This window comes from Triturus cristatus, chromosome 12 (assembly GCF_964204655.1).
Source record: "Triturus cristatus chromosome 12, aTriCri1.1, whole genome shotgun sequence".
Classification (NCBI taxonomy): Eukaryota; Metazoa; Chordata; class Amphibia; order Caudata; family Salamandridae; genus Triturus; species Triturus cristatus.
In genome coordinates this window covers 481,042,372-481,114,460 of record NC_140595.1, presented here as the reverse complement: position 1 = coordinate 481,114,460, position 72,089 = coordinate 481,042,372, and positions in this window count along the sequence as shown.

Sequence of the window (72,089 nt, the reverse complement as noted above, 5' to 3'; positions counted from 1 at the left end):
TGTCGCGAGACAGCGCAAATGGCTAAAAACAATACAACATCTCATGGAGAACGCGACCGGATCAAGAAAACTTGTCGGCGAACGCAGGGATTCAGGTAAGGCGATCGCGCGCGCGCGAGAATGTATCATTTTACAGCGCGAGCAAGAAACAAATTATCGCCAAGCTGCGGAAACCGGAATTTTTGACATTTTCGCGCTCTCCGCGGAACGCAAAAATGTCAAAATATCGCAATTTCCGCGAACGGAACGAAATTTTTGCCCAGGCCTAGAGGGTGCATGGCATTACACGGAAAACAAACAAACATTGTACCTGCTCTGTGACCTAGATGAGGAAACAACTGAACAAGTGCCTTGCATATGTCCTCAGTTACTTGAAACTCATTTTTTTTTTTTTTTTTTTTTTACATTTGTTTATTATTATTATTATTACTTGTGCTCCGTTTTGCAATTAGTAAACAGCATACATTAATCAGCACGTATAACTTACATTTCCAGTCTCAGTACAACATTTGACATGACATTGTATTTAGAATATTTACAAAGTCAGTATGCCGTGGAGTGACCGTCTGTCTGAATAATAAAACTAATGAAAGAGTATAAGAGAGAAGGAAAAGGAAAGAAAAACCGGGGGGGGGGGGGGAGGGGGGAATTGAGAACAGAAAGGCAATCAGAACCAGAGCTTGCACTTACAATCTCATTGAATACCAAGCGCTCCATCTGCTGCAGTCATACATGTTTGAGTACACAGCTCCTTCGCTGAATGTATTGTTGGCTTGATGTCATGGCTCTAAGATATTACATTTGCATGTTTCCACAAAGATCTGATAGGTAATACTGCGTGTCAGGGAATGTTGTCAGCCAAACGCGCTGTGCCTGCGCTCTAGTGGGTTTGAGTGGACGCCAGTCGCGGCGGTGTTTGTTCTGTATCATTCGCAGTCCCATCTGTATCCTGGTCTGTATCTCGCCCTGCTGCGCAAAAATCTGTCAGGATGGCATCCCAAGCCCGCGCCAATGGTTGCCTGCGCAGTCCTATCGCATCTTCCCGGTGGAGTGTGATGCTTTCCGCCTGCACCCAACATAGGAGTGAATGATACCCGGCCTGTGCCACTGGGTGATCGGGCGATTTCCAGCGACTCATAAGTAATCTCTTAGCTACTATAAGGCCAAGATCTATGTATCTAGATGTTACCTTTTGTTTCTTCGATCTGTGGTATAGCCCCAAGATGCACACCTCCCATGCACAGGTTAACTGCCGTTCCGTGCATTGAGCCAGTTTCCTGGTGACCTCCCCTCAATACGTTTGAATGGTTGTGCATGTCCACAACATGTGCAGGAGGTCCGCTCCCGGTTCGTTACATCTGGCACATTTAGCATCTGTACGAGTAAAGTACTTATTGTTTTTATCCAGCCCTGTGTATTATGTAGAATCGAAAGAGCCGGAACCGCATGTTGCGGGGAATCCGTGTGTGGCCTTCGAGTATGTCGCCCCATTCACGGTCTGAGGTAGGTCTCCGGAGATCCGCGTCCCAGTGGGCGTGCAACGAGAGCAGTGCCAGCACCGTATGGATTCTAAGCGACTCCGTAAACCATTTGGTGAGATGTCGACCAGCGCCCAACTCATGCATGTATTGTATAGTTAGGTGCGTGGCGGGCTCCTGTGCCACGTCACCCCACCGGGCGCCAAGCGTACAAGTCACAGTGGCGTGAAGAAGGAACTGGCCTTGCGGCAGGCCAGAGCCATCCACGTGATCTGCTAAGGGGATGAGCCACCCATCCGTGTATAGATCCCCTAATGTTAGGATGCCTGCATCCTCCCACTGCGCGAGCTCTGCGCTAGCCACTGCCCGATGTCTTCGGTGGGTGCCCAATATTGGTAAAGAAGGTGCATATAGTGTGAGCCAGTGGGCGAGGCAAAGGCAGCGGTGACAACATTGATAGGCCACTCTAAGCAGTAACTGCGTGGGTGGGCTTCCTGACCTGTTTGGGTGAAAAAGTGTCACTATCTGAGGCTGTGTGTACCCAGGTTCCCACGTCGCTGTATCTCCGAGGTTCCGCGCAATGAGCCAACGTGCCGCCCACTGGAGCTGCGCCACCAGATAATAACGTTCCATATTAGGTAGCGACAGGCCACCTTGGGTGGTTGAGGGGTATAATTTACCTATTGCCACTCTGCTACGCGATCCGTGCCAGATGAACTGCCGTATGCTCAACTCTAAGGGGTCTATTAGTATGGTGGGCAGACCTAAAGCTGCCCACCATTCTAGATGTGATGGGACAGGCCGCCAGTGGTTTGGCAGTGCCGCGTCGGCAATTAAGATGCCACCGCCACCATGGCGGTGGCATCCCCGATTCCCAGCATTGTGGTGGGAATGCACGTTGTGCATTGACATGCACAAGGTGACGGGCACCGTGCAGTGCCTGCCGCCTTGTCCATGACAATGTAGGGGGGTACCATAGGACCCCTCATGTGCACCCCCACAATCCCAATACCATGGGGGCCCACAACGGGCCCCCGAAAGCAACATCCGCATGGCTTTCCATAGCAGGGTCTCCGCCATGGAAAGCCCTGCACTGCTGCCCATGCTAATATGGATGGTGGTGTCTAGCAGACACCGCCACCTATCCAGCACCTTTTCCGCCCGGTTGACTGGTTGGTCGACCGGCGGAAATCTGGTGGACGGTCTTTCCGTCTGCCGGGGTCCCCAGCCATACTAATATGGCGGGGGAAATGGGTGGCGGGCGGGGTATGATGTAGGGCCGATCGCCACTGCCATGCGGGTGGTGGCGATCTGCCCTACATCATAGTAGACCCCTTAGTCTCTAAACAGTGGTGGTCTAATTGGTAAATTTGTGAAGTGGTAAAGTAAGCGTGGCAGGACCACTATTTTTATTAACGCAATCCTGCCCATGACTGTCGGCAGAGTTTTCCAAAAGAACATTTGAGTTCGCACTGCTGTGATGGCACGTGTCAGGTTGCCCTAGAGGAGATACTGCTGTTCTCGATATATATGGACCCCAAGATATCAGAACGCTGTTGTTTGCCAATGCACCGGTGTGCCGCTGATAGTTAAGTGCGGGTCCGGAGTGGTGTCCACAAAGGGATAGAGGCATGACTTGTCCCAGTTCACTTTCAACCCTGACACTAGAGCAAAGTGAGCTAGAGTGTTCTCAATTGCCTGACAGGACTGACCTACATCTCGAAGGTAGATGAGCAGGTCATCAGCATATAGTGAGACCGCATGTGTATCATCCCCCAACGGAATCGCCTAGTCCGCCTGGGTGGTGCGCAGCGCCTCAGCTAAGGGTTCGACCGCCAGTGCAAACAGCAGCGGGGAGAGCGGGGAGAACGGGCAGCCCTGTCATGTGCCACATCCAATGGGGACTTGATCCGAGACATAGGGACCCGTCTTAACTTTGGCCATTGGGCTTGTATAGAGCAGCTTAACAAGGCCCAGGAACACATCCCCGAGGTCCCATCTATGCAGCACAGCAAATAAAAAACCCTATTCCAGGGTGTCAAAGGCCTTCTCCAGATCTAAGACCAGGCATCCTGCACTTGGCCAGCTGTGTCTTGAATAGTATGCCACTCTGAAGAACCTGTGCAAATTCAAAGACTTGCTGTGGGCCGGCATGAACCCATTTTGATCTGTATGAACTAGTTTAGGCACCAGTGGGGCCAGACTGGTCGCTAGGAGTTTCGCTAGTATTTTATAATCTGTATTAAGAAGTGCTAGCGGCCGGTAGGAACCAATTAGTCCCGCGTCTCTGTGAGGTTTAAGGTCTCGCGGAACATATCTGGCAGCCTGCCTATTTCTTGCGCATTTTGATATATCGCTAGGAGTCGTGGCGCTAGTGTTTGCTTATACGCTTTATAGTATTCAGTCGGACACCCATATGGCCCAGGTGTTTTGCCTGTAGCGAGTGCATAGATGGAGGCCTGCACTTCCAGCAACGTGAGTGGTTCATTTAACTCAGTTTACTGTTTGTCTGTGACGTGGAATATGTTCAGAGGTGCAAGAAACAACGCCATATCTGCAGGCGTCACACAGCGTGCTCACTTGTAGATCTTTGTGTAGTGCATGACAAATTCATCATGAATGCTTCGTTGTGTGGTAGGTAATGGGCCAGATGCCGAACGTAGCCACAGGATTGGCGTATGCGCATGCTCCTGTCGGATCATACACGCCAGTAGTCGGCCCGTTCTGTCCTCTGCTGCATGAGTACGCGCAGCGTGAGATGCATAGTTTAGGCACCGCAGGCGCTCCAGTAGAGCGGCGTGATGTAACCGCTTCTCATCTAGCTCTGGTTGTAGGGCATTGCCCTGCGCTAGCTCAGCCTCAAGTCGAGTCAGGCTATCCTCAATGTGCTTAACTTTGCCGTCTAGGCTCCAACCCAGCCCCATGCACTGTCCCCTGACCACTGCCTTCCCGGCGTCCCATAGGACTCCCACATCTGCAACTGACCCTTCATTGTGCCCATAGTAATCTACTAGTGCTGTGGCTACTGCTGCTCTAAATGGGGGATCCTCCAGTGCTAGTGGCTGAAGCCTCCATACATGTCCCAGAGGGTCTTCATCCTTCCCTGGCAATGTCATGAGGTGTGGGTTATGATCTGAGTGTGTTTTCCCTAAATAATCCGCTACATTGCATTTCGCGATGAGAGCCGTGCTAGCAACAAAGCGGTCAATACGGATGTGTAATCTGTGTGGGAGCAAGTAGTGCGAGTAGAGCCGCACTTGTGGGTTGAGGGTTCTCCACACATCCACTAGGTCCCAGTCGTTTAGCCATTCCCTTAGATGTCTGGCATTGGATGTTGCCACTGTCTGTGCAAGTGGCGGGAAGGATCTGTTGTATGTTGTGTCAAGGACAGAGTTAAAGTCGCCGCCAAACAGCCACTGGAGATTTCACCAGCGTGACAACAGGTTTGTGAGTGTGTGCCAGAAAGGGGCTTGCTCAGTGTTGGGGGCATAAATAGAGCCAAGCACCACACCTTGACCATTAAGACGGCCCTTGGCGAACACATACCTGCCGCATGTGTCTATGATCGTCTCTTTGGCTTCAAAGTGAGTTCCAGGCTGCACCCATATCAAGGCCCCCCGCGTAAGCTGAGTACCCGTTGCGAGTATTTGGCACCTCCACCTCTGCTGTAATTTGCGAATTTCCGACTGGGAGATATGTGTTTCCTGTAGAAATGCTATGTGTGCAACGTGACGCTTCAAATAGGCATATATCGCAGACCTACGCAATACCGTGTGGATACCCCTGACAGTTCCAGGTTATTATGTTAGTGTACTGCATGAGGTGTACTGTAAGGGTGACTTGTCCAGCGATCTGTGTACCGCTTTAGGCATAAGAAAGTAACTGAACGCATAATTTGCAGTTGAAAAGCGAAAGAAAGTGTTTTGTGAATACGGGAGCGTGCTGATTTGAGCAGGAAGTGTGAGCGTTGAGCTTCTGGTGATTGCCTGATGCATCCATACTGCCAGGGAAGATGTGGTTAACATATCTTGGACAGGGTGTGTATGAACGAGCATCCAAAGGCTCAACTGGGAGCGAACGAAGCAGCAACTTACATCCGCCCAAACGAACAACAGTGCCATACGGCAACTTACGGCTACGTATGCTGCGCTGAACTTTTGAGGAGAGGGGGTGGGTTAAAACGTGTACTGAGTAGAGTAGGTGTGCTTGGCCCACTTTGCGCGCGTGTAGGTGTGCGCTACATGCCAATGCGGTGGAACTGGCGGGTGCATCCCTGCCTACACTTGTCTGGTTGCAGAGCATGGTCCAAACTGAGTACTGGTATCACATAGGCACAGGCTACGTGTAGTGCTACTTATATCACAGTGAGAGACGCTGCATTAAACTTATACTTGCGTGCCCACAGTTTATGCTTCACTGCTACATAGGATCATCTGCAGTTTGAGGCGTTACATCCGGGGGTGGCTGCGAGCCATCAGGAGCCGGCCACACAGTTTGGGAGTTATCGTCACTCAGCGATTGTTCAGAAGTGGTGTCTGCATCTCTGATGGCTCACCACTCCCCCTTAGTTTTTATTCTTAATGAGACAACAACTATTAAAGATGCAATGGCATTATGTTTCAAAGCTCTGATAGATAAAGTAATTGGTTGTACAATGTAGGTATGTGATGAATGTTAAAAATTGAGTTTTATTTATTTCTGTTTTATGCTTGTTTTAAATGTACTATTCACGTTAATCAGAGATCAATTTTATACTGTTTTCGGCTGCCTAGGAGGAAACTAGTTGTACTGCATTAATGTTCTTTGTGTAAAAAATATTTAAGTGAGTGTTCTGCTCGATTTTCTCGGCCTTCTTGTGTGGAAAGGTGATTGAATGTGACTTCAGTCTCTTACCATTCAAGTCTAAGGGTTAGAGTAGTGAATGGAGCCTATTTACTAGGCACTTCGACATGATCCTGTGCTCTTCCCCATAGATCAGGGCTTGCACACATAGTCTAGGGGATAGATTCGTTAGTATTAGGGATAACCTGTCCTGTAGTGAGGGTATTTCATGGAGACGTGCTGAATTCAGGCCTGGTAGGCCTCAAACGGGAGAGACTCCATCTTTCTTTCTGCTCCGGCAGCTTGGGATGCTTCTAGGTCAAATGTAATGTTTTCGTTATGAGGTGTTATTCGCTTGGAGAGAACCGGTTCAGGCCGGCCCTTATCGAAGGATTGTATTTTTCTTCATGCCGAAGACACTACATCAGGCCGGCCGGCTGGGAACGTGTCCTTGGTACGGGGAGGTACAAGAATTTGGTGGGCGGCAGGTTACGGGCCGGAATTTTCCATGAGGAAATGCACCTCTATATTAGTGAAAGTCTGAGGCAGTTACATGTTCAGTTCGTAGGCGGCATCTAGCCGTTAGCAGTAAAGCTACTACTTATTCCAGGGAAGACAGACGCCATCTTGGAGGCGGAGAAAAACCGAGAGACAGATACTCTCCTAGCAGAATAGCCAGAGAGGAGAGAGTAGCCGATAAGGAAGAGGTCCTAGTGACTCAGAGAAGGGTGAAGGGAACAGCGAATGGTGGTGCAGCCGTGACTGCGGAGGTGTGACTTCCAGGCGAGCCGAGGCACAGACGAGAAGGGAACCTAGATGACCACGGAGTGCAGGCTACACACTACTAAGGTGATGTCGACCCTTTCTTATTAGAGTGCATAACTTAATCTTTCACTTTTGTTTGCAGGTTATGTGTTATATCGTAATGTTATGTGATTGCGTATGTAATGAGTAATAAAGTACCCAGTTTGTAGTGAACCAACATGTGCTGCGAGTTCTTGTATGAGAGGGTAGCCTATTCTTCTAGTCAGCTGCGGCTACATGAACAGATGTTAACCCTGATCAGGTAAGTGGTAACTGAATAAGGGAAAGAGGAGCCCCTCGAACCGGAGAACAGGCTATGCTCGAACTGGCAGTCCTTGTGTGATCTGACGGATAGTGAGACTGATTCCCTTCTTGTATGTTATGGTGATCATAGGATGAACTGTTATATGAGACTGCCATCTGGGTAGAGAGGTCTGGATTCGTATGGGATCGCGAGGCCGCCACTTGTGCTGAGACTGCCGTCTGGGTAGAGAGGTCTGGATTCGTATGGGATCGCGAGGCCGCCACTTGTGCTGAGACTGCCGTCTGGGTAGAGAGGTCTGGATTCGTATGGGATCGCGAGGCCGCCACTTGTGCTGAGACTGCCGTCTGGGTAGAGAGGTCTGGATTCGTATGGGTTCGCGAGGCCGCCACTTGTGCTGAGACTGCCGTCTGGGTAGAGAGGTCTGGATTCGTATGGGATCGCGAGGCCGCCACTTGTGCTGAGACTGCCGTCTGGGTAGAGAGGTCTGGATTCGTATGGGATCGCGAGGCCGCCACTTGTGCTGAGACTGCCGTCTGGGTAGAGAGGTCTGGATTCGTATGGGATCGCGAGGCCGCCACTTGTGCTGAGACTGCCGTCTGGGTAGAGAGGTCTGGATTCGTATGGGATCGCGAGGCCGCCACTTGTGCTGAGACTGCCGTCTGGGTAGAGAGGTCTGGATTCGTATGGGATCGCGAGGCCGCCACTTGTGCTGAGACTGCCGTCTGGGTAGAGAGGTCTGGATTCGTATGGGATCGCGAGGCCGCCACTTGTGCTGAGACTGCCGTCTGGGTAGAGAGGTCTGGATTCGTATGGGATCGCGAGGCCGCCACTTGTGCTGAGACTGCCGTCTGGGTAGAGAGGTCTGGATTCGTATGGGATCGCGAGGCCGCCACTTGTGCTGAGACTGCCGTCTGGGTAGAGAGGTCTGGATTCGTATGGGATCGCGAGGCCGCCACTTGTGCTGAGACTGCCGTCTGGGTAGAGAGGTCTGGATTCGTATGGGATCGCGAGGCCGCCGATTATAAGAGGTCTTGGTATGTATAGTAGGAATTCCCTGTCCTTAGGTGGTAGATATATGTGGTTACCTATTATAAATAGGCCCTAGGGAGGGGGAGGGGGTAACGTTCTGACTGGGTTAGTGAGGCTCTGATGAGCGGGTTCTATCTGAAAGGAAAACCCAAGCAGAACAGTGAGATAATGCAATAGCGAATAATTCATCTTCAAAGTTACAACCCACTTTTTCAAATATACTGACAAAGAGTATGGAGGCATTTATCAATGCTAGCTAGCACATTATAGTCTCAACAAAATGGCAGGCACATTATCTAATCAAGGTAACATTTTACAGTACTGTAGTAATAGGAGTGATAGATTGAAGGTAAATCCTTCTAAAATGTAAGGGAGCAAGCCCACTGAAACCACCAAATGCAGCAAATTCTCAATATCAATATGTAGTGTCCTGAATATCTCAATGAGCTCCCAGGGTAATTAACATTACCTTCTCCTCCCAATGCTTCTGGGCTATAGATGATGTTGATCCACCTCCTGCTACCAAGCTGTCATCTCAGTGTCTGATGAAAACTTGCCCTATAGGCCGGTTTAAGTATTTTCATTTTGTGACAAATTGTTTTGATTGTTTTCTTAAAGTTAGGATTTCATCTCAGTTAAACTTAAGTTTGTCTTAAGTTTAACTTAAGACCAAAACTTAAGATTAACTGAGACCAAATCCTAACTTTAGTACTCCTAAATGCCTTCTGTGAATACCGAAAGTCGTAAAAGAAAGTCGTAAAGTTAGGATTTTGTCTCAGATTGCTTTTGTGAATCGGGCCCAGAGTCTCTCTTTTTGCTCTATTACTTATGTGCAGTGTGTAATTCAGCCAAAATCGTGGTTAGAATTGCAAGCTCTAAATGCAGTTGTACAACAAGGTGATGGAATTTCATAGAGTGACTGGTGTTGTGGAATAATCCATTCAATATGAAACACTGCAGTTGGTGGGATTCCCTTTATCCTGCTGTGAGTTGTATTCTACATAAGGAATCAGCTCTGAAAAAGGATTATATCGTGAACTATGGTAGTTCAAATCCCCCTTAAACAACAGACTCATTATGAGGGATCCTAGGTGTGGTTTCCCCTGACTTTTTGCCTCTACCTGCAGTATTTTTGACACTGTGCTTGAATTCGTTTTCACTGGTTTAGATGCTTTGGGCACTTTGCCACTGCTAATCAATGCCAAAGTGCAAGTGCTCCCTGGTTAAATTGTAATTATGATTGGTTATCTATTATTGCCATGTTTGTTTTACCAGTAGGTCCCTAGTAAAGTGCACTGAGTGTGCCAGGGCTGGTAATTCAAATGCTACTAGTGGGCCTGCAGCACTGATAGTGCCACCCACAGGAGTAGCCCTAAGGTGGTGTTTCTGGCCTGCCACCGCAGTTACTGTGCGCAGTTTGTTAACTGCCATGTTGACCTGGCCAGTGTCTACACTTGCCAGGCCTGACCCTTCCCTTTTCTTACACATTGGACACCCCTATGGTAGGCCCGAGGTACCCCCCTGGGCAGGGTGCAGTATAATGTGAAAGGTAGGACATGTACTAATGTGGGTAACATGTCCTGATAGTGAAATACTGACAATTTGGTTTTTCACTATTGAAAGGCTATCTTGCCCACAGGACAGAATGGGGAATGCTGTGTAACATGTTTACCTGCATATCTTCCCATGGGAGCAAGATAGAAAATTGGAGATTGATATCCCTGAACTCAGAATTTAATAACTGAACTCAGAATTTAATAACACATCTTTTAGGGAGGATGGTTTTTAAATTCAGTGTTTGGAAATAGCACTTTTAGAAAGTGTCCATTTTCTTGTTCAACCTTTCTGTGTGCCTCGGCCTGTTTGTGAATTGACTGTCTGGTTTGTGAGTGACAGGGGCTGGGGGTGGCTCCAGGAGGTTGGGTGAGTCAGTGCTAGGTTGAATAGACATATCTGCATGTGGAGGAGTAGCACCTGGGCCTGAATAGGGCTGTGCCTGCCTTCCACAATGCTGGCTCCACCCCCTGCGGTGTGTCTGATGGCCCTGGCCCACACTCACAAAGGAAGAAAATGTGCACTGGCAGAGTGCACCCAGAACTGGTTTGGACTGGGTCCAGGACCCCTCATGCATGGAGAACAAAGACTTTTGGTGTATAAATACCAGATCTGAAACCCTTGAATTTTAGACTACTTCTGCAATCAAGAGGAACCTCTGCCCAAGAAGATCAACTGAAGAAACTAAGGAGAAGTACTACCTTGCTGTGTGCTCTGGGGCTGGCCTGCAGTTTGCTGATTCTACTGAGGGTGAGGACAAGGGAATTTGCTGTGTGCTGTATCCCCCCTTCTTGCAACAAGGACTTTGCTTTGTGCTGTGTCCAGAAGTAAAGGGTCTCCAAGGGCCTGAGGAGAGCTGGCCTCCTGTTCCTAAAACACAGGACTATAAACGTTTCCAAGATTCCCGGAAGCGCTGTGTGCCTGTGCTTCTACCCCACTGGTGTACTGCGTGGAGCCCGTGTTTCCTCGTGTTCTACAAGGAGAACTGTGTGCCTGCCATGACTTAGTGGTGAAATCATTTTGTTTTATAATTTAAACTGAATTGTAACTTTGTAGAAATGTACTGTAGACTGCTAACTAAATCAGTTCTGCAACTCATCACCTCCCCAGAGATGTAATACCTATCCTTGGCTAGGAGAGTTAACAAATTTGGCTCAGGGGACAGTGGCTTTCCCCTGGGCCTAGTAAAGGCCAATGGGTGTTAACTGCTGACAACTTGCAAAGGATTAGTTATACGGGAGTGGACAGAAACAGTTTGCAGAACAAATGGCAGCTTTAGTACTACCTCTTTTGATTTGGAGATGATAGGGATGAGTTCTCCTACACATTTGATGGACCCTTGTAAACAGTTAGGCCCTAGCCACAGTAGGAAATAGAACCAGTTTTGATCCTGTCAAGTAGGGATGTGGCCAATCATCTGAAAACGGACCAGTCAAGTAGCACATGTGCCCTGTCATCTTGAAACAAGGACTATTGGGTACTTCTGTGGTAAGGCAAAGATGAAGTGCTGCAAAAGGAGGTAGGGACTGCAAGAAAAATTTTAGGATTTGGTGTTATAATTTCGCTAATCATTATCTAGTGCACAGGATAAATCGTGTACTTCAACCACCACCACTTCGGAACATCCCTGGACCTGGGAAGACTCCATCTGAAGAAGAAAACCCTGCTGGAAGATAAATCCTGACTTCTGGCTCCTGACTCATGGTTCCTACTTGAAGGAGAGGACTTACATGAGAATTCAAGGATTGCTGAATCCTGTCGGCACTCAAGGACTAGAACTGCTCTCAAATATTCAAGTGGTTGGCCTCCAGGTTGCCTGCTTCAGAAAAAAAAGCAGAAGGGCTCCTGACTCGAGGGGGGCACAAGTGACTAAAGGGGACTAGACCCTGCAGAGGACCTTGCCGGACAGAGACCTGTTGCTCTGAAGCGTTACCTGGGGAGCTAGGGGCTGCAGTACTGACCAGAAGAAGCATTTCCGGCATTTAAGACTAGCTCTAAAAGAAAAGACTTTGGCCAGGGCAATCTGCTTGGTGTATCTGACCTCTGTTCAATTGCAAAAAGGGCTTAGAAAAAGCCAAGCACTATAGAACAACATTTTGGGAAGGACTGGACCTAGGTATAATTTCAGAACCAGGCAGCAAAGAGTGAGATGCTAATTAGAATAATTCTTAGGCTAATAAAAATTTCAAACTGGCAGTGTTGTTGCTAGAGGTGGTCCAGGTGAAGCCTGCACCCCATCTTTATTTATCCTAGGGCCCCCTTCCCCTTTGTGTCTCACCACTGAAGCAGTTAAATGCGTCAAGAAGTAACACAAAAGAAACACACTGCACATTGGCACTCACAGTTAAATGCCCATCAACCTTTTCATTTCAAAGCAGTGTTTGTTTGAGACAGTACACAAGTCTACATATTTCCTTAAAATGTTTAAATGTGACTGTTTATGTCTATGTGTATCTATCTATATATACATACATGAAGGTATACACAGATCCATAAAAAATCAGGTTTAAGCATTTTAAGGATAGATAGATAGATAGACAGACATATAGATAGATAGATAGATAGATAGATAGATAGATAGATAGATAGATAGATAGATAGATAGATAGATAGATAGATAGATAGATAGATAGATAGATAGATAGATAGATAGATAGATAGATAGATAGATAGATAGATAGATAGATAGATAGATAGATAGATAGATAGATAGATAGATAGATAGATGGTGTTAGAAGCTGAGTCTTTAGTGGGCAGAGGTATGCACCCTGTCCAAGTAGGGACCACTTTCCTAGTCACGGTAAGCTAGATACACAATAAGAGTTAACCTGTGCTCACCCTCTGGTAGCTTGGCACAGAGTAGTCAGGTGTATCTAAAGACGGAATATGTATTTTTGCAACACACACACACTCAGACACAGTAACACACTGAAAACACCACAAAAATACTCCAAACAGGTTAAGCAAAATAGGGAATGTTTTTATGACAAAATCAAGATCAACACAACCCAAATATAATAAGTTAAAACTGAGTTATAAATTCTTAAAGAATAAACCAAAAATAGTGCATAGAACTCAATAACACCAAAAGGTTTCTTGAGGTCACGCTAGACCGGGGTAAATCCCAAGTTCAGGCCGACCACGATGGAGGGCAGGCTGGCTGCAGGACTCAAACAGGCCCTGCTGACAAAGTACCCTGGATGGAGCAAGTGTCGACATCGAAGGCTCTATGCGAGGAGTCGATGAGGTGGCGAGTCGTCATCAATCCTGTGGCTGGAAGTGAAGCTTTGGTGCCGATCTGCGCAGTGGATGAAAGTTTCAGCGTTGAACCCCAATAAGATGCATGCGCTGCGTCAATGTGGACTGCGCGGTCCGTCAGCATTGAGCCACGCAGTCTATTGAGGCGATGTCGTCGATCAGCTCCTGCGTCAAAGGGCAATGCATTGGTTGCGATCGGTACAAAGTCACCTCCGCATTGAATTTGATGTCAAAATAGCTGCAGAACCCACTTCTGAGGGCCAAGACTAAATTGGCACTCAGGCAAGGAAGGACTCAGAGACGGCAGAGTCCAGCAGCAGCAAAAGAGTATGTAGGAAGCAAGCCATTGGCGGCACTCTGGGTTCAAGTGAGACGTGGCCAGTCCGTGTGCTCAGCATGGCAGAGATCAGCAGGGCAGCCCAGCCAAGCAGAGAAGCTGTTCCTTCAGAACAGTCAGTCAAGAAGAGTGGCAATCTTTGTAGCACAGCAGTCTTTACTCCTGGAAGAGTTCTTCACAGGTTCAATGGCATGCTGTCTTGGTAGGGTCAGAGCCCAAGTACTTATACCCAATTGTGCCCTTGAAGTGGGGGTAGCTTCAAAGCAGGCCATTGAAGTGCACAGGTCCCCTTTCATCCCAGACCTGCCTGCCCGGATATCTGTTGGGGGTAATCAGCCCTTGGTGTGGGACACAGGACACTGCCTATTCAGATGTAAGTGTCAGCTCTCTCTCCCTCTTCCTGCCCAGGAAGATCTATCAAAATTTAGGTAAATGCCAATGAGTTCTCTGTCATACCCACCCTTCCTGTGTTTGTGGCTGTCTAGAGGGATTTCACAAAGTGTAGCTGTCGCCCAGCCCAGACCTGCATTGGAGACAGGCTGCAGGCATGCAAAGCTAAGTTAAGAGCAGAGAAATGTCCGCTTTCTAAAAGTGAAATTTCTAAAATAGTAATGTTAAATCCCAGCATTACAACTAAAGAGGACTTATCTTTACCATCCAAAAGATAAGAAACATGATGCAGTTACTCCTTTCTAATCAGGAATTTTAAGGAATTATTAATGCTAGCCTACCAGAGGAGTAGGCCTCACAGTAGTGAAAAACCCATTTAGCAGTGTGTCACTAAAAAGACATGTAAAACTTAAAAGTACATGTCTTACCTTTTAGTTACAAAACACTCTCCCCTTACAGCTAGCTAGGGCCTACCTCAAGGGTGACTTATGTGTAATAAAAGAGGAGTTTAAGGATAGTCAAGTCAGTAGACTGCACACACAGGACGTGCAATGGCAGGCCTAAGACAGATTTGAAAGGCTATTTGTGTGGGTGGCACAACCAGGGCTGCAGGCCCACTAGTAGCATTTAGATTGTAGACCCTGGGTATATGACATACCACTTTACAAGGGGCTTGTAAACTGGTATGTTAGTCGGGTATACACCAATGTCACCATATTTAGGGGAGAAGCACATGCACTTTAGCACTGGTTAACAGTGGTAAAGTGCTCAGAGTCCTAAGGCCAACAAAAAGATACAGCAGATAGCAGAGGTAGGCAGGTAAAACGTTGGGGGAAACCAACCCTAAGGGTGACAGGTTAGATAGATAGATAGATAGATAGATAGATAGATAGATAGATAGATAGATAGATAGATAGATAGATAGATAGATAGATAGATAGATAGATAGATAGATAGATAGATAGATAGATAGATAGATAGATAGATAGATAGATAGATAGATAGATAGATAGATAGATAGATAGATAGATATCTGTCTCCTTTCTGCTGTACATATACACAGTTCTGTGGGCATATTAACAAAGAAAGTGACAACTACCATTCTTCCAACTAATGCAAAGCTAATGAGCTATATCTTTTACTTGATAATCTGAATTTTGTAAACGGTTCAAACTGAATGGAGACATGCTTGCATAAACCATGAATATTTTTAGGAACTGTGGGTGATATCTGGTTTACTGTACTTCACTACACTTATGAGTGGGGATGCTGACCACATAATAGCATATTTATAAAGCTCAGCCTCATATTTGAAGGAACACTTATAGGGTAATTACAAATGCTTATTCCTACCTAACACAGGGGTCTGCTTCTTTTGAAGTACGTACTCCTCTGATTTATCTTCCTCTTGAAAAGCAATTTGTCATAGCAGGAGTGTCTCCAAAGCTGATAGTCCCACAACACAGGTCATTAGAGGGACTAGAGTTTATACCTGGATGCCAGCCACAGTGATATGTGAATCAAACATTTAGCCAAGGGCCCCCAGCCCTACTCTATATGATTCTCCTATAAGCCCCATCTCCTACCTTAAGATGTGCCCTGGCCCCTTCCTTGTGACCCATCGCTGAATGAAAGAGCACTCTTTAAAGTGTACAGGGGAGTCCTGTTCCTACCGTCCCTAGTACGTGTACCACCTAGCTTAAACCCTTCAGTGCCACGCCCTTTCCTCCTCCTGTGCCGGGCGTTGCACTAGTGGGTGGGGTTCATGACGAGATAGTCTCGTCATGGGCACAGCGCAACCGTGCTATACTGAAAAGAATCCCTCTAGACCTATCTTGTTTTACTTAAAGTGGGTACAGATGGAAATAGGTATCACAACAATATTATCATTTTTACACATTTTTTTTATTGTTTGTATTTATTTTTTCATATTTTATGCCACTTCACAATAAATTCTCATACTGTGCAATTCATCTCTGTTTAAATAAATATTTTTTATATACAGTACAAAGTGTCAACAAACATTTTTTTTGGTTGTTTAACCATGTGAGTATCATCAATGATTCACAACAAGTGAAAATGTCCCCACATCAATCACACCTCCGAAAAAATCTACATACATATCACATTCACACAACACCTTACATACAGCACCCCAAGTGGAGAAGAACAGCAATGGTATAGCTTGTCCAAGACAGGGCAAGCCGTTGTGTCTTCTGACCAATTGCTAAACATTGGGGTGTCTCATACTGTCTGGTCGACGCACGTTTCGGTGGCCTAATATTCTTCAATTGCCACCTTCCTCAGGACCTGTTGCTACATGAATTAATCACGGGCAAAGGTGGGGACTTGAATAATCTGAAATTCAATAAAAATAATGTCACTGGACATGATTTGGAGTAACATTAGATACCATCTATCAATCCCACAGGAGAGTATGCAATTTATCTCCAATACTTCATTGTAAAAAATCCCTCTGACACTGACGGGTTAGCAATAGCGCTTCTAAATTCATTGCTCTCTAAGTAGTATTATTTATATACAGGGATAAGAAAAAAGGAAGGTAAGAAAAAGTAAAGTGGAGAGTGAGAATGAGTCAAAGTGTGTGGGAGGTTAGTTGGAGTATATAGTCTTTAGCAGCTCTGTCTCCATCCACCCCAATTTTACGTTCTGATACATTTGGTAGGTTTAAAAGGTAAAAGAATAGCTCTACCTTGTGCCTGTCGAGTCGCGTTGGCTCACTAGTAATGATATAGTGGTATGTGGTTTTCTGGGTATCACAAGAAACTCGCCTTACTGGTTGTTACTGTGGAGAATAATGCTAATTTAGCTAATCTCTTACTCATGGGTCTCTCATTGTTAGGCCACATAGTGATCTATTGTATCTCTCCTCGACATACCTTTCATTAGTCTGAGTCGCTCTTCAGATATAGAGTGAGGCCATAACGACGCCACGAACTCGGTATCTGATGTCTTGTAGTTTGGGAAGGCTTGTTGCTCCCAGGGTGCTAAAATCTTCGGGGAACCTGTTTGGAATAATAAAGGCTAGGGATTATTATCTCTGAGATGTCTCAAACAGAAAGGAAGTATAGAGTTGATTATGGTTCTTTTCATACAGACTTTTTTTACTCTTCAAGAGAAACCTACTTATTCAGCGTTGTTCACAGTTTCATCTTTTTCAGTATCCACGATGATTGTTTACTGTTTCCTTGATTTATCTTGATGGGTATAGCTGTCTTTGTAGAGGGTCAGCATTTATATCTTAGTATTTTTGCCAGCGCTGGTAAGGGAATCCAAGTGAGAGAAAGGGTAAGGTGCAGCTGTATCTATTGCCATTCTACACAAAGTAAAAGTGCGCGCATACGTATCTCAATTCCCGACATTGTAAATTCAATATCTTTGATATGGGTATTTTACCCATGCAGGGACACGGTGCTCGTAATAATTAGAGTCGGTTCATTTCCAGCCTCCCCGAGATAGTCACCGAGACATATTTACGTAATTTTTTCATTACGACTTGTTTTACAACAAGAAACTAGTTTGTCGTTTGCTGCGCAGTTACAACTCAATTAGATTATCCATCACTTAGAATGCCCTTTAAAACCCAGTACGGAAATGTTCGTATAGGGATTACTCACCTTTCAATCACCGATATGCAAAGTTCTCCCGGGAATCCTGACGTAGTCCTGCTCCTTATGAATCCTGAGCAACACTGTTGCTTTTTATATACTTTCTCCTCGGGGTTGATTATCCAGTAATTAGTTAATTACAGACACTTGTGATTCGCTGACAGGAGGCTGGACATAGCTTACCGATACTTTCACTCTACATATCATTTTCCTGTTAACGTGTCCTCCATCTTGGAGCAGCGCAACCGTGCTCCATGACGAGACTATCTCGTCATGGGCACTGAAGAGGTTAAAGGAAAACAGCAATCCACGAATATGTTTGGGGAGCTCTATCTACCTCCTCTCCATGGTTCAGCATGCAGGCCTGGGTTTCCCAAAAAAGAACCAAGTGCCCTTTATGTATTATACAATTCACAGGCACACATATACCCAGTGCATGTATACAGCATACACACACTGCACAGTACTGAGTACTCCATATATTGTACCATTCAGATGCACACATACATCTTGCACTTACATATAACATGGGCATAGTCTTGCCCATTATCTTTTATTTATTGTACCACTCACAGGCACACATACATCCAGCATATCATTAAATGTGCACACACTGTACCCTCTGCTCACAGGTACACATACAATCATGCATTTATCATGCATGCATTGTTCAGCACTACATACTTCAGTTACTGTACCACTCATAGACACCTGTACATTCAGCACATCAATACACCATGCACGCCCTTCTTAGTACTGCACTATCCTTGTATTATAACGTTTCTCAGGCACACATACACTTCACGCAGATACCCCATTTCTGTGCTGCAGGGCACTCAACACCAACCTGATGCAGGCCAAGGGTGAGTTAAGCACAACTCAGCAAAACTTTTAAAAGTAAATGAGGCTGTAGGCTTGGCTCCTGTGACACAAATTAAAAATCACCTGTTCACTCTTACTGATCACCTACACTGTATGGTGCCAACACTGTGCTCATGCTGCTTAACTCTGAGTGTAGGCGGTAGCCTTTCACCACTATGAGGGTAGCACTGTGGGCACCCCACCCTCCTGATCACACTGGGCCCCTCAGGGTCCTTCCCCAGCCAGAGGTGCCCTGGTTCTCCGACAATGGATCTAAGCGGCCCAACACTGGGTCCACAGCGGCAGCCCGGACAGCACCGGTCAACCCACAATGCAGATATCCTCCGTACACCGGCTAGGTGACCGGTCCTATGCCGTAGCCGCAATCAAGCAGTTTCAGTGGGCCGCTCACTCGCCCCTCAGCTTCGCCACAGGCCACCACCGCTTCCCTCGACTGTCAGGGAGCTCCGCCTTTGCAGTCAGCCAGGTTTCCAGCCACAGACAGTCCGCGCCGCAGGCCTCAACACCAGCTTCCACCGCCACGAGCCTCGACAGATGTCTGCCTAGGGGCGGCCCACTCCAGGTCGATCCCCAGATGTATAGAAGTCTGGGTAAGGGCCCCCTGGATTTCGATGGCAGGATAACCAAAGGATTGTAGGCAGGCCTGCCATGGAGCTCTTTAGAAAGCATCCACTGCAGCTGCCATTTGGCCACGCCCCGGTCCAACGTAATGTTATCAAAAGTTAATTGGTATTCATCTGACCACTAAAATTTACAACCATTCTTCAACAACTTACGACCATGATACATCTTCACTGAAAAGCTATTCACAAAAAAAAACTTTGCTCATCCAAGAAAAGCATGTATATCTTCTTTACTCTGAGGCACTCGTGCTCACTTAATTGCTTCAGCCAGATCCTTCTTAGGTGAAATACATTAGTACCTTATTTTTTACCCCAAATAAGTAACATTTCTTTCGGAAAAATTGCATTTTGTATATTCTGATGTTAATCCATTCTTCTCAAGGATTCCTCAGCTAACTTCTGATTATGGTCACCTTTGTCATTCCCCTCAACTAAAATGTCATCCTGGAACAAAATTACTTATTTGATACCCTTAAACAGAATATACATAAGTCTTTGAAACAGAGCAGCTATGGATGCTAAACCAAAAGGTACTCTAATGAATAGGAAGCGCCCAACCAGTGTTATAAAAGTTGTCAACTTCTTTCTATTAGGTGTAACTATACCTGTTGGTATTTCGCCTTGAGCTCTACAGATGAAAACCATTTAATTCCCTTAGTCAAAGCCAACAGTTCATTTATGTGAGGTAAGGGATACCTAGCCACATGAATATTTTTATTCACGTCTCTTAAGTCAACACAAAGTCTTACTTTGCCATTGGCCTTGCGAGCAACTTCCAGGGGAGCGAAGCACTTAGATGACTTTGCATGTTCAATAATGCCCGCTTATTCTAATTTCTCTAATTCTGCTACAACCTAATTTTTAATTCAAAAGGGAATGTTCCTCACCTTATGTACACAGGGCTGTGTTGAGTCCTTCAGAATTATTTTGGGCATACATCCATTCAACCTCCCAATGTTCTCAGAAAAAAAAAACAAATTGGAATTATTTTAACTAAGACCTCTGCTTCTCGCTGTTCCTGTGATTCTGAATTAACAAATAAAACTCATTCTGGGCTGTTGGGATCTAACAATATTCCTAGTTCTCCTTAGTCCCACCACTCAAGTACAGATCGTTCCTTCTCGACAACACTGGGCACTCCTGTCTTTACCTTCTAATTTAAGTGTTCTATAACCCAGTAGTTCAATAGGTTGTCCAGTAAAACGTTGTGGTCCAATGTCAGGCTTCTGTAAATTACGCTTAGAACTCCTACAAATAATTCTTCACACACATTCTTGTTAATTATAGTATACGTAGAGCTTGAATCAGCAATTAAATGTAATCTCACTCCTCCAGCCGGCCACTATATTGCAAATGTGTTCTTTTTCTTATAGTACCATTCAATACCAAAACTTCTCCTTCTACACTCAGCACCTATGTTTTATCAAACTTTCTTCCTGAGTTGTCATCATCCACATCATCCAAGCCTTCTACAATGCATTTAACCCTGGAACCTTTCTTGTTGTGACATACCCTGGCAAAGTGTCCCTTTTGCCCACAATTCAAACACTTTTGATCGATTGCATGATAATTTTTATCATGTGCAAAGTGACATGTGCTTCCATGCCTGTAACATCTCCTTTTCAATACCTCCATCCTTCGTTTATAAACATTAGGAAATAGCAAATCTTTCTACTTTCTATCATCCTCTTTGCCAGGGTTGTCTTTCAAATCCATAATTTTTCCAACTACATCTTTGTCTGAATCACCCTCTAAAACAACTTCAGCTCATCAGGAAGTTAATTCCACTTTGATAACAATTGCTCCCACCTCCTTTAGCTCTGCCTCCCTGTTGACCCTCAATCAATCCCATATATAAGCATTACTAAGGTGCATTATGATTGGGTCCTTGATAGGCTCATCATGTAAATTCCAAATCTGAATTTTAGTGCCCATTTCCTCAATGAGGAAATATAGTCTTCCATTTTTGCAATAAACATTGTTTCCTCTGAAAACAATTGTAGTGATCTATAGCGACACAAACTGTAAGTGAAATGTATTTATCCAAGTCTTCCAAAGCATGGATGAAAGCATCACCTTCATCACCAGAATGGTGTTTCATTTTCTACGCGGATGAAGATTTTGAGACTCCCAGTACCCAAACAATGCAGAAGAAGTTTGTTCTTCCTCTCAGGTGAAAAGCTATCATTCACAAAAGTTGTCAAATAATTCACAAAGTACTCCTTCCATTCCTCCTATTTCTTTGTAGATTCAAAGGTTGGAGCGCTGGAAGGTGTACTTTGCTCATGGTGGCAATAAAACAATTAAATGCCAAAATTAACTCTCCGGTTATGTCAAGGAATATTTTAGCTCATGGATTTAGCACATAATCTGTATATTAAACCCCAACTATTTATATTGATGAGTTCAATGAAGGCTATATACACACCTTAATCCTGATTAGTATGCACCACTTAATATCGACAGCAACTGTCTAATCCAAAATGGCTTTTTCAACAGGCCTATAGCTTGTGCACATGTCAATAGGGACTGTCACATGGCAACACTGTCCAATAATGTGTGCCAGCGATTGCCCAATTCAAAAAAGCTCCCTGCATTGGCCAATATCTCACGCCCTTGCACTGTCTTCCTGGATGGTCTCCTTGAATGATCTTCCTTATTGCCGAAAACTGCTTCTCTAGTTAGAATGTGCTGCCTTACTGTGGCCAATAGCATGCGCTGACTTGAGCTGACTCCCTGACGGAGTCCCTTATGGCCAATAACATGTGCTGACACTCGCTGCCCAATAGCATTTCTCAAAGAGATGTCACTTGATGCTGCGTGCTCCAGAAGCAAAATCAAAGGATAATAATACACCGCAAGGGGAAAAGCATTAGCCACAGCCAAGTTCCCTTGAAAAGATAGAAGTACGAGAACTATGTAAAAAAGAATTAAGGACCAAGACAAGTGAAGTATGTCACTATGCATAGTTCCAGTAGTTGTGTCACTGGTACCTGAAGTGGTTAAAAGAACTATTCAAGGGTGCCAGGAATGCGTGGATATCGCGTTTGAGGGAAAGCTCATCGCCAATTGTATTTATTTATTTATATATAAAGTTTTATATGGCGCGAACAAGATCCAGAAGGATCTTAGAGCGCTTTACAAAACGAAGGCAGTAAGGTAATAAAAGCAATATCGACATCAAATAAGATAATAACACATGAATAATTACAGGACAAAGGGTTCAAAGGTGAATAATACAGTAACTGGTACATAGCAGGCAAGGGGGGGAGGCAAATGATCAGGTAAAGGAGAGAAGCACCCAATGAAGGTCTAACGGTTGTAGGATGATCCTAACCCATTTAAGGTAAGAACGTGTTCATTAGGAATCTTTTGGCTTCCAATTTGAAAGCAACCGTGCAATCATGAGGCGAGACAGGATACTTTTTCCAAAAGTTTATTCCTTCTGCTCAATTTCGCGCGGGGCTCACATCCATCCCTGTTGAGACTGCCAGTGCAACCGCCTCCAGAATTTTAAGGTCCCCATGAGAAACATTGGAATGTCAGCAGGTGCTGCCAGGCAACAAACTCCAAGCCTGCATGTTTCACAAATAATTTATCTTCATGCACACAGCTGTATAATTTATTGCTCTCATACGCTTCCGGGTCGTGGTGATACTTTCCCCCCAAAGACTGGGCCTTGAGCCTCAGGTCTAGGATTTAGCATTTGCTGCAGCAGTGCTGCAGCGTTCCCCCGCGTCTACTTCATGGACAAGTGGTTCAGGCAAGGAATGTAGCCTGAAAAATTAATATATGACATCAAAGGCATATGAAAAACATCTTGACATTTAAATCCAATTACCCTTTTATTTCCTGATGAGAATATGTGAACCCATGGAGATTTCACTTGAAAAATGCACACTATTTCTAAAAGTATGGAGGGGCAAATGATTTCACGGATTTGTAAGTCTCTCTTTCTATGTTTATCAGCCGTGTTTACAAGAAGAAAGGTAGATAGCTTTGTAAAACCAGGTATGCTGAGCAAGGTTACTTATATATGCAAAATGTTTTTTAAAACTGCTTAATGCTCAAACGTGTTTTCGTCTCCTTTAATGAATAATTGGATGCTTGGAATAATAATGTTATACTGGTCGTTGTACTTTCCAATAAATCAGCCTGCCAATGGCTGCGTGCACCCTTTAATGTCACCCCACAAGCTCTTAAATTGCAGGCTGAATGTCATTCCCCGGTGTCCTTTATGAGGATCAGAATTAATTAAATCCTTTGAACTATTGTTATATGAACGCTCGATTTTTTAACACCGAGGATAAAATTACTTCGAATGAATCGATGAGTAGGTAAATAATTGTACAATCTTAATTATTATTCTGATGTAAGTGTTGGTACAGTTCAATTTTAGTGCAGCTCTGGCAACTTGAAAGGTTGACTGGATGCCCTTCAGTTGTGTTGTCTGCCATTGCTCTGAGCTGAAGCGGGGTCATTGCAGAGCCCAATGAAGTGCCTCATAACAGATATTTTGAGGTGCCTGCAGTTTCTGGGGTGATTGGCTTCTCTACTCTTGCCTCTGCACAGACATTATTTTAGTGTTCCTTGTGGCGTATTACATCCCCATATAGTCATAACTGCTGCTCCCATTTTAGGTCAACTGGAAATATGTTCTCACAACATTTTGTTCCTACGCATGTTTTAGAATCATTATCAGAGAAGACACAACAAGTGGTTTCTCTGAAACAAATTATTTTGCCGATATGACAATAAGGTAAAACAATATATATATATTTGGCTGGCCTGTAAATTAACTGATAGTTCAACAGACTATCAATTGTTGTTGAAAATCTGCCTTTTCTGCCTGATTACCACTGACTTGTCAACTGCTCCTGGACTCTGAGAACCCTTTTACGAGTTTGGCGGTCTTCTAATGGGACCACCACTGTGGCAGTCTCAGGAAGACCGCCAATCCCGGGGTGAGCCTGCCTGCTGGATTACAAATTGATTCCAGAGAGTGCAAGCGGTGCAGCAGCAGTAGTGTCATGGCGGCAGACTTTTAGGCTCATAGGAGAGCCTAACAAGCAGACCGTCGCCAAGAGAGTACCTACTGCATGTTCCTGGTGGGGTGTGGCACACTGTGCAGGAACGAGGGTGCACTTCTAGAGGGAGCTCAACATGTACCCAAGCATAAACTCCCCAGGCCCAGATTTGGTCAGGAGCCCTGTTAGGTCCCCCATACCTGTATGTCCACCACCCTTTTCACTGCGGGGTCCCCGTCATGAAAAGGGTGGTGGATATGAGCGTCATAATATGCTTGTCACTGCCAGCATATTAAGGCCATTTGCAGACTGTCACCGCAGCAGGATCCTTGATGCCTGTGGAGTCTGCGTTCTTGTGGTGGTTCCACTGCCACACTCATAATATAATGGGCGGGCCCGCCTTGGTGGTAGTGGTCGGACCACCACCGCAAGTACGTTGGTGCCAGGACCGCTTTACTCATATTAACCCCTATATGATTTCTGACTTTAAAACTGCACTTTACCCCTGCTAATCAGGATTTTTTGTGCTCACCCTTGCTTGAATTGGCGTATTCCTAAATGGTATAATTTAACTTGTCTTTCAGTCCCTAATATATAATGTAGAAAACGCAACAGATCTGGAAGTTACATGCCACTTGGTGACTGCAGAACTTTTTTGGCCATCCACTATAGTGGCAGTTCAAACATGTCTTCCGGCCTACCCTATGTAACCTAATGACTGCAGTGGTAATTCTACAGTGCGACCAGCTAACATAACTGTTTTTGACAGGTAGAAACCTTCCTTTTGAATATTAGTAACTCACTCTTTGTAAACCCTGTACCACAGTATAGGGTGAATGGTATTTAGAAAATAATATAACAATGTCACTGAAATGAAAAGGTTCACAAAGCTGTTTTCACTGTGGCAGCCCTAGCTGTCCTATGGTGAAGACAGATTTTTATTAACTATTCAGGGAAAATAACTTTTAGAAAGCTAAACTTTACCTGCCTGAGCTGCTAGAAGGCTAACTAGCATAAGTCTCCGGCAGCTCTCAGGCTGTGCTCAGCCTCAAATTGGTGTAAATAGGTGTGAATAGTTGTGAAATGATTCCTAGGACCAAACAATATGAATGAGCAGTGATGACTTCTCTGAAGTCCACAGAATATGCAGGGCCTCTTTATGACAGAACAGTGTCAAATCCTGCTTGACAGGTCTGTTGAGCCACATGTAACCCGTGTGCCACACTTGAAAGGGAGACAGTAAGATGCCAAGATAATTCTTGTGGATCCCCAGTCTGATTGCAGAAGGAATCTGCGTTTGTCCTATCAGACTTCCATGTCTGGGTTTCTTGTGGCTAGAGTACCTGTTTCAAACTGGATTTTAGTGTTAGATGTGGAGGACACTAGGATTCCCATAGTACACGCCCCACATAAACACCCATCCCTCAGAGGCCAAGTTTCATCTCGCTAAAATATTTTGTAATCTTGAAAATGCCCCAACACGTAATTCTTAGCCTGTATGCAGTAAGGCAAACACGAACTGCTGAAAAAGTGTGTAGGGATGGCCCTGAAAACTTTTACCCCATTGTTAATGGCATGGTCAGGAGTCACCCCCACCCACTAGTTCATGCCAGGAATAAATGCAGCAGCTCGAGACACCCACTGCTGATTACTTTCTGGACCCATGGAAAATCAGAAGAGAATTGAACTTGCAGTTTGTGATCTGAGAGAGACCTGAAGCATGTGACCTGCTTCCTCTTGTAACTAGATCAAAGTAGTGGAATACAAGGGACGGTTGGCTGATCGGGGGGCTTTAAAAGAGTACTCCATTCATTGAGTGGGACTTAAAACTGATCCGAAGGTAAACTTTTTGAGCAGTCCAAACCTGCTTGATGTATCAGACCCTTGCTCAATCGAAGTTGTTCTCAAATTGCACCTAGGTCCGAGTCTACATAGATCTTAGACTATCATTTGTTCCAAGCACTTCCTCGATCAATTTCTACTTAAAACTTAAAAAATGTATATCTCTGGTGCGCCTTAATGTTTTTTTGTAATATTGTTGTCATTTTCTTATTAATCTTTACACTATTTTTCAAATTTGGTTTAATTAGTTTGCATTTTGTCTTTACTACTTTTTGGGACTGCATAAATACTTTACACTTTACCCCAATTTAAGCCTGTCTGCTATGTCATAGCAACCAGAGGGATGAGGTCAGTTTAATTTAGTGACTTTCCAGGTTCACCATGACAAGGGTTTTGATTATTGCAAATTTCTTACTATAGCTATAGACACAGGATATATCAAAATGTATTTATCATCTAACAATTTACCTTAAAAAAGTTTGTGGCCAGTTAACAAACATTTTGCACCAGGTTTGCTTCACGAAAGTGAGGCAAACTGGCAAAAAATGTTTATTTTGAGTTCACTTTCCAGCAGGATTTTTTTTTTGGCACTGGAAAGTTGCTTAAAAGTAACACAAAGCAGCACTTTGCCCTGCTTTGCCTTACTTTGCATCAAGGGGGCATTCCATGGGTGGTATGTACATGGGTATTACCATGCAACCACCCATAGTTTTTGATGCAAAACCCTATCTACTAACAGTATAAGACAAGGTTTACCATCAAAAATAATGTTTCTTTGAGGAATGTATAAAAAGGAGTAATGCTTTTATTTCTCCAAACCTTTCTGACTTTGCATGGGTACTGCACTGTACAATACACATTCAAAGTGGGAAAAGTAGTTTTAGGGTGTGCCTATGCATAGTATTTTTTACTAGAAGGGTACCCTTGCAGTACAAAATGAATGCTATACATCACCAAGACACGTTTGCGCTATGGTGCAAAGTTGTGTGCGTAGTGCTAGGCAGCCTGGTTGTGCGCATGGCCAGGGAGAGATCAGGACTGTGCCATATCTTATTGATATGGCACTTCCCTGCTCTCTCCCTCTCTACATCAAATGTTGGTGCTCCACAGCATTGCCTGACAACTTTGTAAGTATAGGTACTTGTCTGTCTGAGGGGAAATGTTTGCTGCCATTCTGGGCTAGGGAATTCCGTTCCACTCCACCGTCCAAACTTTCAGTTCCTCCTAGACTGAATGAATTACCCATTAAGATGTTTTTCATTAAGATGTCCTTAATATTATTTAGAGTAATCAACAGAGTGATGAAAAATACAGCAGGGTGGTCAGGTTGCTAGTTCAGGCTGTTAATGTTCCGGAGACTAGAACCTTGCATGCACCTTGATCTGCTTCTGAGGCTTATTCTCTTGAACAATTACTGATTGATCAGATGGGAGGAAATCAAGCGAAGGGTTTTGTTTGGGGTGTGGAAAGGTGTCATTTGCAGGAAGTATGGAGCACCTTTGCCCAACTATACTTTAAGAATGGTGCACAAAACTTACATTTGGCTATATTGTATTAAGAGGTTTCATTAGTATGTGGACATTGATTATTGAATTGGGGTATAGATTATTGCATAACACTGATCAGACATGATTTTCACTAAAAACCAAGGAAGAGCAAGAAATAATTGTATTTTTTATTTATTGATTTTCAAATGAAGTAATGGCAGTATCCAAAGATTACAACAGTGGAGCAATTAGCATTTGCAATAGTTAAAGCGGTGTGAAAACTTGAAATAATTAACAGCTCACAGAGTTGCAATCATATGGAGTAGTCACAGTACAGCATACATAGGTTGACTGTGTTGAGATATGAACAATCTGTGAATATTTAGGTGATGTTTAGAACTCAAAGTAGAATGAACAGGGCCTTCTTCAGAACAAATAGCAGAGTCAACAGCCACCAGTAAGTTCAATCATGAAGCAAATGTTCCAGTCAAGGAGATGCAGGCATACCATGAGGAATTTATCAAACAACTCAACGGGCAGGCAAGTTATAGGGATCTAAGAAAAGGGATGGATGAAATGTTTGAATTATTGTGAGCCACTGGTAATTACTCAGAGCACAACCCAATATGGCCTTTTCCCACTATGCAACCTCAGATAAGACTCCACCGTATGTAAATCAGCCTTGGTTCTGCTCCAAAAGGTACAGTTTGCCCTGAATTGCCAAGTGGGGTCTTCTCCGAACTGGAAAGCTAGCAACCAAAATAGGTTTTGTCTTAATTGGGCATTTTCAATTGGATGTAGCTTGGGGTCAGATATGAGGAACAGGCTGGTTCTGATCAAAAAGTTCCCTTTCCCTCCCCCAAAAAAAGACATCATGAAGGCAGAATCCTCAATTGCCTATCTTTGGATCCAAACTTGCAGGCTGGATCCAAAGATAGGCTGCCCGCAATGAGTTGATGAAGGGCGATGTCTCTGTGAAGCGAGTGATTAAGACAGGAAAAGCTTTAAGCATGAAAAGTCCAGAGTCTGCGCTCAGGAAGTCATCAACGTTGATCATATGCTGCTCGGCTTTGGGTCCAATGAAGATTTCTACCTTTGGACTTTAACGCTTTTCTGGAAGTCACATTCCTTCAATTGGGCAAGGCTAGAGGCTCTAGCCAGAGGGGGATTGGCATGGCCGGATGCTGGTTGACATTGGGCCCACTGAATCATATTTGCTGCCATAGAGAAGACTGTAGCAGAAGTAAGGGTAAAGTCAGGTCCACCGGTGATGCGCCCTCAGCAGATCAGTTTGGAAAATTGGTACCTGTCATCTGTTCAGTCGCCAGGCAAAAATTATTAACAAAGTTTCAAAATCCCTGGTTTTGGGTTTAGACAGGAGAAGTATACTCAGACACAGGCCAAGGGCTACAGGACCTCAGGAACAGCACTAGGGGTCAAGACTGACTCCAACTAACAGAAGCCACCAACAGGGTCTAAGGCAGATCCAGTTAAAACTGGTCAGCTGAGCTCTTCCTGTAAATGGGGCTTCTTGCAACTTTTGTGTCCCTGTGGCTTAACAGGAGGTCAGACTACTGGCCCTTGGAGTTCACTTCTTTGTACTGGGTACAGGTGGGAGCCAGTCAAGCCCTTAGGATCTCCTTACAGGTCTCAGAAACAGGTACAGTCCTTCTTAGGTCTTCCAATGGCCCAGCAGTGATCTTAAGAGGGTAACCCAGAATTGCCACATGAAGCCCGACACTAGCCTGTAGGTGGGGTGAGTCCTAGCCCCTCCCTAACCAATAGGGAAATAGTTTCCAAGTGTAAACCAACCCAGTTTTTCAGTAATTCCTATGTGCGCTACTGCAAACAATCACATAATGTCCCCATATACCTTAAACTAAGATGGCAGAACTTTCCTCGCCTTGTTCAGAGCTCATGTGCCAACCTTGGAGATGTGCACATGGAAATGAGCAACCCCTCCTCGCGGGTCAAACAAAACCAGTTCTGGGGGCAGCTTCGCTCCCACTGGGATTGCTTCCTGAATGGCTAACAGGACAAAAGAGGTGGACAATATAGTTAGGTGAAATTGCCTCCAGGGCAGGTGTTCTTGCTTTCCCTGTGTAATATCCCTCACCCAGCTTTCCAGTGGTTTTGTTAGTTTAAAACACAAAATTTTAACTGATATTTTCACCTAAATGTAGTGTCCCTTTAACCTTTGTTTTATTCAGTAATTTTTTTGTGTAAAGAAGCATATTCTTACAAGTACTAACTGTAACGTCACTTTAACCCTTGTTTTGTTTCAGTAAATGTCTATGTATGTTTTTTAATGCAAAGTAAGATGTCCATGAGCAGAGTGAAGTCTGCCCTACGCCCAATACCCTTGCTGGCTCTCAACCTCCCCACACTGCACCATCTTTAGCAATACATAGTGTAGGGTTTGGTGTAGAGCATGGCCTGTGGCCATGTCCTTTGCCAAACCCCATGGGCACTACCCCCGTAAGTAAATGGCATTTGCCCATGCCCGGCGTGTTACTGGGATATTGGATGCCGGAATAGTGCAATAGTGGAATGGTGTTCTGCATCAACCCTTGATACATTGAATCAGGAAATGGGCTCTCTGTGGCACTGCCTGAATGACGACTGGCATTTTACACATTTGGAACAATGAGTGATAATAATACATCTTCAGTGTATTACCAACCCCTCCCCCAAATCATGACTGGACTTATTCCCTTAAAATGCTGCTAGTATTGCAAACTTTTCCAAGTCTGTTTTCGGGTTCTCACAACGAGCCCGACCTTTCACTTCTGTCTGTTTTCCACAACACTCCCTGGCCTGGCAGACAAAACGCGGTTGAACTCAGAATTATATTCAGTCTTCAGATTGTGTTATGCTGTTGTCAAATTTCGTCTATCCCCTTTTAACCCCATGAAAGCTATTCCGTTATTAGATCTCTTTACATTTCAGCTTCTGGTAATGGTTCTGCTTTTAAATTTAGGTTAGCGATGCAGACAGAGACAGACACTCATTTTAAATTCTGACCTCAGTGGTTCAAGGTTGTAAGTGAATAGGAAATGACATTTTCTGAGAATGAAAGGCCATTTCGGAGGAATATCTGGGGATTTAACCAATTCAGATCCAAATGCGGGTATGCACGAGTCACTGCTATTTAATTATTATTTGTTTTAGCCAATATCCTCATAAAGACACATGGGCATTAAGATTGCTTTGAATGTGTGTTCAATGGCTTGTTCTGCACATTATTACTCGGTACACATCTCGCACGAGGACCGATGCAATCAGTCTATTGAAGAGGTTTTTTTATCATAAGTTGGAGATCAATGGAAAGTATTGCCAGTGTAATTCACTAAATAATGAGCTTAATTTGAGCCGGTGGTTTCGGATGCTCAGCACCGGCACTTCATGAACACTGGCTCTTATGACAGCCTTCTACATGGTGGCTCTGTTTGTCTTATTTTTGAAGAGCGCAACAGCTGTATTTTAATTGTTATATATACATTAAAATCACTAGCACCCGACACCCAAAGCTGTAGAAAATAGCTAGGGCGACATGTATTAGTCAATGTAATGTATATTTAAAGTCTGAATTGTCACACATGTATGAGTGTGAGGGCTAGTAGCGATAGTACTGTCATTGCAGCGATTGTGAGAGCAATGGGTGGTGCCAGCTAAAGTGGCCTCGTGACATGGGGCCTGGCACTTCTTTTTTTTTATAAATTAAGTACAAAAACTTTTCAGTGTAAGGAACCTAGAAGCCTTGAACACAAAGGAGAAAATAATGAACACACTCAGTTCTTTCTAATAAAGGCACAGCCCCTTGCTATATTCAAAGTTCGCAGATCGACATATACTCAAAATACTCAAAATAAAAGCTGTCACCGGTAGGAATGTCAGAATTGTATTCCCAAGAGGATAAGAACTGCTTCTGAACCAGCAGAGCCTACTGTTAGTTTTTACCAGCAGAGAATGAAATACAAATCATGTTACACTCACATCTCTTCACTGAAAATCCTGAATGTTTTTTCATTTATGTGATGTAATAATAAAAAATAACAATGCACTAACCTCACTGACTAAGTAAGTAATAGGCGAATGGTGAGGCTCTATTTTAGGAGTATGGGTAGATGATCACAAATTCTTATGCTTTTTTTCCATTTTAGGCAAAGTTTATAGATATTTTGGTTGTATATCCAATACCTGTTTTTTATTGTATTAGGGGAGAGAATTCTAAATGTCTTTATTCATTTGCATCTGCCCTATAAAAGGTTGAAAACAAATAAAGGAGTGAAGAGTTAGGTGATAAAGAGGGTTCCTTCCTCACTGCCATGCAGTGGTCATTATGTTTTGACTCTAGTACTGTACTCAACATCCAACAGGGGCTTTCTTAAGGATCTTTAAGAACTTCCGATCTTACCTAAATTCTTCCTACTTAGGAGCCGATTACGAAGTCGGTCGGAAAGACTCCGAATGGCATTCGCTTAGTCGGAATCTGATTAAGAACACGCCTTTCTGACCAACTCGAACACTTTTCCGAATGACCGAATATGATGTTCGGAAAGCGTTCAGACTTTCCGACTCGGTACCGAACGGCATTTGGAGTAACCCAGTCGATCGGAGCTGACTCATACAGGTCTACGGACCACGTTTCTGACCGAGTGATTACGATGTCAGATTTGGACAGCCTTTCAGGATTGATTGTTCCGATACAGATTGGCTGTCGGAATCTGGCTTTGGGGGCCCGTAGCAGGCCCCCTTCGCCTGTCGTCCTTCAAATGGGGCTCTTGAGAGTACCCCTGGGTCCCCCCTGAACAGCCATGCACAGTGTGGTGGGTACCACCCCAACCCCTTTTTTTTCAATGGGAGCTCAGTCGGTCGGACTTGCAGAAACCGATTTGGTCAAAATCAATTCCTAAACCGATTTGGTTGGAAGAGTTTGCGGCCAAAATCGTAATCGGCCCTTAAGGGTGAAAATAGGAAAATATTTTTTAACTGATCTATCTGTAAGCAATAAGTGTCCTGTTAAGGTGGCCTTTTTATAATATTATAAGTAACTACTGGGGATTGAAATACAAAAACCCAAGGCCTGCCCCATGCTATAAAGTGGGTCTGTCTAGGCACTTGAGCAGGCTGAATGACCTAACTGTTATACCTGCTGCTCAGCCAGTGTGAGTGCGGTTTGGATAACCTAGGCTAAGTTATATAAGACATTCAAGTGGAGCAATGAAAGCAAGAATGTGAAACATTCATTGCGTGCTTGTCAAAACTTTGCATGCTTTTAGAGAAAGTTGATAATTCCATTCCTGCTCAGGGCTGACTCTTCCCTTTAACAATTTCGTTCTACCAACAGTCTTTGTTTCCCAATGTGGCGATTTCTGGGAACCAAAGATAGGCTCCACAGTGAGGGTGACTAACAGGGTTTTGATGACCACACTACCTTGCTGTTGAGTCGAAAGATGTAAAAATTATCAAGTCTCTGAAATGTGGCAACTGAAGCAGCAGACCAATGAATAAAAATCACAAATACGGAGGCTTTCATGTATCCTTGAATGGGCATGTATTGTGCCCTCTGTTTTGCTGCATAAAGGAACTACTGCAGACCATCCATGCACACACAACACCTCAGCTTGTGCCTCTTCTCTCAGAGACAGGCTTGTAGTGTTGTGGAAATATGGATTTTTCTGGTCAGTTATGTCCCCTATCCTGGACCCCAACGGTTCTATGTGCATGTTACAAGTACATGTATGTTCCCTCCAGTTCCAGTTAAGAAGACGCAAATACATGTGCGTCCACCGTTAACATGTCCTCTGTTGATCCGCCATGAATGGGCCGGATATTCCATTCCTAAGTACGAAAGGCCACTGCCTTTATATGGTTCACTTATGCCATTTTACAGTCCAGGCAAGAAGGCCCTGATTCTGTCATCAAACTCTTCTTGTCTTCTGCCTCTGAAAGCTCCAGTCTGAGCCTGCATCTGTGACCATGAACTTTGTCTCATTCTCTGCGCGGCTCACGAAGCCTGACATCAGCTTGCTGCCTGCCAAGAACTGTATTTCACCTTCGAAAATTATCTGCTCCGCTCCCTGCCCAATGCATTCCTGTCTAGTAGTTTAAGTAAACATTCTTCCAGCTACCGAGCAAAAGGCCCGGCTTCTCTGTCCTCATGCAAGTAATTCATAGCCCTGTTACTATGGAAGATTCCGCCCTCGCATCTAGTGTAGACACTTAGACGCTTGTACACGCACTAACAGTCAGTATAGTCAGTATAGAATAAGATTCTACTCTAAGAGACCTCTCTTTTGGATAACTTAGTTCTTTAAACATAGGATGTTAGATATGATTTGGGATTAGGTTGACTTGACCCTCCAGACTTCTGTCGCCACATGTAGAGCTAAATGTCAAGTCCTCTTCACCCCCTAGTTGCACGTCAATTACACGTCATGCTGCTGCGCGCGCATATCTGCCAAGTATTTCTGCTGACATTGCGAAATTCTTTCATGTAACCACCCTCTTATGACATCACATCTGATGACGTTTTTTTAATCACTCCCAGTTACGCCTATTTTTGCTACGTATGAATATATTATCACCACTATCAATTGTTACGCCTCTTGTATTGGCCTCACTGTAATGCCTATTGTATAAAAGTAATTGATTGTCAATAACGTATGTACTTCACTTCCTGAACCTTCGTGGTGATGGAACCTGGAGCAACCGATTATAATCGACCATTGGAATAAAGCCCATTCCGAACCTCTAATACCACGGATTCTGCCTCTTATTTACTGAGCTATTTTATTATGTTTCTGTATCAAATTAAGTCCCGGTAATTAAATTATTTACCACATGAATGGCGCCCGATTAGGGACACTTTCTCATCTCACGCGCCGGTGGTGCGTTGCAGGCCTGGTCTCCTGCCACAGCTGGACGGACAACAACGCGTACCAGCAGGATTTCCTGTATCTCCCTCCGGTCAAGCGGGGGCGACTGAGGCTGCGATCAACACCCAGACGAGGCGGTGAGAAGTGCGAAGTATCCCGACCAGAGCCTAGCTGAGAGAGCAAGATCCGAGGTATACAGAGGCCCACCAGTTTTCCGAAGTCCGAAGTCGAGTCCAGTGTCCGAAGTGTTCGAGTCGAGTCCAGTCCGGTTCAAGTTCAGTTCAGTCTCCGAGGCCTTCCGTTCCGAGCTACCCGGTGAGTACCATTACTGGGGAGGCGTTCTGGCGTGCACATAAGTTGTGCCGGTCCAGACGGGTTTGGGTACACAAATCCGGTCTGCACTGTTTCAGCAGTGTATCTGTACTGTTTAGCAGTATATCTAGTATATTCAAGTATATAAATTCAGAATAATTCAGTTCAAGTCGAGTATTATGTTTAGTGATTAAGTTTTCTTAGATCATCGTTGCTCAGTTAAATGTTAAATGTTAAATGTTTTAAATACATTCAGTATATTGTGGTATGAATGACTGTTCATTATTGTGTTTATTGTATTAAGTTTGTTCAAAATCTAGTATCAGATCAGTTCTCATTAAGTTTGTTCAAAATCAAGCATCAGATCAGTTTTCAATATGCCGCTCTTTTCGAAATTAAGACAGATCACAACAAGAAAAGGGGTACTCGAAGAAGCTGTTCCTATTCCTCCTAGGGACACTCCAGGGTACTTCATGTACCATAAACATGGCTTAGACGCTATATCATTTCTTGATTTATGGGTAGACTACACTAAGGAATTACCAGAAAGTCAGAGGTGGCCCGCAGCTGGGACCTGGGATGCAGAATGCATCGTGAAAGTAGAGGAAGAGTTATGGAAAAAGAAAGCTAGACAATCACAGAAGGACGCCATTGAATTATGGCGTAAAGAATCGTATAGACGCACAGAAAAAGCACGTAGACAGGAAGAGAAGAGTAAAGAGAATTCAAATAAAGTTCAAGAAAATCTATTAATTGAAGAAGGTACACGAGTAAAATCAGAACAAGTAGACAGACAAAGACATGCCCTTATGAAGGGTATGTATCCCCTTCTGGCCGAGGGATTACCTAAGGCTACTGCGGGGATACCAAAAGACTTGCCACCCCCATTATTTCCAATAAAGGTACATCCTAAGGGGCATCCTAGAACAGCAAAAGATGTTTTTCTTTCCTCATATTTAGATGACGCAGCTCCCGAGTATGCTAATCCCGCCCCACATAGACCGCTTGCCAGGGAGGTTCAACGCCAAGATCCAGTACCTGTATCCCTACAGCAACAGGTTCTGACACAAGTTCCGGCAAGCACATCTGTTTCTGCATCTGTTCCTACAGCTACTTCTATAGCTGTATCCACACCTATAGTTGCTGTATCACGTTCAACGAATCCTTTCACGCCCGATACCCCAGACGGGGCTACCGGAGGTGCTACCAATATCTTTTCTACGCCACCTAGAATAAATAAACTTACTTTTCAAGAGTCAGCACATTCACGTACCCCCAAACTCATAAATGCCCGTACGCTTAAGGAACTTCTTATAGATTGTAGATATGACCCTGTGCCCGGAAAAGAGGACGAAATGACCCTGGCATCATTACGTATCAGACGAGCCGCGGTGTATTTAGGGAAGTTACCAGGAATGACTATGCATCTAGATAATATATATCATTTTGTCCAAACAGGGCAATATTCTGAATGTATTAACAGAGCTATGGAATACCAGAAAGTGGAGATACAGGGGGAACTGTTACGTTTCCTCATAAATTGTGTGATCAGAAATCAAGACCGACCGGGGGTAGACCCGGAAGCAATGCAGATTCTTACCAGATGGAGCCAGAATATATCAGAAGGGAGACATGATAAGCAAAACTGTATAATAGCCATGTGCCGAAAGATCCGTAAAGAAATAGAACGCCTACACGAAGAAAGATTAGCGGTAGACCAGTTCGAACGAAGCGAGGAAGAAGCATCAGGACTGCCCACAGGACAGTCAGAAACTATAGCCTATGTAGGTAGAGGAAGATCTCGTAATAGTACTAGATGTCTTACTGATCCGATACATCCGATAGGTCTAGAAAATAACAGGAATTTTCAAACACCAATAATAAATATAAGGTCTAACGAGCATTCATTCCAAGCAGCTGATAAATTACTCCGAGAACAAAGGGGTTATCATTTTCTCGATTCTATGAATGAACAAGAATTAGCCAGGTCAGCTGTCCATTGGGTTGACAGTCCCGGGAAGTATAGTGATGATACAGTAGCACGCACATTTTTGAATCTCACCCCAGATGAACAGCGTTTAGCTGGGATTTATATGATTCAACAACTTCTTATACTATATAAAAGCCAACATTCAGATCCGGGTCCCTTACCTGATATATTGACCGAATTACTCCAGAATAGATGGAGAGGTTCAGGTACTAAGTTAATTAAAGAGATACTAGAATCAAGAAAGCAGTACATTCTTTTTATATACCCAGAACATGTCTCACTGCCCATCAAGGAAAGAACCACGTATTACATGGACAGACAGAATCCCTTACGAGAAGTGCACCCAATAAAGGGCGAGGACAATGAGTTTAAACGTGTATATGTATATACGCCCATATCGAAAATAGAATTGTTAGAAATGAAGAAAGTGGTACCCAGTCATGACAAAGACCCAGCGGGTTTCCACCGAGAAATTAAAGACATGTTACTCATGGGAGAGTATACCTATCCCGACATTATGACAATATTAAAGGTATTAATGCCTGCTGGCATTTATGAAAAACTCAAGGAAAAAGAGTGGGAGGTAGGAGACCAAAAGATAGATTGGACAGCATTAGAAAATGAAGAAAAGGCCCGAGGTCCAGGTTCGGGGCTTGGGGACAAAACTAAAACACTGCCAGGTTTATTAGTCCAGGTACTGCCACGTTTATTAACTACGAAAAAGGAAGACTGGGGTGCAATTTCAGCCTGTAAACAAAAGCAAGATGAAGACACTAGTGATTTCTATGCCCGATTCGAAAAATGTTTTGGTATAAATAGTGGTATAAAAGCAAGTAGCGAGTCCTACCCACATCTGTTTGTGACAAAATTAGTTGAAAATTCCTTGCCCCAAGTGAAGAATAGAGTATTAAAATTCGAGAGTACCTGGCAAGGTAACACTCCATCACAAATGTTACAAATGTTACAGTATCATCACAATAGAATTAGAGAGGAACAAGATCATGAACAAAGACGCATGAAAGACACGAAAATGAAAATGCTAGTCTCCCAAACAGTTCCAGCTGAAGGACATAAAAAGGGTACGACACATTCTGGCGATTTAGCAGGACCTGTAAAAGGGACATGCAACTATTGTAAACAACTAGGTCATCATGTACACGATTGTCCAGTCCTGAAGCGTAATATCGCCACAGGTATCACAAAAGAAAGACCACGGCCACTTAGACAGGATCAGAATGAACAAGGAGCCTTGCAGCATGCACAGTCCATGCCAGCTCCACAACAGACTATACAGTTTGTGCCAGCTGCACCAGCGTTGCCTGTTGCTGCCACGCAAACCACGACACGACAACTGTACCAGACCGCACAGTATGACTATCCTGATTATCAACGATATGCATGAACCAGCCTAGAGAGGGAAGTTGACTTACCCCTTATCGAGATCCCTGTAGATCAAGAAGGACCTTATGTACATAGTGAATTATTAGGCCAAGACAGAAAATTTTTACTCGATACAGGGGCAAGTCGAACAACTATAAAACGTAGTGAAGTTCCAGGGGCACCCCTCTCAGGCTCACAGAATATTTCCCTTGGTTTTTCAGGAAAACCTATTGTTAATGAAGTGTCACAACCTCTTCCACTTACGATAGGACCTTTGACCCGAACTACAGATTTATTGCTTACTAAATCATGTCCAGAAAACCTGTTAGGAATAAAGACATTGAAAGCTCTAGGAGCTATAATATGTTGTTCTCCGGAAGGAGTAAGATTGTTTTTACGTGATTTTAAAGGTCATTATGTGTCTAGAGACATGGATCCCCGATTGCAGACTTTACCTACCCATCTATGGGCACAAGGCCCTACTGATGTTGGTTGCATGAGTATTACACCATATCGAGTTACACTAAAGGCAGGAGTGGTACTACCACGAATGCGACAATACAAGTTACCACCAGATGCTGTAGTGGCTTTACTACAAATCATTGACGAGCTCATTGCCCAAGGAGTGGTTGTAGAAACAGACTCCAATGTATGTAATTCACCGATAATTCCGATTCTCAAACGAACAGATCGGAAGGCCCCGCCAGTATATCGATTGGTTATAGATCTGCACGAATTAAACAAGTGTATTGTGCTACAATTCCCTGTGGTCCCCGATATCTCATCATTACTGACAGCTATTGATTCCGAAGCAACATTCTTTACTGTAATTGATCTCAAAAATGCCTTTTTCAGCGGTCCCAATAGATCCGGAAAGCCAATATTTGTTCGGATTTTGTTTAAATGGTCGTAGCTTCAAATTCTCACGCGCTCCTCAAGGATTTACAGAAAGCCCCAGCATCTATAGCCAAGCACTGAAACGAGAACTCGACAGTATTCACATGCCAGTTAACACTGCCTTGCTTCAATATGTCGATGATCTGCTGATCACCGCTAGAAGCGAACCCGAATGTGAGAACGCATCACTGACAGTTTTACAATTTCTAGCCGAAAAGGGGCACAAGGTGTCCCCTTCTAAGCTGCAATTCTGTGTCCAGCGAGTTGTTTATCTTGGACACTCGCTGTCCAAGGAGGGAAGGCAGCTTACACCAGATCGCATTCAGTTAATAGCCAACATGCCAATACCCAAGACACAAAAGGAGGTACGGGCTTTCATAGGCCTCACTTCATATTGTAGGCAGTGGATCCCTCAGTATGCATTTCTAGCAAAACCACTCATTTAGTTGACAACACAGGAGGCAGCCACATCGACTGTTCTCCCTTGGACTTAGGAACATACACAAGCTTTTGAAAGCTTAAAGAAAGCTTTATGTCAAGCACCTGTTTTAGCAACACCATGTTACAGTAAACAGTTTACACTCTTTATTACAGAACGCGAAGGTACTGCCTTGTCAGTACTCACACAAGAACAAGCAGGAGCACACAAACCATGTGCTTATTTTTCTAGTACATTAGATCCCGTAGCTCAGGCTCTGCCTGCGTGCCTGAAATCAGTGGCAGCGACCGCTTTAGCAATAAGACAAAGCGATGCCATAGTGTTAGGACATCCATTGACAGTACAAGTACCACATGCAGTGGAGGTTCTTGTGAATCGAACGCAAACACAACATTTGACTATAGCAAGACTTACAGGGTATGAACTAACATTGTTTCAGCCACATATAGAAATCAGACGTTGTAACACATTGAATCCTGCCACACTTTTACCTATAAATGGAACAGACCCACTAGCACATGATTGTATTGAAGTTATTACAATAACGACGAAACCCAGACAAGATTTAACCGATGTCCCGTTGTCAGACCCAGACCTGACGTTGTATGTAGATGGTTCATGTATGAGAAAAGGTACAGGAGAACTAGTGGCCGCTTACGCAGTCACAACAGACACTGAAATTATTGAAACAAATTGCATAAATACCTTGTCCGCTCAAGCAGCAGAGCTCGTCGCTCTGACACAAGCCTGTATTCAAGCCACAAATAAAAAAGTCAACATATACACTGATTCACGTTATGCATTCGGAGTCGTACATGACTTCGGCGTGCTGTGGCGAGAGAGAGGTTATTTAACTTCTCACGGTGCCCACATTCAGCACGGACCCCTCATTCACGCCTTATTAGATGCAATACATTTACCCATTGCATTATCGATTATGAAATGCAAAGCACATACGAAAGTTACTGATATCATTTCTCAAGGCAATGATTTAGCTGACAGAACAGCTAAACAGACTGCCCAAACTCAAACATCCGACATGACAAAGACAATAGTCCCGACGCCAACACATTGTATGACGGTTAACCCCTTCAGCGCTGGGCGAATTCCGCCGCGGTGCTGAAGGGTTCGAGCGCGGGCGGGCTCATGACGGAACGGTTCCGTCATGAGCACAGCTCAACCGTGGCTCATGACGGAACCGTTCCGTCATGAGCATGGAAGGGGTTAAAGATCCTACTCTTGATGTAATTGATATACAGACACATGCTACATCAGAAGAAATAAAGAAATGGACTGAATTAGGAGGGATCCAAACGGATCAAGGATGGTTGATGAAGGAAAAGTCTGTGTGGTTCCTTCCTGATTCAATGGTCCAAGTCATTATTAACACTATCCATAGTCCAGCGCATCTAGGAGAGAAAGCTATGCTAGACAGCATTCAACATATTTGGTTCAACAAGCATTTACGAGCAGCAGCGAAACAAAAAGTTCGTACCTGTATGATCTGTTGTCAGTTCAACCCAGGAAAAAGCGTTCCCGTAGAACAAGGTGGATTTCATCCTCCTTATCACCCTTTTGAAGTCCTCCAGATGGATTATATCCAGATGGAACGATGTAGAGGATTTAAATATGTTCTCGTAGTTGTGTGTGCTCTTTCCCGTTGGACGGAGGCATACCCGGTTTCAGATTACACTGCCCCGACTACTGCCAAACAGTTGGTTCGAGAATTCTTCCCACGATACGGTTTACCACGTGTTGTTCACTCAGATAACGGCCAGCCGTTCTCATCCGAATTAATGAAACACGTTTCACTTTTGTTAGGCTATCAGTGGAAATTCCACTGTGTCCGACACCCCGAAGCAGCAGGTCTCGTAGAAAGACATAATCAGACTCTGAAAATAAGATTATCCAAAATATGCAGAGAAAAAGGTGTCGACTGGGTAGTAGCATTACCAGTTGCACTCTTTTACACAAGAATGGTAGCACACTCTCGAACAGGGCTATCCCCGTATGAAGTGATCTTCGGCAGACCACCAAATATGTGGGGGACGCCTATACCACGCAAAATAACTGATATTGACTGTAACATGCTGACAGATTACTTGGCTTCCTTGATGGCTGCACTACAATCTTGTCGTTCACAGGTAGCCGCAGCTTTTCCTGACAACACTGAGGTGAAACCCCATGACGTGGTTCCGGGAGACCTGGTCCTCGTGAGGAACTTTGATCGAAAGACTCAGCTGGAACCTAGGTGGCGGTCACCTCAGCTGGTGTTGCTCACCACAAGAACAGCCGTGAAGATCGAAGGCAGAAAAGGATGGATTCATTCAAGTCATATCAAGAAATTTCATGGACTAAAATCAGATGTGAATACCACACCTTGTGTGTCTTCACCCATTGACTCCAAACTTCCTTTTGTGGAAAAAAGTGATTCCGAACTTTATAAATTAAAGCTCAGGCCCAATGAGTCGAGCAATTTGATTGTTTAAGTCCTCTCCAAGGTGAAGCGGTTGAATTGTCTCGGACATGTATCCCTTGGACCTGAACAGAGAAAGCACCCGAAAAATGTTGAAACGACAGGCGTACTGTAAATCTCTGCGTAGTCATTGTATAGTGACGTTATTAATTTTGTTTTTCTCAAGTCTTTTAATAATTACTGCAAGTATATTGTTGCACATATATTATCCTATTTCTAGACATGTTTACAATGTTACTGCTGAACATTCTTTTAGTGAATTACCTCCGCTTGAATTGTCATACAGATTTGCGCTGCGCAATAACACTTTTATTAGTATGTTACATCATTCCCATCAGGTTAGCAATGCTACAAATTGTTGGATATGTGGCCGACTCCCTCCCTATCAGAACTATAAAGGAATTCTACCTCTTTTTCCATACCCGTTCACACACAACGGCTCCTGTGGAGCATGGTTTAGCTTAATTAATTCTCTGGATTCGAATTCTGCAGTTTATCAAGATAACTGGGTATGGGGACATTTGAATTTAGTTTTACTTAAGGTCTGCTATCCTAACAAGGAGGGACTTCCCAAAAGAACAGGAACTGATCTAGAAAATGAAGTATATGGATTAGGTAATTTTACGCTTAATCTTATGATCCTAAATGTCGAATCCAAAGCTACTCCAATTTTGCCCGCTATGTCAATATTTCCAGTAAAAGGTGAATTATGTGTAAGAAAAAATGGTTCCATACATATGGGCCATAGTAGATGCACCACTGTAGTAGAATTTAGTGATCAAGGCAAGTCTACATTTAGAGCTTCCCGCCATTCCTATTTTATATGTGGTCAGACGGCATATGTACGTTTGCCTCTAGATTGGGATGGTACCTGCTACATTGGATTCCTTTTGCCACCTGTTTTTCTAGCTCCTCCTGATTATCACAGAAATACTCATTTAGTACACCATAGAGAAAGGAGAGATCTCCCAATAGTCGATTACACTGAAACAGCATGGGAAAAATACACAGATTTCAATAAAGGTCTCTTTCCCTATATAGGTACCGTTACTAATAGTAAGCTGATACGTAGATTGACTAGAACCCTTGAAGCAGTAGTGAACGAAACTATTTCCGCCTTAGGCAATTTAACAGAAGAGCAGTCTGCTATGCGGATTGTTGTGCTTCAAAATCGTCTTGTCCTTGACGTCATCCTGGCCGATAGGGGCGGAGCTTGTAGGGTCATCGGATCAAGCTGTTGCATATTCATACCAGAAAATTCGCCATCTGTATATAAGGCCATAACCCGCCTTCATAAGATTGTAAGCCAGATACACCAGAATCCAGGCACCTGGACTTGGTCCGGTTGGTTTTGGAGCGTGTTATCAGCCTGGGGATGGAGAGTTCTATCCTTCCTAGGTATTGGCCTTCTCATATTATTCAGTTGCTGCTTATGCCTGCAATGTGGACCAGCGATTTGTGGTCTGTGTGCCACATCGTGCATTCCACATCAAGATTTTCATTCAAGATCCCGGAAGAAGAAAGAAGAACAAATGATGCTATATGAACAGATCAATGGATTAATGAAGATTGATATCTCTTGACGGGCAAGTAGGGGACAAGGAGGGAATGTGGAAATATGGATTTTTCTGGTCAGTTATGTCCCCTATCTTGGACCCCAACGGTTCTATGTGCATGTTACAAGTACATGTATGTTCCCTCCAGTTCCAGTTAAGAAGACGCAAATACATGTGCGTCCACCGTTAACATGTCCTCTGTTGATCCGCCATGAATGGGCCGGATATTCCATTCCTAAGTACGAAAGGCCACTGCCTTTATATGGTTCACTTATGCCATTTTACAGTCCAGGCAAGAAGGCCCTGATTCTGTCATCAAACTCTTCTTGTCTTCTGCCTCTGAAAGCTCCAGTCTGAGCCTGCATCTGTGACCATGAACTTTGTCTCATTCTCTGCGCGGCTCACGAAGCCTGACATCAGCTTGCTGCCTGCCAAGAACTGTATTTCACCTTCGAAAATTATCTGCTCCGCTCCCTGCCCAATGCATTCCTGTCTAGTAGTTTAAGTAAACATTCTTCCAGCTACCGAGCAAAAGGCCCGGCTTCTCTGTCCTCATGCAAGTAATTCATAGCCCTGTTACTATGGAAGATTCCGCCCTCGCATCTAGTGTAGACACTTAGACGCTTGTACACGCACTAACAGTCAGTATAGTCAGTATAGAATAAGATTCTACTCTAAGAGACCTCTCTTTTGGATAACTTAGTTCTTTAAACATAGGATGTTAGATATGATTTGGGATTAGGTTGACTTGACCCTCCAGACTTCTGTCGCCACATGTAGAGCTAAATGTCAAGTCCCCTTCACCCCCTAGTTGCACGTCAATTACACGTCATGCTGCTGCGCGCGCATATCTGCCAAGTATTTCTGCTGACATTGCGAAATTCTTTCATGTAACCACCCTCTTATGACATCACATCTGATGACGTTTTTTTAATCACTCCCAGTTACGCCTATTTTTGCTACGTATGAATATATTATCACCACTATCAATTGTTACGCCTCTTGTATTGGCCTCACTGTAATGCCTATTGTATAAAAGTAATTGATTGTCAATAACGTATGTACTTCACTTCCTGAACCTTCGTGGTGATGGAACCTGGAGCAACCGATTATAATCGACCATTGGAATAAAGCCCATTCCGAACCTCTAATACCACGGATTCTGCCTCTTATTTACTGAGCTATTTTATTATGTTTCTGTATCAAATTAAGTCCCGGTAATTAAATTATTTACCACAGTGTGGGTGACAACAGCATGAATAAGTTGCTGACACTAGCATTCATCACCACCTCAAATAATCTATCTATCCCACATCTGATTTTCAATTTGGCACACGGGGAATAAAAGATCATGCTCTGTCTACACCGAATCCTCTGTGACTGCCTGCTATTCCCACTTGATCTGCTGTTCACATTTCCCTCACTGTTCATAATCAGGGACAGAGTGAGCTGAGACACCAAGGTGCATGTTCACAAGGAAATGGCATATCGTGGAGCAGCAGCAAATTTCACAGTGCCACGCTCTGCCATTTCCAAAATTCAGGGATGCGCAGTGTTTGCAACAATACAGCGCACCCCTGTGTTTTTCCTAGTGCTGGCTTTAAAAATAGCTGCCGAGCGCCAACACAGACACCCTTGGGCCACAGTGCAAGGGTACCTGTGTTGCAAGGAATTATTGTTTCTGTGCAGAAAAGTGTCCCTTCCAGCACATAAACAATTAATAATGGCGAATTGTTACTTCTATGTGTGCTGCATACTGCAGCACACATAGAAGTAGAAGATCCTCATTGTTTAATGATTCTATATGTGCAGGAAGGGACATCTTCCTCCACATAAGCAATCATTAATGGTGTTTTGCTCTTTCTATGTGTGCTGCAGTATGCAACACACATAAAAAAAGCAAAAACGAGGATAAATAAAAGCAGTTCTCCTTGTGCCATTCTAACACTTGCTATTACATGGCCTTCATTTTTGCCACTACCTCAGATTTACAGATCCTTGTAAATTCTGGGCAGCATCAAAAAGCAATGAGTGTTGCGGTGGAACACCCATAGCATCACTCATAGCACGCCCCTTTCACACAGATACCTGCGTTAATGGGTACCATATTTACAAAGGGACATTAAGCCACAAAGAGTGGCTTAATGCCACTTTGTAAATATGGTGCAGGGCACTGAGCTACTGGAACGTCGGTTAATGTGACTCTCCGGTGGCTTAATCCCCTTGCAAATATGACCACAAATGTGCAGTTTCTTAGCTCCGAACGTGACCTGCCAACTATGGTCCAATTGGCACATAGAAGTAAGCCTGTGACTGCTCTCTTGAGGGACTAGAAATAGTCAGAATGGAATGAATTAGAATGAGTAAGAGAGAGAGGTCAGTACTCTGAAAACTACTAAGTCCAGCTACAAGGAGCTGAAATCAGCCAGTTTCTACCTGCTAGCCCCTCGCTCAGTGTTTTTTACAGCACTACAAATTACTTGTGTTATTTTTGTTATGCGCTGAGTAGAATAAAAATCATGAGCCAGGTATGATCTTGTCTCTACATCTGCTTTTTGGCATTTCCAATGCAATGGATCAGTAGGATGTTATGAAGAGGAATGAAGACAAATACAAAACCACTGCATTTAAATAAGTTGAATGCAGCACATACCAAGCAAGATCCTTCCTAGACTGTCAGGATCAAACTGACTGTCCTGCAGTTCTCAAAACCCACTATTCTTGCATTGGAACTGTAATGACATAGAACACAAATATAATGACATCATACATCATAACACATCCCTGTCCCTCCATCCATTATTATCATTACAAATACAATGAATATCATAGGAAAATAAATACATATATATTATCTACTGGCGGGCGCCAGTAGATAGTTATAGTTAGGACCTATTTTCCATAGGAAATCCGCAACATTCTATTTGGAATAACGTTGGCGCCGGTTGACGAATCCTCGCGAAATTTTCCAAACTTTTGGCCAGCTCCGCTCCTACCCTGAAAGTTTTGTGGTGATCCGTCAAGCGGGGGCCGAGAAAAAAGGGGGGTCCCAAAACGCGTTTTCCCCATGCAATTTCCCATAGGATCTGTTGTCGCAGCTACAGCCCGAACCGCTGAACGGAATGACACCAAATTTGGCAAAGAGGTAGTCCTCAGTTTGGACTCGTGCCTTTTGCATATATGGTGTGAATCTGTTCAGTAGTTCCTGAGAAAATGAAGGTAAAAAAGTTAGTGATATCTATGGCCGCGGAGGATCTGTGGACCGTACCCGCACCATAAGCGCCCCCTCCCCGAACCAAGCGCGCACCCTCCCGATTGCGCGCTGAATGCTAATTGGCTGTCGAGTATCTCTCTACATTCGAAACCAGGAACTGTTGGCGGCCATTTTCTGCCTCGGTAGAAGCGAGGCTGAAGAAGAAAGGGGAATAAGTGTGTAAAACATATAAAGGGGGCAGAGTGGAAATACTCTGACCCTCTAGAGGTGCTTAGGGGGTCCCAGAAGGACCCCCTGGGGCTCCCCTTTTTTAATAAAAAAACGGTGAAATGCGCGCATGGTGCGCGCATCTTATCGCGTTGGATGCACGGATCCTCTCACGGTGGGTTCGCGGATCCAAGGGAAAAAAAATGAAATTGTTGGGAGATAAAGATTAAGCTTAAGTGTTTTGTTCTTGAGTGGCTCTAAAAAGAGCCGTTGTGTTCATTGAGAGGTTTTGGTACTTATTTATACTCCATGTAAATACAACCTCATCATTTAGACCACTTTGTGTTGAAAGGGTGTTCTATAAGTGTTGTTGTGCATTATTGCACTTAATACTCATAGAACAAGACACATGTCTAGATTTATCAGAAATCATAAATCTCGATATGTGTGTGAATGGTGCACCATTCTACAATTGGTGTAGGAAAGCACAACAAAGAGAATTGTTTTAATTTCTCCACATTTTTATATCGTCAATGCATGCTGAAATGTTCAGCATACATTGAAGGAGAAAAATGCATTTTCTCATTGTTTTTGTACAGGAAGGTGTGTGTTCCTGTAGAAAAACAAACAGCACATGACACAGATATCCTTGCACTATTGTGCAAGGGTGCCTGTGTCACCACATGGCTGCAGTTTAAGCAGCCGTGCAGACAGAAGCATAGATTTGCAACATATTTATGTACATATGTTGCATCCCTGTGCTTCGGAAGTACTACAGCACAATGCAGCTAAAGAGGTTACTGTGTGATGCTGCAGCACTTCCTTATAGTTCTGCACTTATACATTCACCATACGCTACTAATGCATTAATTCAGTCAATTACGCACTACACATACATTCATCTAAATTTTCACACACTAACAAAGAAATGTAGCTCTTTTTTTAAACCAGGAAAGTTAGTTCTTAGAAGAACTTTTTTTTTTCTTCTTTCTTCTTTTATATTTTGTTTTGGGTTTTCTGAACAATTTTGTGATTTTTTTTGTTTTTTCTGAAAAAAAAAAAACAAAAAAAACAGGAGAAACCAAAGAATGAACTTCAGGGAACAATTAAAAAAAACAAAAAAAAATAGTAAATGTGACTTTTTTGGCGGCGGCAGATCAGATCGATCGACTGCTCGCCATAGCACAAAGTCTTATTGCACTTAGTGCAGAGCACTTTTAAAAATTGAAATTGAGGACAGATGTCCAAGGTTTGGTCTGATGGATGCACTCTTTATGTGCTCGGCTGCGATGAGGTGGATGGCGCAGGAGGAGGAGTGTTTCTCATCCGTTGGCACTCTTCTCGTGCAAGATTGTTTGGATGAAGGGTCCTCATGTGCTTCATCATACTTGCCATGCCGCAAGAGTATTTCTTGTTAGGATCCCCTCTCGATAGGACTCTTTTGCAAATCTTGCATGTGACCAAGGTGGCATTGGTTTTATTCTGCCCCTCGGGAATAGTAAAAAATGTCCATACCACCGAAGAGAAACGTTCTTTGCTTGGTAACTCCGGCAAAAATTCATCCTCAGAGGTTTGAGGTGATGCCTGCTGCCCTGAAGCCATTTATGGTTGAAAAAAAGTAGAGCTAAGTGTAAACTTAGTCTAAAAAATCTTCTCTCCAAAGAGGTGGTTCTCCAAAGAAGCTCAAAGAAGAATGATTGAAATGGGTGGGGTCTTTCAGTAGTTAGAACAGGAAGTATTAGAATCCGGGTTCTCTGGTTGGCACAGGTAGGTACTTGTGACTAGCAGGTAACCTTTCCTCTAGTCAGGGTAAGGGGTTACACTCCTAAAATAACCCCTGCTCACCCTCTAGGTAGCTTGGCGCGAGCAGACAAGGCTTATCTCAGAGCGTTATAGGTTAAGCATTTGTGAACACATACAGTAACCAAGTGACAACACTACAAATGGACACCACACAGGTATTTATATTAAAAATAAGGATTCTTTATATAGGATTATCACAAGACCATTAAACGATTAAAAATACACAATATGGTTGCTTAGTTGGTAGAAGATTGCTTAGTTTCTCTTAAGTTCTTAAATGCGACACTTTAAGTCAATGTACCTTATTGTAATTACGCTTCTCCGATGTTGCGAGAAGGCTCGACTCGATGCGTCAGCTACAGCGGCGTCACCTTTGGTGAGATGCGACAACAGCAGCCTTGGCAGCGGCACTCTTCTCCGACGTTGCGAGACGCTTCCGCTCGATACCCCTTTCTGCGAGATGCGACGACAGCTGCTCCGACGGCGGCACGCTTCTCCGTGGATGCGAGGCGCTTTTCTGGATGCGGTGCAATGCGACAACTACGATGGCTGCGATGGCGACATGCTTCCTCCTCGATGCGAGACTCTCCTCTCAATGCGGTGCAATGCGACAGCTACGATGGCTGCGATGGCGACACGCTTCTTCGGCGTTGCGAGACACTTCCAGAAGGATGCGAGACGCTTCCGCTCGATGCGATGCTGCAGCGGCGACACTCTCTGCGAGATGCGACGGCAACAGCTCCGACGGCGGCACGCTTCTCTTCCTGGCGTCGCGCTTCTAGCTCCTTGCGACACGCAGTCCCTCAGAAGGCCCAACAACAGCAGCAGGCACTTCCAAAAGACTCTGGGGAGCTGGAAATGAAGTCCACTGGTCCTGGGACTTCGTTCAGGGGGCAAGCTCAGTTCAAGCCCTTGGAGATCTTTTCAATGCACAAGTTGAAGCATAGTCTTTAGTAGTCTTTCTCCTCTCCTTCAACAGCAAGGCAACCACTGCAGGCCAATCCCCCAGATCAGGGACAGTACTCCTCCTACAGCTTTCCCAGTTCCTTCTCCTCTGGCAGAGGTTCTTCTTGTTTCAGCAGGATCCAATTTCATGGGAGCAGGGTCCCAATACTTATACCCCCAATTCCTTTGTTCCTCTGGGGTAGAGGGGCCTTTGCCCAGTCCAAACCAGTTCTTGAGCACTCTGTTGACATGACTCTGCCTTTCTTTTCAGGGTGCAGGGCAGGAACATCAGCCGCTCCATAGGAGGTGGAGCCAGCATTGTGGTAGCAGAGCACAACCCTATTCAGAGCCCAGGTGTACTCCTCCCACCCATCTGACTGCCAATCTTCCTATTCACCACCAGGCTACCTAGCCCTGCCCCTCTGGGTTTCCCCAGCCATGTCACTCACACAACCAGACAGGCAGATACACATCATAGCAGAGGCGGGCTGAAATGGTCAGGCAAGCAAATACCAACTTTCTAAAGGTGGTATTTGCAAACACAGAATATAAAAATAAACTTTACTAAAAGATGCATTTTATTCTTCTGAGTTCAGGCATACTAAACTCGAATTTCTACCATGTTCCCTGGGTCTGTTAGGATCATAGGATGTAACAATTCTAACAGCCCATTCTGGCCTATGGAGAACAGGTAGCCTTACAATAGTGAAAAACGAAAATGGCTGTAATTCACTATTGGGACATGCCACACACATCAGGGCTTGTCCTACCTTATGCTTACAATGCACCCTGTCCTTGGGCCTACCATAGGGGTGACTAATATGAAGTTAAGGGAAGGTTTAGGGACTGGGAAGTGGGTGCACTTACCCAGTCAGCATGACAGTACCAGACTGCACGCAGGTTCTGCAATGGCAGACCTTAGATACATTTTACCGGGCCGCTTCTGTGGGTGGCACAACCAGTGCTGCAAGCCCACCAGCAGCATTTGTATTTACAAGCCCTGGGCACTCCTGGTGCACTTTACTGGGGTCTGACAGTAAACCAAATAAACCAACCAACATATATATTTTAAATAGGGAGCACGTGCACTGTGGCACTGGTTGGCAGTGGCACAGTGCTCTGAGCAGCTAACACCAGCAAAACACATGAGGCACAGCGACAAAAAGTGGAAGGGAGACTCAGGCCAAGGTGCCAGGTCTAACAGGAAGTGTAATGAACCAATCAAATCTCTTTTTTTACAGGTCACATGGGATCCGCGCACCCTGCGCTTACGCAGCACGCACCCAGCGCGCATCCGCGAAATTTAATAAAAAAAGATTATAGGATTAGATGTAAAAATATATTAGTTTTAAGACTAGTTTAGTGTTTGTCTTCAATTAATATTCACATGCAATACATAAATATATATTTTTTAAATGTTAAATACTTTGCGGGATCCGCGGACCTACCGCATCATACACGCAGATGACGCATCGCGGAAGCACGTAAACGTCGCGTTACGTGCATCGAACGTGTCGCGTATAGGCTAGGAGTCGCGTACCGGTCGCATTGAAATCGCACACTAACCACGTACCCGACACATACCATGCGCGGATGCTTTCGCGTAGGGATCGAGAACAGTGCGCTTAGGGTGCGCGGATCCAAAAACATGGAAAATATATATATAAAATAAAGTTTTGCACATATAGTTACAAAAATATTTTGAAAAATATGAAAAAATATGTTTGAAATATTATTTTTTAATTTTTAAAAGAATTAATTGAAAAAATACATTTAAAAATGGTGATAAAAAAGTATTTTAACAAAAATGTAATTAATGAAATGACACACTGAATTTGAAAAATATAGAAATCCAATCAAAATCATTAAACATGAAATCTTCAGATAGGAATTAGCATTTAAAAAATCTTTGAAATTCACTGAAAAAAACATAGGTTTCAGGCCCGATATAGTTAGGAATTGGCATTTAAAAAAACCTTTGAAATTCACTAAAAAAAACAAAGGTTTCAGGGGCGTTATAGTTAGGAATTGGCATTTAAAAAACCTTAGAAATTAACTGAAAAAACCATAGGTTTCAGGGGCGTTATAGTTAGCTGGACATTTCCCTCGTACAAAACCCTAGAAATTCCCATGTTATAGTTAGTTCAGCTAACTATAACTCGCGCCCCCGTAATGCACTGCTGATGACGTCACATATTACATCACTCATGACATGGTCAGTGACATCACTGATGACATCACTGATGACATCTCAAATGACATCACTGATGAATATATATATATATCCTTATCCGGAGGGCAAGCGCAAAGAACTATGTTTAGGCGGCCGCCCAGCCACCGAGGAGCACCGCCCCTAGAAGCAGGGGGCCACGTAGATCTGATATTCACCGGGCCTTGTTTGTGGAACACGAGTGGAGGATGAGAGCACATCCTCATGTCAAGGCCCACTGTGGGCTTGGAATCTTGCCAGCAACATTTCCCGTTTTGATAAACTGTAGAGAAATGGTGACACTACATTGCCCATAATTCTCAGTGTCAGGATGTAAATGAGAAGTCCAATCAGGACATGCAATTTGGCATTTAAATATAGGGGAGTGTCACATTACAGCCAGGGAACTGCCGGAGCCTCTGAGGAAGGTGTGGAACTCACTCTGAAACGCGTCAGGCACTTATCGTGGCGGAGCTGTAATTGTAATTGACATTTTGAATGTGCACATACCTGAAATAAAGCCTGGAGCTTGGAACTCGTGCTCGAGTGCTCCTTATCCGGAGGGCAAGCGCAAAGAACTATGTTTAGGCGGCCGCCCAGCCGCCGAGGAGCACCACCCCTAGAAGCAGGGGGCCATGTAGATCTGATATTCATCGGGGTTTGTATGTGGAACACGAGTGGAGGATGAGCGCACATCCTCATGTCAAGGCAAACAGTGGGCTTGGAATCTTGCCAGCAACATTTCCCGTTTTGATAAACTGTAGAGAAATGGTGACACTACATTGCCCATAATTCTCAGTGTCAGGATGTAACTGAGAAGTCCAATCAGGACGTGCAATTTGGCATTTAAATATAGGGGAGTGTCACATTACATCCAGGGAACTGCCGGAGCCTCTGAGGAAGGGGTGGAACTCACTCTGAAACGCGTCAGGCACTCATCGCGGCGGAGCTGTAATTGTAATTGACATTTTGAATGTGCGCATACCTGAAATAGAGCCTGGAGCTTGGAACTCGTGCTCGTGTGCTCCTTATCCGGAGGGCAAGCGCAAAGAACTATGTTTAGGCGGCTGCCCAGCCGCCGAGGAGCACCACCCCTAGAATCAGGGGGCCACGTAGATCTGATATTCATCGGGCCTTGTTTGTGGAACACGAGTTAAGGATGAGCGCACATCCTCATGTCAAGGCCCACTGTGGGCTTGGAATCTTGCCAGCAACATTTCCCGTTTTGATAAACTGTAGAGAAATGGTGACACTACATTGCCCATAATTCTCAGTGTCAGGATGTAACTGAGAAGTCCAATCAGGACGTGCAATTTGGCATTTAAATATAGGGGAGTGTCACATTACATCCAGGGAACTGCCGGAGCCTCTGAGGAAGGTGTGGTACTCACTCTGAAACGCGTCAGGCACCCATCGTGGTGGAGCTGTAATTGTAATTGACATTTTGAATGTGCGCATACCTGAAATAAAGCCTGGAGCTTGGAACTCGTGCTCGAGTGCTCCTTATCCGGAGGGCAAGCGCAAAGAACTATGTTTAGGCGGCCGCCCAGCCGCCGAGGAGCACCACCCCTAGAAGCAGGGGGCCACGTAGATCTGATATTCATCGGGCCTTGTATGTGGAACACGAGCGGAGGATGAGTGCACATCCTCATGTCAAGGCAAACTGTGGGCTTGGAATCTTGCCAGCAACATTTCCCGTTTTGATAAACTGTAGAGAAATGGTGACACTACATTGCCCATAATTCTCAGTGCCAGGATGTAACTGAGAAGTCCAATCAGGATGTGCAATTTGGCATTTAAATATAGGGGAGTGTCGCATTACATCCAGGGAACTGCCGGAGCCTCTGAGGAAGGTGTGGAACTCACTGAAATGCGTCAGGCACTCATCGTGGCGGAGCTGTAATTGTAATTGACATTTTGAATGTGCGCATACCTGAAATAAAGCCTGGAGCTTGGAACTCGTGCTCGAGTGCTCCTTACCTGAAGGGCAAACGCAAAGAACTATGTTTAGGCGGCCGCCCAGCCGCCGAGGAGCACCACCCCTAGAAGCAGGGGGCCACGTAGATCTGATATTCATCGGGCCTTGTATGTGGAACACGAGTGGAGGATGAGCGCACATCCTCATGTCAAGGCAAACAGTGGGCTTGGAATCTTGCCAGCAACATTTCCCGTTTTGATAAACTGTAGAGAAATGGTGACACTACATTGCCCATAATTCTCAGTGTCAGGATGTAACTGAGAAGTCCAATCAGGACGTGCAATTTGGCATTTAAATATAGGGGAGTGTCACATTACATCCAGGGAACTGCCGGAGCCTCTGAGGAAGGGGTGGAACTCACTCTGAAACGCGTCAGGCACTCATCGTGGCAGAGCTGTAATTGTAATTGACATTTTGAATGTGCGCATACCTGAAATAAAGCCTGGAGCTTGGAACTCGTGCTCGAGTGCTCCTTATCCGGAGGGCAAGCGCAAAGAACTATGTTTAGGTGGCCACCCAGCCGCCGAGGAGCACCACCCCTAGAAGCAGGGGGCCACGTAGATCTGATATTCATCGGGCCTTGTATGTGGAACACGAGTGGAGGATGAGTACACATCCTCATGTCAAGGCAAACTGTGGGCTTGGAATCTTGCCAGCAACATTTCCCGTTTTGATAAACTGTAGAGAAATGGTGACACTACATTGCCCATAATTCTCAGTGTCAGGATGTAACTGAGAAGTCCAATCAGGACGTGCAATTTGGCATTTAAATATAGGGGAGTGTCACATTACATCCAGGGAACTGCTGGAGCCTCTGAGGAAGGGGTGGAACTCACTCTGAAACGCATCAGGCACTCATCACGGCGGAGCTGTAATTGTAATTGACATTTTGAATGTGCGCATACCTGAAATAAAGCCTGGAGCTTGGAAATCGTGCTCGAGTGCTCCTTATCCAGAGGGCAAGCGCAAAGAACTATGTTTAGGCGGCCGCCCAGCCGCCGGGGAGCACCACCCCTAGAAGCAGGGGGACACGTAGATCTGATATTCATCAGGCCTTGTTTGTGGAACACGAGTTGAGGATGAGCGCACATCATCATGTCAAGGCCCACTGTGGGCTTGGAATCTTGCCAGCAACATTTGCCGTTTTGATAAACTGTAGAGAAATGGTGACACTACATTGCCCATAATTCTCAGTGTCAGGATGTAACTGAGAAGTCCAATCAGGACGTGCAATTTGGCATTTAAATATGGGGGAGTGTCACATTACATCCAGGGAACTGCCGGAGCCTCTTAGGAAGGGGTGGAACTCACTCTGAAACGCGTCAGGCACTCATCGCGGCGGAGCTGTAATTGTAATTGACATTTTGAATGTGCGCATACCTGAAATTAAGCCTGGAGCTTGGAACACGTGCTCGAGTGCTCCTTATCCGGAGGGCAAGCGCATAGAACTATGTTTAGGCGGCCGCCCAGCCGCCGAGGAGCACCACCCTTTGAAGGAGGGGGCCACGTAGATCTGATATTCATCGGGTCTTGTTTGTGGAACACGAGTGGAGGATTAGCGCATATCCTCATGTCAAGGCCCACTGTGGGCTTGGAATCTTGCCAGCAACATTTCCCATTTTGATAAACTGTAGAGAAATGGTGACACTACATTGCCCATAATTCTCAGGGTCAGGATGTAACTGAGAAGTCCAATCAGGACGTGCAATTTGGCATTTAAATATAGGGGAGTGTCACATTACATCCAGGGAACTGCCGGAGCCTCTGAGGAAGGGGTGGAACTCACTCTGAAACGCGTCAGGCACTCATCGCGGTGGAGCTGTAATTGTTATTGACATTTTGAATGTGCGCATACCTGTAATAAAGCCTGGAGCTTGGAACTTGTGCTCGAGTGCTCCTTATCCGGAGAGCAAGCGCAAAGAATTATGTTTAGGCGGCCGCCCAGCCGCCGAGGAGCACCACCCCTAAAAGCAGGGGGCCACGTAGATCTGATATTCATCGGGCCTTGTTTGTGGAACACGAGTGAAGGATGAGCGCACATCCTCATGTCAAGGCCCACTGTGGGCTTGGAATCTTGCCAGCAACATTTCCCGTTTTGATAAACTGTAGAGAAATGGTGACACTACATTGCCCATAATTCTCAGTGTCAGTATGTAACTGAGAAATCCAATCAGGACGTGCAATTGGGCATTTAAATATAGGGGAGTGTCACATTACATCCAGGGAACTGCCCGAGCCTCTGAGGAAGGGGTGGATCTCACTCTGAAACGCGTCAGGCACTCATCGTGGCGGAGCTGTAATTGTAATTGACATTTTGAATGTGCGCATACCTGAAATAAAGCCTGGAGCTTGGAACTCGTGCTCGAGTGCTCCTTATCCGGAGGGCAAGCGCAAAGAAATATATATATATATATATCTACGCTTCAAGTCTCCCCTCCTTCAAGAAAAGACACAGCACTCACGGGGTCGAGTCAAGATTTATTGTGACTCACAGCGCTTAAAAACCAGACGCGTTTCGGGTATGCCTTTCTCAATGGTTTACAGGCATCACGGAAGCCGCCATATTTATGTTACATTGCCACATTGCCACCACTTCCGTGTAACAACAACAACAAAGGACTAACAGGTCCCTGTAATCACTAGCGCCATATTGTAATGGATTGTATATGATAAGTGTTTGTTACACACATCTACTGGTGTTAACGTTGGCTTTGTTTCGTCAAATACAATGTGTATATAACCTATAGACAAGCAATGTTGATATTAAGATCCCGCCCCTAATGGGCTAACATTCGGTGTCGATATATCCGACTTTACCCAAATAATCTAAATCAATCAATCAAAAACCAATTTTACATCAGGTCTACTCATATATCATGTTGAAAATTATATATTTACAACATCAACAACTCTAATATACATTCTAATGGGTTTAGATACCCGTGATAACTCTGCTTGTCAATGTTCACGAAACAATTTACAAAGTAATTATGCCCTGCATGGGCCAAGTCCTCCAAGCCACTCGTCACCACATATAGAAACGAAATTCTACATTCTATAAAGATACGAAATTCTACATTTTATAAAAGAAGAAGAAGAAGAAAGAAAGTGGAGGGAAGAAACTTTAGATAATCAAATATCAGAATAAATTTGCCAATTAGTTCGTGTTGTCTCCATCCATTAAAAATGATTCAAACAATTCATTAGAACAGTACAATTTCTATTGATACAGTCAGTGGGGGGTAGAGAGCCCCTTACCCTAAATGTACGGTAAGTTCCTCATTAGCGTTGAGCCCACCAGGGGTCTTGGTCCCCAAATCTATAATATATCTTGATTCGAGTCTCCTCAATCTTGCTATTCTATCCCCTCCTCTTATACTCGCCGGCACTTGGTCTATTGCAAAAAACGTTAATAAATCGCTATTGCTATTGTGATAAGTCTGAAAGTGTCTGGCTACGGGATATGTCATGTCACGATTTTTGATTGCTCTTGTGTGTTCCAATATGCGGAATAGAATGTAGAATTTAGTTTCTATATGTGGTGACGAGTGGCTTGGAGGACTTGGCCCATGCAGGGCATAATTACTTTGTAAATTTTTTCGTGAACATTGACAAGCAGAGTTATCACGGGTATCTAAACCCATTAGAATGTATATTAGAGTTGTTGATGTTGTAAATATATAATTTTCAACATGATATATGAGTAGACCTGATGTAAAATTGGTTTTTGATTGATTGATTTAGATTATTTGGGTAAAGTCGGATATATCGACACCGAATGTTAGCCCATTAGGGGCGGGATCTTAATATCAACATTGCTTGTCTATAGGTTATATACACATTGTATTTGACGAAACCAAGCCAACGTTAACACCAGTAGATGTGTGTAACAAACACTTATCATATACAAACCATTACAATATGGCGCTAGTGATTACAGGGACCTGTTAGTCCTTTGTTGTTGTTGTTACACGGAAGTGGTGGCAATGTGGCAATGTAACATAAATATGGCGGCTTCCGTGATGCCTGTAAACCATTGAGAAAGGCATACCCGAAACGCGTCTGGTTTTTAAGCGCTGTGAGTCACAATAAATCTTGACTCGACCCCGTGAGTGCTGTGTCTTTTCTTGAAGGAGGGGAGACTTGAAGCGTGGATATTTGGCGGGAGCACCCCCCGCCCAACAGCACCCGTTCGAGTGTGCGAGACACTGGTGCGAGTGTAGCGTGGATATATATATATATCTATATATATATATATATATATATATACTTATTTATTTATTACCTATTCACTCAGGTCAGCTCCTGTGTTGAAAGTTTCTGGGAGATTTTTTAAGTGGCGGACGAGAATAAAGAGGGGTCCCAAAACGCGTTTTCCCCATGTTCATTTCCATAGAAACTTTAGACATGGCTACAGCTCGAACTGCTGAACTGAATTACACCAAATTTGGCAAAAAGGTAGCTCTTGGTTCAGAAAGCAACCTTTTTTTTAAATGGTGTAGATCCAATCAGTAGTTCCTGAGAAATTAAAAAAAAAAAAGATATCTGAGGGCCGAGGAGGATTTGCGAACACTCCCGAGCACGAGCTTCATTCTGATTGGCAGCCAACAGCCAACACTCCAAACCAAGAAGTGTCGGCAGCCATCTTGTGACTTGGTAACCGAGTCACAAGAAAAAGGGTGAAAAAAGGATAAAAAACAACAAAAGGGGGCATGGTAGAAACACCCTGAAGCCCCTAGGCTTGCTCAGGGGTTCCCACAGGGACCCTCAAAGCCTCGAAAAGCAATACGCTGAATTTTCACTTGGTGCGCAAATCCGGCTACAAAAAAAGAAGCACAGAATCCCCCGCTTTGTTTTTTATAAGACCCTAGGTGGGCCAAGTCAATGTTTTATTGTTGAGCGGGGGCCCGGGGGCTGCCACCTCCCTGGGGCATTTCTGATTATGCCCTCAAGCTGCCCCGGGGCTTAATTAATTAATTCATATGGGGGGGCACACGGCCTCCCGGCGGCCCGGGGACCACCACCTCCCCAGGGCTTTTAATAAAATTCTTGGGGGGCTCCAGCCCCTCCACTATGCCCCGGGAACTGCCACCTCCCTGGGGAATTCAGATATCGGGGGTCCTCACAGGCCCCCCCAAGTCCCGGGGACCGCCACCTCCCTGGGACTATAAGAAATAGTGAGTGTGGGGGGGTCGAGCCCCCCACACTGCCACTGGGACCACCATCTTCCCGGGGCACTAATTATTTAAATACAGGGGTCCATTGGGGACCCCCGGGAACCACCACCTCCCCGGGGCTGCGCAAATGATGGTAGGGGGGCTGTGCGGCCCCCCTCCTGGAGCCCTCTATGGTCTTGGGGACCGCCACCCCCCAGGGCAGGCTGCAGCAATGTCCCAGGGTGCCCACCCCCAGGATATTGGAGTTTGGAATGACAGGGCGAGAGCATGGCTCCCACCCTGGCATTGCAAACTTCTGCTTTGCTTCGTGGAAGCGAGAGCAGAAAACCTGCTCTTGCTTCCACGAAGAAAAGCAGTATTGCTTTTGGACAATGGGAGCTTCATGTTTGCAGCTCCCCACCCAAAATCAATGCCACTTGCCGCAGGAGGCAGGGAGCCGGCTGGGACCACGGGGGCATTGGGGCTCCCCTGCAGTCCCCAACGTGTGGACAGGCCCTGGGGATGGGGTCCCCGGGGCCAATAGTGGTCCTGGGAAGGTGGACCATGCGGCTCCCCTTCCTGTTTTAACAAAATATTTATTTAATAAAAAATAAGGCCGGGCCCCGGGTGATGGGGTCCCGGGGCCAAAATTGGCTACAGGAGGGGGGTCACACAGCCCCCCCTCCAAACCTATTTGTGGTGATGCTGGCAGAACCTTGTATGTGATGTCTCCTGGAAAGTTGACGGGTGCTTCTGACCACGAGTGTTCTTTCTGTGGCAGTTGCATACTGTACCTTGGGATGCTACCAGCGTGGACGGGTCTCTGTATCCACTAATTAATATCTTGCTAAATCACCTTCTCAACGATGTCATTCGCCCTTCTATCAGTGGCGACAGAAGACAGGATTTCATTTTTTAACAGTGAGCTAATTGCTCATCCAGGAAACCGCGACCGAAGGCGTGACTGAGCTGACTTTGTCAAGTACGGGTTTGAACCATTTAGCACGGGCTTTAAAGGCAAACCGTAAGTACAATTTATTCATTATACCAAGGCGCATATTTTTTTAATAAAAAGAGTACAGAGAGAGTAAATTGCACCATTCTGTGACAGAGTGTGCCATTTATTGTCTGACTTATGCAACGAGCGAGCGCGACTGCTCCTGCAGCTCAAAGAAGCTAAAGCGCACATTTCTGTTAATTACATTAATCACATCTCAATTTGTAACTGTTTATTCAGATGTTAGGCTATTACGGGCATTAGACTATACCACTGTTGCCAGTGCCTGCTCCAACCGTTAAGCAAGAGAAGATGTACAGCACGAGGAAGCATTCTCAGTGCTCCAACACGTGCCAGAATAAAGTGCGAGGGGCACAGCATGAGGAAGCAACTTCACCGTTCTATCCATGTTTACCTGCTTCATCACGTCCTTCTCTTTTAGCCTGAGGCCTGCATTGTATTAAACGCTTAGACTGTGCTGCTAAAGGGATTCTATCTGCTGGGATACCTGTGCACTTGGTTTTGTGACGCGTTAAGGATTTCTTCTGTCTGGGCAGTTGGAATTTCAGCGTTATGACGTAAGCAAGAAGCTAGTATGCTAAGTACTCTTCCTGTGCGATTCTAGCCTGTACTCGGTGACGGGCTCACCAGTTGATATTATTACAACATTTCTGCTATGCTTTTCAGGGATATTTCAGCCTGCACTCGGTAACAGGCACACTTTTGAAGATTATAGCTGCTGCATATGAACTATTCCTGCACAACTTTCCAGACTCATGAATGTATTTACTTCTTAAAAAAGTGATTGAAGGACAAAAGAAAGAGTCATAGACAGAACTCTTTGTACACTTGTTTTTCACTTTATTTTATTTTTACATCTCTTTTTTTGTTCTTTGTTGTTTTTCTTCTTTCTCTTCTTGTTTTTCTTTTTCTTACTTTCTTTGCAGGTATTTTATCGCCATGCTGAGTGTCACGACTCCAGCTCCTTTTTTGCAAGAACCAGGAGAACCACCATTAGAATGGAAATTGTGGTTAGGTCTTTTAAAGCTTATTTAGGTGCCATTGACGGACAAAGATTCAGACCTGAAAGAAAAGGAATTTAATGCTCAACACTTTTGCTCTGTATCTTTTATGTTCTTGCTTCTGTTGTATTATTGAAAAGGGGAAGGTGTGGTGATGCTGACAAAACCTTGTATGTGATGTTACCTGGAATGTTGACAGGTGCTTCTGACCACGAGTGTTCTATCTGTGGCAGTTGCAGCTACCAGCATGGACGGCTCTCTGTATCCACTAATAAATATCTTACTGAATCACCTTCTCAACAATGTCATTTGTCCTTCTATCAGTATTATTCAAAAAAGCAGGGCAGGCCTCGGAGAATGGGGTCCCTGAGGCCAAAAAAGGTCCAGGGAAGGGGGGCCACGCGGCCCCCCCGCCCATGAAAAGAAATTAAATAAACGAGGCCAAGCCCTGGGAGATGGGTTCCCTGGGGCCAAAAGTGGCCTAGGGAAGGGGGGGCCACGTGGCCCCCACCCATAATAAAATTTTAAAAAATGAGGCACAGCCCTGGGGTTGGGGTTCTTGGGGCGGAAAAAAGGCCTCGGGAGAGGGGCTGTGTGGCCCCCTTCCTGTTTTTTTTTTAAATGGCTCAGGCCCTGGGGGATGGGGTCCTCAAGGCCCACAACATATCAAGAGAAGGGGGGCCGCACAGCCCCACTTCTAATTTAAAAAAAGAAGAATCGGGCACCTGGCCGGAGACTCCACCCCCACCCTGCACCACTATGCAAGCGCGCCTTCTGGCGCGTTATGATTTGGGGGGATTAAGATTAAGTCCCCTTGAATCCTAAGGGTCCTTAGGGGTCAACTGGCCCACCAGGTACCTTCAGTCAGCCCCACACAGTGAGATTTGTGAGAAGTGGTGCGAGGCATGACGCTTTTTACACCACTCTGCACGTGCGCCTCTAGGCGCACTGCTGGTGGGGCGATGAGGTCCTCTTGTGTCCTGAGGACCTCAGGACACAAGTTGACTTCATCCCTCGAGCAGCAGTAGGCAAGGCGGCGCGTTTGCAGAGGGGTGTAAAAAGGGGCATGGCCTTAAACCACTCCCAACAATCCAGCTGTGTGGGGCTTACTAGAGGCAACAGGAGGGCTAGTTGGCCCCCCTTTACCCCCAGGAGGCAAGGGGACTTCATCCCCCAACCAAGAGCATGCCTGGAGGTGCATTTGCAGAGTATTGGACAAAGGGGGCATGGCCTGTGTCCACCACTCAGCAATCCCACTATGTGGGGCTTACTGGAGGTAATAGGTAGGCTAGTTGGTCCCTAACCACCCCCAGCAGTGAAGGGGACTTTAATCCCCATTGAAGAACGTGCCAGGGAGCATGCTTGCAGACTGGTGGGCAAAAGGGGCGTGGCCTGCTATGAGAATTTACCAATGCTGCTGTGTGGGACTTACTGGAGGGAATAGATGGGGTAGTTGCCCCCAAGGTGGTCCTTGGGGGCCAACTACCACTCCTGTTACCTCCAGTAAGTCCCACACAGTAGGATTGCTAAGAGGTCTTCGGAGGCCATGCCCCTTTTTCCACCTCTCTGCAAACACGACAACTAGTTAAAGAAGCGTTTTGCAATGTAATAGGTTTCACATTTGCGAGAGTTAAAGCTATTGGCATTGTAAATGTAAAAGTGTTTTATTAATGTGTCCTGGAGTGGAGTGAATGTAGGTTGTATGTTGTGGAATTATGTGGATAGAAAGTATGGGGTATTTAGTGTATAGGAATTATGTAGAGTGGGATTATGTGTTATGGTGAGTAATTGTGTGGTATGATACTCTGTGTTGTGGAGAGGTAACCTCAGGTGTAGTCTTCCTGTTTTCCATAGAAGCTAAACTATAAACTCAATGAGACAAAAAAAGAACGAACCACTGAGGAGCACTTCTGGACCTAGTCAGAGGTATGAGCAGGGCCACTGGAATTATGCGACTGTTTGGCTTCAATGACTTTTGCACAGTTATACATTTTCCGCATTTGCCACATCATCCATCATCTGCTGCATAATCTGAAGATTTGAACAAAATAAATATTGTTTCTAGTTTAAACGGCTCAAACGTTACCAAAAATGCAGTGACAAGTGTTACAGCATGGTGGAAGGCCCTTTGCAAACCTAGAATGGTCACCTATTGCTAAAAGTGGGTATTAGATTGGTACCAATTGCGTGCAAACCATTCTTGCTTCTTTCTGCACCTCTCTTGCCTCATCCTGCATTTCTGCTGCTTCTTTCTGTGCCTTTCTTTCTTTTTCTGCACTTCTTTTGCCTCTTTCTGCTCATCTCTTCCACTTTCTGCACCTCTGTTGTCTCTTTCTGCACCTCTGTTGCCTTTTTCTGAACCTCACTTGCTTCTTTCTGTACCCCGCTTGCCTCTTTCTGCACCCTTCTTCCCTCTCTCTGCACCTCTTTTGCCTCTTTCTGTACCCCTGTTCCCTCTTTCTGTACCTCTCCTGCCTGTTTCTGTACCTCTTTTGCCACTTTCTTCACATCTCTATCCTCTTTATGTACTTCTCTTTCTTCTTTCTGCACCTCTGTTGCTCCTTTCTGTACCCCACTGCCTCTTTCTGCACCCTTCTTCCCTCTTTGTGCAACTCTCTTGCCTCTTTCTACACCTCTCTTTCCTCTTTCTGCACCCCTCTTCACTCTTACTGCACTTCTGTTGGTTCTTTTGCACTGCACTGCTCTTGCTTCTTTCTGCACCTCTCTTGCAAATTTCTGTACTGCTCATGCCTCTCTCTGCATCCTTCTTCCCTCTTTCTGCACCCCTCTTGCCTCTATCTGCACCCCTGTTCCCTCATTCTGTACCTCTTTTGCCTGTATTCTGCAACTTTCTTGCCTCTTTCTGCAGTTCTCTTGCCTCCTTCTGCACCTCTGTTGCTTCTTTCTGTACTTCTTTTTTCCTCTTTCTGCACCTCACTTGCCTCTTTCTGTACTTCTCTTGCTACTTTCCACACCTCTGTTGCTTCTTTCAGCAATTCTCTTGCCTCTTTCTGCACTTCTCTTGCTTGTTTCTGAACATCTCTTGCGTCTTTCTGCACCTCTGTTGCCTCTTTCTGCACCTCACTTGCTTCTTTCTGCACCCCTCTTGCCTCTTTCTTCACCTCTCTTGCCTTTTTCTACACACCTGTTCCCTCTTTCTGTACCTTTCCTGCCTGGTTTCTGCACCTCTCTTGCCTCTTTCTGTACCTCTGTTGCTTCTTTCTGCACTTCTCTTGCTTCTTTCTGCACTACTATTGCTTCTTTCTGCACCTCTCTTGCATTTTTCTATATCCCTCTCACCTCTTTCTGCACCCCTGTTACCTCTTTTTGTACCTTTCTTGCCTGTTTCTGTACCTCTCTCGCCTCTTTAGGCACCTCTGTTGCTTCTTTCTGCACTTCTCTTGCCTATTTCTGCACCCCTCTTGTTTCTTTCAGCACTTCTGTTGTATCTGTCTGCACTTCTCTTGCTTCTTTCTGCACCCCTCTTGCCTCTCTCTGTACCCCATGTGCCTCTTTGTGCACCTCTCCTGCCTCATTCGGCACATCTCTTGCCCTTTTCTGCAGTTCTCTTGCTTCTTTCTGTACTTTTCTTGACTCTTTCTGTACCCCTTTTGCCTCTGTCTGCACCTCTTTTGCTTCTATCTGCACTTCTCTCTCCTCTTTCTGCACCCTTCTTGCCTCTTTCTGTACCTCTGGTGCTTTCTTCACCTCTCTTGCCTTTTTCTACACACCTGTTCCCTCTTTCTGTACCTTTCCTGCCTGGTTTCTGCACCTCTCTTGCCTCTTTCTGTACCTCTGTTGCTTCTTTCTGCACTTCTCTTGCTTCTTTCTGCACTACTATTGCTTCTTTCTGCACCTCTCTTGCATTTTTCTATATCCCTCTCACCTCTTTCTGCACCCCTGTTACCTCTTTTTGTACCTTTCTTGCCTGTTTCTGTACCTCTCTCGCCTCTTTAGGCACCTCTGTTGCTTCTTTCTGCACTTCTCTTGCCTATTTCTGCACCCCTCTTGTTTCTTTCAGCACTTCTGTTGTATCTGTCTGCACTTCTCTTGCTTCTTTCTGCACCCCTCTTGCCTCTCTCTGTACCCCATGTGCCTCTTTGTGCACCTCTCCTGCCTCATTCGGCACATCTCTTGCCCTTTTCTGCAGTTCTCTTGCTTCTTTCTGTACTTTTCTTGACTCTTTCTGTACCCCTTTTGCCTCTGTCTGCACCTCTTTTGCTTCTATCTGCACTTCTCTCTCCTCTTTCTGCACCCTTCTTGCCTCTTTCTGTACCTCTGGTGCTTCTTTCTGCACATATTTTGCCTCTTTCTGCACCTGTCTTGCTTCTTTCTGCACCCCTGTTGTCACTTTCTGCACCCTTGTTGTCTCTTTCTGTACTCGTCTTCCTCCTTTCTGCACCTCTCTTGCTTATTTCTGCACTTCTCTTGCTTGTTTCTGTACATCTCTTGCTTCTTTCTGCAACCTTCTTCCCTTTGTTGCATCCCTCTTGCCTCTTTCTGCAGTTCTCTTGCCATTTTCTCCACCTCTCTTACCTCTTTCTGTACCTCACTTTCCTCTTTGTGCACTTCTCTTGCTTCTTTCTATACCTCCATTGCTTCTTGTGCCAGTGATGTCATCAGTGATGTCACTGACCATGTCATGAGTGATGTAATATGTGACGTCATCAGCAGTGCATTGCGGGGGCGCGAGTTATAGTTAGCAGAACGAACTATAACGGGGAAGTTCTCTGGTTTTGTACGAGTGAAATGTCCAACTAACTCTAACTTTCCCTAAAACCTATGGTTGTTTTCAGTGAATTTCTAAGGTTTTTTAAATGCTAATTTCTAACTATAACGTGCCTGAAACCTATGGTTTTTTCAGTGAATTTCAAAGGTTTTTTAAATGCTAGCTTCTAACTATGCCTACAGAGGTAGTACATGTGATGAAAGAAGAAACAACGCACAAAAAGAAAAAAAAGAAATGCAGAAAGAAGCAACAGAAGTCCACAAAGACGAAGAAAAGTGCAGGAAGAAGAAGAGATGTGCAGAAAGAACCAACAGAGGAGCATAAAGTCCTCCTGTGCCCACAACTTTTTCAGACGGGTACTGGTGGTAACTGACTGACTAATCAGGTTTAGAGCCAGTGCTCTGCTAAAACACACTTAAAATACAGTGAAAACACCTACATACACTAGGGAACACTATGCGTTGGGGTACCCTGTGATTATCATGACCTCCTCTGGAAGTCCGTAGTGCATAATAGGGCTGGGGAATTAACACTACCTCTTAAAACGCGCCACGGGGTGCGTTTGCACACTGGTGAAGGGAGGTGGGGCCTGAGGTTACAAGTGTGCAAACTTGCACTGTGGCTGTTTTAAGTTGGGGGATAAAGTTCCCTTGAATCCTGAGGGTCCATGGGGTCCAACTAGCTCACCAGGTACCTCCAGTAAGCGCCACATAGCTGCGTTGCAGAGAGGTGTAAAAAGGGGCATGGCCTGGACCACATCTCTGCAACGCAGCGCAGTGGCGCTTACTGGAAGCACCTTGTGAGCTAGTTGGCCTACAGGGGCCCTCAGGATTGAAGGGGAATTAATTCCCCAACTTAAAACATCCCCAGGGCGTGTTTGCACACGTCACCACAGGCCCCGCACCGTCCCTTCACCACTGTGCAAACGCTCCCCGCGGCATGACTTAAGTTGGGGGATTAAGTCCCTTTGAATCCTGAGGGTCCCTGGGGTCCAAGTAGCCCACCAGGTACCTCCAGTAAGTGCCACAGAGCTGCGTTGCAGAGAGGTGTAAAAAGGGGCGTGGCCTCTGAACACCTCTCTGCAACGCAGCTCCCTGGTGCATACTGGAGGTTCCTGGTGGGCTAGTTGGCCCCAGGGAACCCCAGTATTCAGGGGAAATTTGTTCCCCATCTTACATCGCGCCAGGGGGCGCGTTTGCAGAGTGTTGCAGGAAGGTGGCAGGGCCTCTGGTGCGATGCCAGTCTTTTTTTAAATTAATTTTTTTAAGAAGGGGGCTGTGTGGCCCCCCTTCCTTTCCTATTTTATTGGCCCTAGGGACCCCATCCCCCAGGGCCTAACCCCTATTTTTTATTTTAAAAAATTGGAAGGGGGCCGTGTGGCCCCCCCCTCCCGGGGCCATATACTGCCCCGGGGACCTCATCCCCCGGGGCATGGCCATGTTTTTTTAATTTAAATTAAGGGTGCTGCGTGGCCCCCCTCCTCAGGCCATTTATGGCCCCGGGAACCCCATCCCCTGGGGCCGGCCTTTCCGGTTTTTTTTGTTTTTTGTTTTTTTTTATAATGGGGGAGGGGGTGCACATGGCCCACCTCCCGGGCCACTAATTGCCCTGGGGACCCCATCCCTCACGGCCTGGCCTTTTGTTGGGGATCGTGGGGGGGTCCCCAATTCCCCCACAGTCCCGCCGGCTCCCCGTCTCCTGCGGGAGCCGGCATTGCTTTTCCACATGGGGAGCTGCTAAGATTTTCCCGTGTGGAAAAGCAATGTGGTTTGGATTTTGAAAGCGAGAGCAGGTTTCCTGCTCTCGCTTTCAAAACCCAAACCAGAGTTTGCAATGACAGGGCGGGAGCTGCGAGGCTCCCGCCCTGTCATTGCAAACAGCAGTTTCCCGGGGGTAGGCACACCGGGACACTGCAGGAGCTGGCCCTGGGGGGTGGCGGTACCCAGGGCCATCACTGGCTCCAGGAGAGGGGCCGCGTGTCCCCTCTCCCAATGTTAGTAAAGCCCCGGGGAGGTGGTGGTCCCTGGGGCTTGGGGGTCCATAACGGACCCCCACATTTGCATACTTAGTACCCCGGGGAGGAGGCGGTCCCAGGAGCGTGTGGGGGTGTGCGAGCCCCCCCACACAGGTAGTTTTATTTTACAAAAAACAAGCCCGGGGGGTTGCGGCCCCCGGGGCTCCCCGCAAATATTTTCGAAAGACCCTGGGGGTGGCAGTCCCTGGGGCTTGGGGGGCCTTGGAGGCCTCCCACCCATTTAAAAAATGTTAATTTTTATGGCCAGATCTGCGGATCCTCCGCGGATCCCGACATTTTTTAAAAAAATGCTTTTTTTGGCCCCGGGGGTCCTTGTGGGACCCCCTAAGCAGGCCTAGGGGGTCAGGGTGTTTCTACCCTTCCCCCTTTTCTTGTTTTGCGCCTTTGTTTTTCTCTTTCCTTGTGCCTCAGTTCTACCGAGGCACCCAATGGCAGCCAACACTTCCTGGTTTGAAGTGTTGACAGCCAATTAGATTGCAGCTCGTGATCGGGAGGGTGCACGGATCCTCCGTGCCTCTAAATATCAAAACATTTATTTTTGATTTTCTCAGCAACTACTGAATGGATTTACACTATTTTTAAAAAGGTCGCTTTCTGAGCCAAGCAGCCAAATTTGAGGTAAATCCGTTCAGTAGTTTCGGCTGTATCCTTGCATAAAGCTTCCTATGGGAAATTGATTTTTTGACTCTTATTTTTTTAATTTCTCAGTAACTACTGAACGGATTCACACCATTTAAAAAAAAGGTCTCTTTCTGAACCAAGGGCTACCTTTTTGCAAAATGTGGTGTAATTCCGTTCAGCAGTTCGGGCTGTAGTCGTGTCCTATGGAAAATAACATGGAGAAAACACGTTTTGGGACCCCACTTTTATCTCAGCCCCGCTTGGCGAATCACCCCGAAACTTTCAGGATAGGAGCTGACCGGAGCGAGACCAACGTTTTGAAAATTTCGCGAAGATTCGTCAACCGGCACCTAAAGTAAAAACGCTTTTTGAATAGAAACAAGGTCCTAACTATAACTACCTACTGTTGACAGCCAGTAGGTATATATATATATATATATATATATTCACTGAAAAAACCATAGGTTTCACACACGTTATAGTTAGGAATTAGCATTTAAAAAACCTTGCAAATTCACTGAAAAAACCATAGGTTTCAGACATGTTATAGTTAGCAGAAATTTTACTGATAAAAAACCAATGAAATTCCCCCGTTATAGTTAGTGCAGGCAGCTATAACTCACGCGACCGCAATCCTCTGCTGATGCTAATACTGTATTTAGACACTTATTTGCCCATGTCTTCTTCCATAAATTTTTAGCTATACATATATTAGAAATATTTTTTTTTCATAAAGACACATATGTCATCAGCAGAAGATTGCGGTCGCGTGAGTTATAGTTGCCTGCACTAACTATAACGGGGGAATTTCATTGGTTTTTTATCAGTAAAATTTCTGCTAACTATAACATGTCTGAAACCTATGGTTTTTTCAGTGAATTTGCAAGGTTTTTTAAATGCTAATTCCTAACTATAACGTGTGTGAAACCTATGGTTTTTTCAGTGAATTTGTACGGTTTTTTAAATGCTAAGTTACTTTACGCCATTCGTGGCGTGCACGCCCACTTAACGCAGTTCGTTCCGTGCGCGCACGTGCGCTTCGCGCACCGTGCGCGCACGGTGAGCACGCGGTGCGCATCGCGCACCGCGCGTCCACTTTACGCAGTTAGTGCCGTACACGCAAGGTGGGCACGCAGTGCGCTACGCGCACCGCGTGCCCACGTTACGCACCGTGCGCACATGGAGGACATATTATGCGCTTCCTTGTGATAGGTAATCTGTTAAATTTAATTTGTAAGTGATGACAATAATATGCCATGCACAGAGAGTTTTTTTTTTTTTATTAAAATTTTTAGCGTAAGCGCACCGTACGCGTACGGTAAGCGTAATCGGCGAAATTTTCAAAAAATTAAAATTTACCGTTTTTGGCCTTTGAGGACTCAACTAACATGGCTATGTGCATGGGCGCTGTCTAAACAGCCCCTTTATATGTTTTTTGCCTTTATTTACAGCCCCCCCTCAGAGTGCGAGAGAGAAAATGGCGGCCGCCGCTTCCTGGTTTCGACCGATTCGAATGTTTACTTAGATGTAACAGCCAATCAGAATCGCGCTCGCGCACGCCACCGAACGCGTACGGTAAGCTTACGGTAAGCGTACCGTAAGCTGGCTCAGATCTATATATTGATTTAAAGGCTATTTTCTCAGAATCTACTGAACAGATTTACACCAAACCTACAAAAGGCACTTCCTTGACCTGAGGACTACCTCTCTGCCAAATTTCTAGTAATTCTGTTCAGCCGTTCGGGCTGTAGCCCTGTCTAAAGGTCCTATGGAAAAATGCATGGGAAAAACACGTTTTGGGACCCCCCTTTTATCTCAGCCCCCGCTTGACGAATCCCCCCGAGACTTTCAGGGTAGGAGCGGAGCGTAGCGCCCCACCTATTTTGAGAAATTCGCGAGGATTCGTCGACCGGCGCCAAAGTTATTCAAAATAGAATGTTGCGGATTTCCTATGGAAAAGGGGTCCTAACTATAACTACCTACTGGCGACCGCCAGTAGGTAATATATATATATATATATATATATAACATATGTAAACTTTACAGAAACACACAGCCACACTGGATGATGTCATCAGAGTTGTCATCAATTATATCATTTGAGATGTCATCAGTGATGTCACTGACCATGTCGTGAGTGATGTAATATGTGACATCATCAGCAGTGCATTGCGGGGGCTCAAGTTATAGTTAGCTCAACTAACTAGAATGGCTGAACTTCTCTAGTTTTGTACAAGTGAAATGTCCAACTGACTATAATGTCCCTGAAGCCTGTGTTTTTTTTGTGAATTTCTAAGTTTTTTAAAATGCTAATTTCTAACTATAAAGTCCCTGAAACCTATGTTTTTTTGTGAATATATATATGTGTTTGTGTGTGTGTGTGTGTGTGTGTGTGTGTGTCTAAGTGACTAATGTTGGTTATCATCTCACATAATTGTCAAGATAAGATAGAGGGCTGCGATCTCTCTTTTCTCTGATGGCATTAAGGGCCTGATTAGGATGGTGGTCGGACTTACGTCGAAGGGCTGTTGGTGACGGTCCCACTGTCATCATAATTGGACCCTCAATCCTTCCACACCCCTTCTCAGCTTCCCAGCATCTGTTGACAATGAACTTTCTGTTCCACATATTTCTTTGTCCTGCATCCTGAGCATCCTTCAGTACTCTTAATGCACATTCCTCATTTTTGATGCAATGCCACATTCGTTCACCTTTCTATACTCTTGAGTATGCCAAAGAACCTACTGACTATTGGGCCTGAAATGTGCCACAGAACTTTGAAAGACCACCCCTTTCCGCCCCGATTTTATTTTCATCCAATTACCTACACTGAATTTACATCTCTTTCCATCCTCACTAAATCTGTAATTTCTGCTGCCTGGAGCATCCCAATCCTTCAACCATGCAGGCACCAATGTAGTAACAGGTAAATGTCCATGCATCCCTTGAAATGGACATTTTGCATCATACTATGAACTATGGTACAGTAATCCCACACCTTGTCACTCACCATCTTTCTAACAACATATTGATTGGCTAGTGCCATTTGTATTGACCCTTTAACCAATCTGTTGGCTCGCTCTGCCTTACAATTTCCCTGGGGATTATATAGTGATGTTCAAATGTGTTTAATTCCACAATTTGTAAGAAGCGATGCCATTTCAGTTGACGTTAACTGATTGCCTTTATCTATAATGAGTATAAGGAGGTACTCCTTCTACAGAAAAACATTTCTTCTAAAAGTATTAAAAGTTACTTTAGTTGTTATTTCATTTAAAAACTGCAGTCAACCATTTAGAAAAAATTTCAAACATGACCAAAGCAAACCATAAATCTTGTCGTAAACCGAACATGGTAAATCAAAACATACAGTATGCCATGGTATGCCTCCCTCCGATTTGCAACCCACTCTCAACATTGTTTCACTCTTTTTACAAACAGAACACTTCTCTACTCACACACTGACCTGATCATCTAGATCAGGCCACCAAAACTCACTCTTCAACCTTCTTTTATTTAAGGATTTTCCATAATGATCCTCATGGGCCAAATTAAACAGTTTAACTCTCAATCCAACATGAGGTACAAAACAATCACCCCTGAAAACCACATTCTGACCACTTTCAGAAAGCTCATCTTACATTTTCACAAATGGTCTTGCTGATAATGAGGTCTCACTGTCTCTTGCTGCACATTTGAAAATCATTTTCACCACCTCTTTCAAAACTAAATCAGAATTAATTTAGTTTACCCATTCCTGGCTCATGAAAGCCCCTAGACCACTGTCTACTGCATCCTGTACAGATGCTACTGCTC